Here is a 72089-nt window from a genome sequence, read left to right as displayed (position 1 = left end):
ACCCTTGAACAATACTACCACAGCCGTGGTTTTCTTGATTCTTTTGGCCTCGATGGCTCCTGGGTTGCGGCGGCTTGCACGGAGTTGAGCCTCGTTGACATCCACGTCGACACCCCGTATTACTCCTTTATACGTGTCGTCGGGGGGAGCCGGGTACACAGAGATCCGGTACGTGCTTTCGCCTAGTCGGACTTGCTGTGCCTTTACGTATGCGCACGCATTTTTCTCGTAAAGAGTACACACCACATAGATGTTTTGGGTACCGTTGGGGCAAATGGCGTCCTCTTCAATTTCGGCCGGAGCTAGGGCCGCCGCCATGGCTAGGGCTTGCTCGAAACGTATTTGGCTAACCTTGGTCACGTTCAGGCCGTCCCTTGGCCTGACGATGATGCGATACGTGTCCGTCGGCAGTCGAGGGAGCCTTGAGGTGGCGACGATGCGCTGGTACGCGCTCCGTGGGGCGACAGCGCGGCCTCCGTCCTTTCGCTCGCCACGTCTTGGGTTGCCTTCGCGGGTGGTAGCCGCCGCTCTCATCCCCTAGCCGTTCTTGCGGCCATATGCCGCCATCCAGCCGGGGCTGCTTGCTTCTTCTTGAGAGATGTCTTCTCTCTCCACGATCTCTATCCTGCGCTCCATCTTGGCCCGTGGTCACAGGGCCAGGCCCAGGCCTAGCCGCGCTGCCTCGCCGAGGTTAGGCCTAGCTACAGCGCTATAGGGTTGGCTGTACCGCGGCGTAGTCGGAACTTCACGCACTCGTAAAACGTCAAAAAAGTCACCCATCGTGAAACGTCTGGTACCGGTGAAGTCCTCACAACTTGCTGCGTCGATTAACACATAATTTACTCGGTTTCGAGGAAGGAAACCAACCAAAATCATTGAAAAAACCAGAAGCCGAAATCATCGCATCCGCACTAGTCGGCTTCTTCGTCTTCTCTCCAATGACGCAACATTAGATTTTTTTTAATCTAGGGACCTTGGCTGTGGGAGAGGACCGAGCGGCTCCCGGTGTCCTATCATTGCATCAATGAATGGGGGCCTTCAAGCCTGCACGTGCGCGCCAGTTGAGCGATAGCTGATCCTGTAGCGCATGAGGGGGGCAGAGCTTCAGACTTGCGGGTGATGCGGGCCTTCGTGCCTAGAGGACACAGGACCCCCAAATTAATGCATGGTCGCGTGACTCACCTTAAATAGACCCTTACTACATATATAGTGCCGATTGGCTATCTTCAAACTCCTAGATTTGCTTATCACTTCACGCTCCTCGCAATACCAAGAACTTGAGTTTCATTTTAATGTTTATTATTTAACTATGGCCTATATCTTCAAGATTTTTGCGGCATGGTAGACAATATAATGGGAGTACTTTAATATTGTAGCATTATTTTGCCGCATTTGTAAGCAGGAAATTGGTTTTTTTTGAGCAGAACCGAAAATTTGAAAATGAACTTCCGTGACCTCGCCGAGAGTTTCTATATAATGCTTCGCATTAAAATTCCATTAGATGCCCGATGGTAGAATCGAACCTCGGCCTCTCCAGCACACCATTACGGTGCTCTAACCATTAGACCACAAGCGCATTTACACTTCTATCGTTTCAACGCCGACTAAACCTTTGCGGTCTCCGCGTGTCTCACATAGAGTAGCAGAGGTGCGCCAGTGCGCACGCGCGTGCCGCCTAGCAGATGCGAAGGAGCTGCATTTGGACAGCTGGTCACCTGGTTCATGTGATTTCGGTGAGTACCCTGGGTATAACCAGGGTCTTTCAATACTTTAACGCCATAGCGTAAAGGGCCCCGCGTCGTAGAAAATACAGCGTCGGCGTCGGGCGTCCAGCATCGACCGCCATATCGGGAATAATCATACCGAACCACGCATACCCAACCACCCAGGTTCCCCGTTTAGCGCAAAGAACTTGCGAAACTAATTGGATTTCTCGAAGTAAAACGCGTCCGGAAAACCGTAACGAACGACTTTCACACAATCTACAGGCACGATAGCGTCGGATTGTAATTTCAATGTACGAGAAAACATGACTCTATTTACGCGAAAACTTAAACATAAACCCCTTTTAACGCGATAGCGTTTTCCAGTTACCGTTTGAGGTCTGTCTTGGTAAGAACGGTGAGGCATCTTCGGTTCCTTGCGCACCATAAAAAAAAAAACAAAAAAAAAAAACAAGAAGAACCACAGAGCGCTCGGCTTCTTGCATAGCGTTCGCTGCCAGCGTTTCCCGGTAAACCTTACGGCTACATAAGCTGCAGTTGCCGGAAAGCGGGAGAAGCACTCCGGGATCTTTGAATGCTATCGCATTCCGCTCTTAAAAAGGCGAGGTTCCACTCTTAATAACTGAGCTAGTTGAAGCATTTAATTAACTAATTAAACTCAGTAATATCTAAAGTAACCAACTACCGTAACAAGACTGACTGAAATAGGAAACTGATTATATAATATTAACTAAGTAACGAACGAACTAAACTAATTAACTAAGTTAGATGACTGCAAAAATTATTCACTAGGGAAGTTAAGGACATCCCTAAGTATAATAACTATGTAAATATAATTAACTTACCAACCGGACTAACTAATCAACTAATACTTAACCAACTTGTTCAACCAGCTGAATAAATATAACAAACCAATCTCACTAACTAACTAGCTACACAATGTGCAAATAGAGACAGCTGACCGAAATAGTTCGTGCGAGGAAGGAGGCCGCTTCAGTCATATAACGGCACTGTGCATAATTTAAGCACAAGCGCATTGCACAGTAAATGATTTTCTGAAACTTCCTTCTGCATGTTCGCTCTGAAAATACGCTGAAATAAACGCCAGAGTCGCCTTTCTTCGTGAAAGATTTGCATTATGGTGCAGCCCAGCCATCGAGCGGCCAATATCTTCCCCGGTGATGATGATGATGATGATTTACTCGCATCCCATTTGAAACTAGGCGGTGACAAATCGATGAATTGAATTCTGGGGTTTTACGTGCCAAAACCACGATTTGATTATGAGGCATGGTATAGTGGGGAACTACGGATTAATTTTGACCACCGGGGCGTACCCCCGATGAGCAGGATACGGGCCCTTTTGCCCTTCGCCCCCATCGAAAGGCGGCCGGGATTTGATCCGGCGACCTTGTGCTTAGAAGCGCAGCTCCGTACTTGCTAAGCTACCGCGGCAGGAGGTGACAAATAGTCGCCTAGCCTGTTATTCAGGTATTCTATACATGCTTTTCATTTCAGCATTACGGTTTATGTTTGCTTCCTATTCTTTCTCTTCCTCAAAACTTCTCTGTCTACCTTGTACCACTATCTGTACATGTAACGGCATAGGTATACAGCGGTAGCAACATAGGTAGCAAAAGTCTTGAGAGGCGTTTTCTAGCAGCGCTACCCTTCTACTTACGCCAGCGCCTCTGATGCCACTTTCTAACCGTATGACACGTTCGGGGAAGTTTCGTCACAAGAGGGAAAGTATAGAAACACCCTGGTATAACCTTGCAATCACATTGCAATAACATAGAAACTCACACAGCTTTTGTAATATTTATGCATTGATACATAGCTTTCCTATGTGTAGATTCCAACATGGTCCTTTGAATCTGCCACAATATTGCCTCAAATGATGGCACTCCCCCCCTACGGGGGAGCCCCCTGTAAGATTATGTTGGGCTTTGTTTTGCTCGAATGACTAATAAATAGTGAGATTACAGGCAGCAATGCCTTCAAGAGGTAATGTGCCACAAAGCATGTCTGTTCTTGTGCGAGAAATATAGTACGCCACATTATTTCTTACCTTCTTGAGACTTCAAAAATATTTTTTTTGGTCGCTAGGCACGCAAGCGCAAGTATTAAACTATTACTGAGAAAGCGTCTCGTTTACTGGAATCGGGGAACGGAATTGACCACCTCAGCCACTCCAGTAGTGGGCATGGTCTTATACCCTTGTCAAGCGGGCAGTTAAGTGCACTTACGTGGAGTGCACTTCGGGACCTTGAGTGACACTTTAGGCTACGCGCTGCTAAACGGGAAAACCGAGCGCACTCATAGTAAAAGGGAATGGTGACAGACTAAGAGCGCGTTTTTTGAAGATGTAAATTAACAAGAAAAAGCCTCTAAGAAGTGATTGCCTTAAGTTGCGAGAGAGAGAGAGAGAGAGAGAGAGAGAGAGAGAGAGGGCTCTTTATTAGAAAAACAGAGAATTTTGCCGGCGCGTATGTAACCGCTGGCATGCTACTCTGTATAGGGATGGGGAATGGGATTAAAAGATTCCAGAAAAGAGTGGGAGAAAAAGAGGATAAAAATAAATATGAAATGTCCGAGTGGACCTGATTCTAATATTTACAGTTGACATGGCGGGTAAATTTAGGCTTTTATATAGGAAGTGTGCAATTTTTAAAGGTTTCCTATTAGACCAATTTCTGTCAGGTATTTGAACAATAAATCCAAAACTCGTCGCCGTTTTGAAGGGCCGGGTATTTGACTTAAGTTGCTCGGTAACATTAACGGTTCGTGGCAAATCATGTCCATTTGGTGCTCAAAAAATTGTCTCTCGTCGCGGTACGCAGGGCATTCTAGTAATATGTGCTCAATTCTCTCTAAGTTGCGACAGTTATCACAGTACGGGTTAGTGGTAAGTCCTATGCGGTACAGATAGTTGTTCGTGTATGCCACGTTCAGTCGAAGACGATGGTACAATGTCTCTAAGTTTCGATGAAGTGGTCGTAGAATTTTCGGTCTCATTTTTTTGGGTCAATGTAACGCAGGAAGTTATCTTCGTGAAGCGGCAGACTCAAGATGCGGTCTTTTTCTTGATAGGCACATTTTTTTGCCATGTTTGAAGCGTCGGCTTTTGTAAAAAATGTTCTTTTGAACTTGCGGTATTGGAGTCCATTTCTGGCAGCTTCGTCCGCTCTTTCATTTCCCGAAATGCCGGCATGGCCAGGTATCCACTGGAACTTTATGTAATGCCCAGCAATCTTAGCCCTGTGGTGAAGATAAGCAATGTCAATTGCTGCTGGTTGATTATTGCAACGCTTGTGCCTGCTGTTAAATAAAAACAAACATAATCTATTTGTCTCAACAAAAAACGAAAAGATTTTTTATTATAAGAGTGTCAAGACGAATGCCTAGCCAATCCAAAACAACATGGCGGCGTTCGGTGAGGCGGCAGTTGATCCTGCTAGAATAGAATATGAGCGAGTTCTAGGGTACTATCTGTGCGCGGGAGCCTGGCGACAACGTCAAGAACAACTCGACGATGACCTTGAAGTCGCAGAAGCAACTTTCAGGTACTTGGAGGATCAGCTCATGGCGAACAATTTCGCCATCGCGACAGTCCTGGCAGCGTACTATGGTTTGAGTACACTTTGCCAACCTAAGCGAATTTCATTTCAGACAGGGACTACGTGTGTCTGCCTCCACCTTTCGGTACATAATGGAACCGTGGCGCCCAGTACTTGAGCAGCAAACCACCAACATGATGACTCCGATCTCTGTGGAAAAACGTGTCGCAGTGGGGCTGTACACTGCTTGTGCTCCAGCGCCGACGACAGAACGATTGACCACGTCTTCGGAATACGTCGCTCCACTGTGAATGTTCTACATAAAGAATTTTGTGTCACCGTGGTGGACCTGCTTGAAGGGAAATGGTTACAAATGATACATCCCAACAAAATAAGTGCCCACATGAGCGAATTCTACGCCTTCACAGGCTTCCCGCAAACCATCGGCGCCTTGGATGGCTGCCACTTTACTGTCTTGCTGCCGAAAGAGCATGCCACGGACTATTATAACTTCAAAGACTAGGATATACGTAGCGAAAGCTAAGGCATAGCATGGTTAGCCTGGTTGTTAGCTATGCTACGGCGTTTAGCCAGTCGTTCGGCGCGCTATTCGTCTGTTTCCTGGGCGATTCGTTTCCTCTTCATCTCGTTCCGATGTCGATTCCCGGCCTCCTCCTGCTTAGCAGAATTGTCGCCGTCCATACTGCCGCCTCAGCTGTGGTTGCGGCGCACGGGAGCTCTCGTTTTCAATCCTCCGACATGTTATCAGGCATGCGATGCAGCTGGCGAATCGAGTGGAGAAGAGCGCAACGACGAGGAACGCGCTGTGACGTCATACCAAACGGCAGCGGCAGAAAGGCGCGGCGCTACGCGGCGGCGGAACACCTGTGGCTCGGTGATACTAGTGGCGCATGCGCAGTAGTGACTAGGGAGCGAGAGAGAGAGCAATATCCACGGCAAGGCGCGAGTTGTGACGTCATGTGCCTCCTCGGAGCACCGCCACGGCGAAATCGAAAGTTCGCGACCAGTAAAGCTTTCGCTTTAAAAAACAGAATAACGTGTGAGGGGGCGTATGCTAACAGGTGAACTTACGAGCGCGCCTGTCTACCCACTTCAAGAGCTGCATTGCATTGCGAGTGATAGCGGCGACAACGCCCCCTGATACGATGGGCGCTGGAAAAGGGTACTTATAGATAATGATAAAATAAAATAGGGTTGTCTTTTCTTTACTCGTTACGTATATCTCAAATCGATTAGAAATGTTATCTTCGTTGAATGAATTTGTGCCTCGCTTTAATTAAAAAAAGCTTTTTTCTTTCCTAATGTTTGTTCCCTCCAAACAGTCGCGCTTCAATCGCTGCTCCCAAAACCGCCCTTGCTAATGTCGGTGACAATTTGTTCCGAACCACTTTTCGCCCGAAGCTTCCTGACCTATTTGGATCGACCTTGCAATATCTAAGAAGCAATGAAAGACAGTGTAGAGCCCCAGTGGCAAAGTGAGGCACGTGCATCGAACTTGTATGCACAGCCATCACACCACACTGGATAGTGCAGTGGGGGAGGGCAATAGGTAAAGGACGCCTTAGCAACTTATTTTTGGAAGGCCCAGTACGTGCCATGAATGAGCGCAACAGCAACCAGGCTGAAGCGAAGCAGGCACTTTTGACTGCGTCACTGTGTTTTTTTTTTTAAGGACAAGTGCCTGATTTTGTTGCTCGACTAATGTGGCACTTTTGGTGTGACACGACTTCAGAAACAAAGCACAACCGAAGGCACGACAGAGGACAGCAAAGAAGGATACGAGGATGTCAAAGAGAGCAGAGCTGTGTCTTTATCTGAAAACGAACTGTAGTTCAACAGAGGACAACAGAATGGCAACACGCAGCGAGAGCGCTCGTGGTGCGTGTCTGCGTTCTTTGCTGCGCTACAGTTTGCTTTTCAGACCATCAAACGACAAGCCCAAAAAGCCATGCTGTCTTTACCTGGCTAAGCAATACTTGAAATTCACATTTGAGTTGTCACACAAATAAAAAAGGACTGCGAGGGCACACATCATGTCGCGTATCATTTATTTATTTGTACATCTCTATGATGTCCAGCAGCTTGTCTTCCCGAGCTTCGCTGCGCTTCAATATATCAAGGCGCTCCCTCTGTATTGCAATACTCTCATTTCTGTGCCGCCCTAGTAAGCAGCGCAGTTGGCGTTGCTCTTCTCACAACTGTGAGAGTAGCCTTGTGGGAGCAGCCAGCCTTTTCTCCTTCGCAGTTGTTGGTCTAGAGGCTGCGGGTTCTTCAGCGGTGGACTTAAGTGGGGAGGCTTCCACTTCGAGAGACTCTGAGCTTGGCTCAGAAAGTAGTGAATCTGTAGGTGTATCCGGAGGCTCGCTCACTCCACCATGCACCATGTCATTGAACAGCTGAAGAAAGAACAAAAACACAGTGTTGTGTGCAAAAAAAAGTGCAAGCAACATCTGCGAACAAAATATGCGCTTATGAAGTGGTGGCATGTGCTATTTCGCTGACAATAAATTTAGAATTTGTCCCTTCGCTCAGTGTTCCTAGTTCGTCCATTTTTATACTGTTTTCAAACATGCATAAGAGCATGAACCAACTTCCCAATACCTGAATTTTGAGCCAACAAAATATATCTTGCCCCGAATGTGAATGTGACAGCCATTGCATGTATCGTACTATATGAACTCGACTGGCTGACACCTGCATCAGTTACTACCAAGAATGGTGTTACGGTGGATACCTCCCCTGGAGAGGCGCCATCATGGTACTACAGCCACTTTCCTTCATAAGGCTGGCATCATTCGCTGGAAGGGAGTCACGAAACGGTGGAGGTCCCAATAAAACTTCCATGGTGCGCCTCCAGACCCGGTCTTTGTGCGGCTCCTGGTCAGTAGCCTGAAATGGAAGAAGAAAAAAAGATGACGCCACAGTTTGGTGCAATGATTTAAGCAATGCACAACCACGACAGTACTTTCTTTGTAGTTACAGCGAAATAAAGCAGACCCACAATGTTCATTCTGTGGCGTAATTGCTGCGACAAAAAACAATGTTTGACCCGCCGTGGTGGCTTTGACTTCCGGCTGCTGAGCCACAGAATCGAATCCCGCCACCTTCGGCTGCATTTAGATGGCGAACTGCAAAAACGTGCCAGCGCTGGGCAAAGCCATTGCACGTCAGGCAACCCGAGGTGGTAAAAATTATTCTGGGGCTGTTCACAATGCCTTCTCTAGTGACCCGCGTGCAGCTTTGGGACAAACGCAAATGCCTACAAAAGAGTCAGACAAAATAGGAGACGACGAATACACGAAATAATTCAGCTGCCACAGGTAAAACATATGCACAATGAGGCTGTTAAATAGAATATAAATCAGCTTTTACCTGTACTTGTTGCTCATATTCTGGATCTTTTTCTTCACTTCCTTTGTGCTCTTCCGGACGCCCACTGCATGGAGACGTTCAGATATAGCCATGTAAGCCTTCAGATTTCTTTTGGCGACGCGCTGATCCGCGAAGACGTCCTCGCATATATTAATTAGAGCACGCGTCTCCGAATCAGTCCAAGTTGTGCGCTCTTTGCTTTGGCAGCTCTCCTCATTCTCAGCTGCCATATCCGCGACACGCCTGGAACACAAGTTCACACCACAGGCGACGGCGAGCTTCCAGGAGCGGTCATGCAAAGCGGCGGAAACACAGCGAGTTCGATATGCAACGACATCGCAAAGGCCGCGCACAGGTTTGAAAACACAACCGGCGTAGTCAGAACGTGTTTACACCGAAACATGAACACGAACTCAATGAACATGGCGAAGCCGCAGTGCCGCATCACGCTGGCGCCGTTAATAAATTCGTTTCTTTATTGTGCTGTTTCGCTTCTTGCTAAACACAAAGTATTTTGTTAAAAGCTGTTCAATAACTAAAATGGACTTCTGTGTCCTTTTTCTATGCATTACTTTTGTATCATTGGTACTACTGGCGGCGAGGCTACGCAATCGTTGAAACCGCTGGGGGCGAGGCTTGGCACTCGGCCAGCAAAGTGGGCTCCGTGAGCGCACTCCGACCGGAATGCGCTCTTCTGCGAGTACACTCCGCTTGCGACGTTCAGATTTGGGAAAGTGTAGGTAAAACCAAGTGCACTCTCCGTAAGTGCACTTTACTTGCCCGCTTGAGAATAACTTTCAACTTTACGAGGAATTAGAATGAGTGGAATTGTGAGATCTTCACACTAGGGAATGGAATGGGAATAGAATGTAGTGTTACACTGAGCAATAGTGGAATGTCTGCATTCTTTTTTTTTCGGCGGCATATGAGAGCGCATACAGCGCGTACGAAATGCAGAACAAGCGCTTACTTAGAGCCGTTGCCACACAGTGGCATATTTGAGACCGCCTCGTCGAAATTGGCGAATTAGACTGGCGATGTGCCTGATGTAGTCCCTTTAGGGGACCTAGATCTGGACCGCCCCGGAGGACGGGATACCATACAAGAGGCGAAAGCTTCCTAGTACTGCTGCGACAATTCATTGAATTATGCAGGTTACAGTTTTCTACTGCATGCTTTAGTGAAAGTGGCGATTAAATAAGCAGCTTCTTGAATTGTGATATTGCTATTGATAATCACGCAGACATATATATGAACACCACACATATAGAGGCAAAAAGTGAAGGAGGCTAGTAACTGCCCCCTGAAACAGACACATCGGCTACCTTCCTGAAGAAGAGAGAAAGAAAGGAAAGGAGAAGAGAATTGAAAGAGAAGAGAGAGGGTAAAATTTTGAGCTATTAGATTTACGAACCAAACTAGGTGACCGCAGTAGCTCTAGTTGTAGAGCGCTGCAGGCACAATAAAATTAATCACAAAGTGGTGCGCAAGCACCACGAGGTTCACTATAGTTTCGAAAGCTTTTCGAAAGGCGTTTCTAAAGCCATCCGCCTAATGCTTTATGTGGCAATGCTTGCTCGTGAAGCTGCTTACCGTTTTTGCAGCTTTCTCGCGACGGTTTCATGAAGGGTGCCTCCGTGTCGCTGAGACAGAGAGAGAGAGGAAAGGCAGGGAGGTCGACCAGACGAGTGTCTGGTTTGCTACACTAGACTAAGGGTAAGGTAAAAGGAGAATAGAAAGAAGAAAATAGGAAGAGATAGAACACTGAGGCCACGTAGGAGAATGCCCAGGGACACTGTAACCAGTGTCCCGAAAATTTGAAATAACCTGAAACCAAGACTTTTCTAGCTCCACATGATAAGGGTCGATAGCCAAGAGTGCGTTTAGGAGTTGGGAAACATGTATGGAAGAGTTCTGATGCATTTATGCTTTGGAGGGCGTGAATTCGAGTTTTAGTCATCTCGAGACACTAGCTTCCTTCAGGAAACGTGGGCCGAAAGCGTCAATTTTGTTCGGGCGTCTCTTGTTTGCGGCTTTAAGCATTTTAAATAGTGCTGAGGCCTCTTTTTCGCGCCATAGCGTCCATGGATCAATAAGTGTTTCAAGTGTTTAAGGCCGCGAGCTACTGAGAACACCGAAGAGCGTATGCTGCCTGAAACCATGTCAATTCAAGCCAGTGACACGGCAACATAGGCTAGCCTTTCATGCCGCAATATCGAGAACCGATCTCAACAAGACTATAATGTCCGAGCTTTGCTGCCGAGGTGAAATGAAGGATAGCAAACATCTTCAGCACTGCCGGCATTAGGCACTTCACTTGAAGGGGGCAAATGGGTTGAAAATGACTATCTGTTTGGCCTGAAATAGTTCGAGGGGACTATGTTGGCGATGACATAGTTTCCGTGGAACAGAAGTCTGAGGTGAAGAGAAGAAAAAAGGTAAAGAAAAGAGGAAAGCACGCAACAACCTATCGCTTCAGGCACAGACTATGATCACTAGAGGCAATAGTCGGGTCTCACAACAAAAATTATAAAACAGGTTTGCATTTATAGCAATAGGGTATATGCCTGATTAGTTACCGCTTACAAAACAGGCTAATGACGGCCATCTTCGCCAACAAAGAGTACTAAGGTTTAGGGGCTCAGCGAAGTGACAGTCCACCACAGCTCAGAGAAGGAGAAATGAATTATTGATTTCACCATCTCTTCTCAAAGTTCACATTCGAGTTTTAATGCGATAGCATTAATTGCCCACCATCCCCAACATTGTCCTCACTCAGTGAGGTTTGGCATCGATATGACCGCGTAAGAAAGAAATGAAGGAAATTTTCTCCCCCGCGAGGAATCAAACTAGGGCGTGCAGCATGTTAAGCAATTAATTATACTTGGTGCCATGGTAACCATTTGTTTTCGTTCTTTATTGCGATGGTTCCATGCTAATTTTTGGTTGGGGCACATAATTGTGTGTATTTTAATTCAGCACTCACAGTCCCGTGATAGCCGCCTTAGGCACAATAGATGAAGTGGACAATGATGTAATTATTCGAGATTGAATAATGTGTGTACGTGTGCCATGCGGTTGTTCTCGCATAACCTAAACAATTGACAAATGTGGGTTCTGGTGGAATATATTGTTAACCAAAATCAGAGAAGCTTCGCGGGCAATCTGCCTTTCAAAAAGTGTTATGAAGTGTTATTTCAACTTTATTGACTTTTCTTCAAAGGCTGGGCGTAATTTGAATTTTTACGTAATTTTCTTACTCAGTTTCATAAACAGATTCGCCACCGTGTTTTAATTGAAAATCTCTTTTTGTATTCAGTTGAACGCCTGTTGAGTATGTAAAAGGAAGCTTATAGGCTAGACTCGCTCTAAAAAAGAGTTACACTTCCTTCATTTCGGAGAAAAACAGCGATGTTTCGTATGTTTGAGATCAAATGGAGTAATTTTCCTATCTTAGCCGAAACCCGAGAAGCAAACTGTGGCCGGGTTCTTTTTTTTCCGGACTGACACCGGATCCGGGTCACACAATAGCAACTTTACATACAAGCATACTATACACAAACGAAAGATATGCAAGACAGCATGGTACAACACATTACTATACAAGCGCTACTTACGCTAACTACACCCACGACCTCTCAGCCGACATTTATAGCTATGGTGCTTCGACCTACAATGTAGCGCTAGTGGTTGCACGTCTGCTATCCACAATGAAACAATTCTCAATAGCATGCTTGTATGTTTATACTGCTTTGACAGACCATGCTACAGCACACAATCCTGTTAATATAAGCCCTCAGTATAATGAATGCCTTTTGAAAGGCGACTAGCGAATCGATTGACTTTAGATTTTGAAATTTTGAGTGTTCTACCACTTAGTTGACCTGAATTATGGGGTTTTATGTGCCAAAACCACGATTTAAGAGGCACGCAGTAGTGGGAGAATCCGGATATTTAGACAACCAGGGAATCTTTAACGTGCATCCAATGCACGGAACACGGGCGTTTCTGCACTTCATCCCCATCGAAATGCGGCCACCGTGGCCGGGTTCGACCCCGCGACCTCGTGCTTAGCAGCGCGACACCATAAGGCACCGCGGCGGGTGTGTTCTACCACAGAACACCTATAATACTCAGAGGAGGGAACCTGTAACTTCTACAGTAATAAGAGTAGCGGCGTCGTCATGAACTTAAGTATGCGACCAAGAGGTGGTGCAGGAAAAATCAAACTTAATATCATCATCATTACACAGTGAGCAATATGGCTGCTGCGGTAGCGGCTGGTGGGACTGGTCGCTCTGCTCGCTGGCTGGTTTTAGGCATTTTATTATCGCTGTCGGGGCGGTATTTGTGTGTATGGTACTTGAACATGACTATAGGTATCTTGGCTATGTCGCCAGGTGACCGAGCTCTAGAGAACTCAACTGGCAAAAAAGACTTCAAACAAGTAAGCTTACATTCTTTATTCTCAATGGTGAATGAAGCAGTACATGCCCACTAATTTCGTTCAGGTCAGGTAGACTTAATGCTGTGAGTCACTGAGTTTGCAACATAAAGAAACGAAGATAGCCATCTATTTAATGGGACTGAAAGCTCAAATCGAGCGAAGTTTTCTCACCGTATTCAGCGTACCGCTAAAGCTGGGACAACGAACCTTTGGACAACGATATTTATGCAGGGCTACCCTCTTACTCTAGTTGCGTACAGCGCTGCTTGACGTGTTTCATATACTATACACATATTGTCTGCATTCGACGATTCTAGATAGATTTTTAAAAAATCACGAAAGTGCTCGCCAAAGATGTAGTGCCAGCAAGATAAGCTGAGACCTCTATGTCCCATTTTTTTTTTTCAGAAAACGTTGGCGAGAGGCATGTAGGGGAGAAAAAAAAAACGTTATGCTAATCTCTTTTTCAACACATATTGCCTGCTCTGGATATTTCTGCGGCACATTTAGTGTTCAGTGCGGCAGTAAAGAATTTTAACTCAAGTCGTGTACTCATATGAAAGCAAGGAACGTTATGGAGACAATAGTGCTTAGAAGGACTTCAGCAGATATTGTGTGAATAAACAATGACACTAAATAAACATATCAGCAAGCTGAATTAATGCTCACAAATCCTTGTAAAATACAATCTACAGTTTCATGTTGAAAAAAAAATCTCCGTTGATGTATTCAAACAAGGCAAAGAGGTTGCAAGGAGATGAACACTTCAATTGAGTAGCAGCGGTGAGTAAGGGAAGCGTCAGCGTGGACCCAACGTTTCAACAAGCAAACATATTTGTGAGAGCCTGAGGCCTCCTGACGCTGAGGCTTCCATTGCTCGTACACTGTTGATTGGCTGAAGATAAGCCGAACTCATTCTGAGAGCATATTTCAAAATAGTTTTGGTAACACACTGTGATAAGGTTTGTCATCTGCTGTTTCAAGAGAAAGATTTTAGTGATTGGTCATGCTGGTTAAGTGCGGAGTAAGCCGGTTGTGTGAGCTTGCCTTTTCTAGCTATCTCTTATCTTACGGTGCAGGGCTAACCTAGTATTTGAATGCATACGAACTGTACATGAACCATGTTAGAGTGACTGCCAGAGATTCAGTCAACATGAAATATCATTTTCTCCAAAGTGCATTGAGCGCATTTGATCCTTTCAAAGTTATGTGTAATATTGTGTAAAAATCTATCGTTTTGATGGAGCATCTGATACTTGGTGGTAATGCGCACCAAGCTGATTTGCAACGAGCAGATGACATAGTTAGTGCATTAGTTAGTAGGAGCTTGCTACATAGCTTCATGTTCTGGTCGACATGCCTATAACGACTATATAAAAAGAAACAAGTTGGATCTTAACATATTACTTCTACGTTTGTCATAAAGCGGCCCTAAAAGCAAGTAAGTTTGTACGCCAAATTTTTGCATTCCTGCTCGGTATTATACAAACCTAGACTGCTGCTTTCCTGGCAGGGCTCACAGCGCTATAAATGGTAAACTGGCAAACATTTAACGGTGAGGCACTTCATTCAAGAGGACCTGTTGCGTCACCGTTGAGCTTCTTACGGCATGGCGTGGGCAGCTTGCAGACCAATAATCTCTCTTTTGTCCATCTTCCTAAAAAGAGAAATAATGAAGCCATGACAAAGATGCAGGTATAACATGGTGGAACAAGCGTTAGCGCAATAAATGAACGAATCACGGTTCTAGGTGAAGTGTTCAGAAACATACCTTGCGAGGATTCTGGGCCTTGATTTTACTTCCAGTGATGACACATTCACTGTTGACTTGTACGTCGAGAGAAAATAAAGCCCAAAAGGTGAACAAAAATGAGCAACATCTTGGAGGCTAGAGTCGACTGAGAAGTGAGCCTCATTTACTATGGTGAAAGTGTGGGTGAGCTTGTGATTCATGTCCCACTAAGAATTGCGCATAAAAAGCTCCATGACTGAAAAGCACACACACACACAACGCTGTCTCGCGTGTGTATTTCTTTCAGTGGTGTCCTTGTGGCGGCTGTGCTTATTCTAGCTTCGATTAGATGACAACTGCGTTTCCCACGTTTAAGAAATGACTACAGGTATCTGTTTTATCCGCCTCACACGCAAAGAAATTCAAAGTAGAAAACGCGAAGCACTGCTTTTTTGCTCGCCGATGCACATGCCTAGAGGGTGCAATGTTAATCCGTTTTCGCAGCCACTCTCCAAGCAGAGTGTACTCGGTTACAGCGATGAATTTTGCCACTAGCAAGCATATTTTCTTTCAAGCAACACGTCATTACGAGGCCAGACTTGGCAGATCACTAACGGCGGAAGCCGTGCAGCATTGCGCCAGTTGATAAACAGCTGATAAAATTCCCCTTCTTTAAACACGTTCGCTTGGTGGCAGCTAACGAATGTTGGGCGCATAAACTGGCTGCCGTTTTACTATTATTATCTTAATCTCTACTATTATCTACTTAAAGCGAACCTGCGTGCTGGTGCGCAAGGGCAACGACCACCCCGCTCTTAAATGTAGCCGCCGTACAATTTGAATCGATAAACGGCCCGGACCGCAATCGGTAGTCTAGAGCTGTGCACGGGCCGCAATTCTGAGCCCGTGCCCGGCCCGGGCCCTACACTACCACAGGCGGCCCGGTCCGGCGCGACCCTAAAGAAGCCTGAGTTCGCCCAGCCCGGCTTGGCTCGGCCTTAGGCCGGATTAAGGCCCGGCCCGGGCCCGGCCCAAACTGCACTAAGGCGACGCCGACACAAAAAAGAAAGAATATCAAGAAAATATATCAATATCAACAATATCAGTTGAAAAAGTTCACCCGTTTCTAAGGTGCTGCTGAAACAAAACAGTGACCGTTCTAGCATGGGCAGTGACGACGTGTGCTTCCTGTCGACTTCGGTCAACGACCAGTCTTCAAGCAATACCCCTGCCCATTGGAAAAGCCCCCTATATGCCGCCGCGTGCGCCGTACACAGACTTATCTTCGCTTCCCAAACGCTTCCCTTCTCAGCCTTTTTACTGGGAGGCGCCTGCAAGCGGCGGCTTTTCCAAAGCATCGGTACTTGGTAGAACCGAACACGCATTCCGAGCCCCAACTAGCTTTCGTTTGCCTTTTGTTAGCGTTTAGAATTTTTACCCGTCCCTGTAGATTCCATTTTTGATGAATAAATACATTGCACTTCCTGCTGTACCTAGATGCGAGACGACAAGAATACTTTCGCATAAGGTACGCAGTCGAGATCGGGGAGCCCGACCGGTCCGTCCGAGACATAGAAAGTCTGGCCCGGGCCCGGCCCAAGCCCGAGTAAGAGAATTTCCAAAACGCCCGAGCCCGGCCCGCGTGCCGGGTTGGGTCCGGGCTTTCCGGCCGGCCCGAGCCTGTGCACAGCTCTAATCGGTACCAATGGGCTGCTGCTTACCACGCGTCAGTGAGATCTCAAAACCTTTATTCGCCCTATACAGTACAGACTTAAATAACAGAAGTCCAATAAAACCAACGAGTGCTTATTTTGTAGAAAAATGACATGCCAAGTATGTTTGCCGGTTATTATATATGGACAATTGTAGATGACGTATTCAGCCGTGTTGAGCGCCACTAGCAGAAAAATACGAACTAAGGTATACGACCTAACTGTAGTAGTTCACCTTGGGCACTTCATGCTAGAGGGCGTGGCGGTTGATTCGTCGGCCTCTGTGGCGATCGCTGGAACTTTGGAGTGTGCGTGGCCTGGTGTTCTACTGCGAAGGCCAATTCGCTCGCTGCTGCTGGCGTGCTTCCTCATGCCAGCGTTTTTCAGAGGGAGTTTCCGCGTTCATGGAGTGAGATGTTTTGAAGTTTGCTTGTGCGTACGTGGCCCCAGTCTTGTTAATTTATTTCATAAAAGAATGTTTACAAGTTTATACGGCCGATAAAACTCATATCCTTACTTCGTATAGATGTATAATAATTTGCTCTTGCAATCGATGTTTCGCCTTTCTATATACGAAACTACCGACTTTTTATTACTCAACACTTCAATGTGCTGAATATCAATTTCAGTAAAGTAGCACGGTGGTAAGAATTTGGGTGATTCAGGAGCATTATACACTTTAGTAGCAACGAAGTGGAAAACGAGCGCTAGCTTTTTGGTTACAAACACACGCGCGCTTACAGCAAAGACTCGCCGTGGTTCCTCAGTGGCTGTGGTGTTGGGCTGCTGATCACGAGGTCGCGGGATCGAATCCCGGCCATGGCGGCCGCATATCGATGGAGGCAAAATGCGAAAACACCCGTGTACTTAGATTTAGGTGCACGTTAGAGATAGATACCCAGGTGGTCGAAATTTCCAGAGTCCTCCACTACGGCGGGCCTCATAATCAGAAAGTGGTTTTGGCACGTAAAACCCCATAATTTAATTTAATTTTTTACAGTAGCAAAGGATAGCATGCCGCGTTGCTTCGTACTGTGAAGACGAGAGCCAGATATGGTGCCATAGTGTCTCCGTGCGCCGCCTTTATGGCAATTAGGCAAGCATGGGAATCGTTTGTAGTACATGGACTTTTGCAAACTCTGCAATTGTTCTTTTCAGTTGCTTTCTTCGTGCTAATTTGCCCCGGCCAATTCCGCGTAGGCGTATTATAGCATCATGTCACTCGTAACTTTTATAATTCAAATGCTTTCGGTGCACTAGCAAATGAAACTGTTCAGGCTGTCAAAACAAATTGCCCATTCCCATTCTTCACGCACCAGTATTACTTAGATTTGGTGACACGCATCCTCGACAGAGTTGGTAGCTGCTTATGCGCTGAAAATTTGAGTAAGCGATATAACTGACTTATGAAATTACAGCACATAACATATATCAATTTTTTTTAAAACCTATTTAAGCTAGCGGTTTCTGCAATTGAATGAGGACTAAGAGGAAGAATAAAATCGGCAGTGCCTCGGTTGACGAAGCCGTGCAGAAGCGTAGTGACTTGCAATTATTACTGGTTTTCGAGGTTGCTCATAGAACTTCCATATGTAATTTCCCGCTTGTAATCTTAAGATAAAAATAAAGATACTTAGGCACACACGCTGTACAGCGCTACTGCCTATTAAAGAATTCCGGGATTTTATCTGTCAACGTAACGATCTGATCATAAGGCACCCCTTAGTCGGTGGCTCCGGAATACTTTTGAAAACCTGGTCTTAACGTGCTCCCAAACCATGATACACGATATGTTTTGCATTCCACCCCATCGAAATACAGCCACCGCGGCCGCAACCAAGCCCGCGACCCCGAGCTCCGCAACGGTACAGTCGCGATCAATTTGAAGGTGATCGCTCGAGCGGCGACCGAAACTAGGAGCAGCGCCACATTACGTCATCGCCGTCAGTCGAGAGGGAAGCATAAGATAGCTCCCCTCTCTCTCTTTTTCTGTTCCCTGAGCAGCTGTCACTCCCGTCACCCTTCACGAGACAACCTGCAATTCATTTCGATTACCTTATCAGCGTTTGCACAGAGGCGTCATTGTTAGCCAAGATATGCATGAGACATCGACGCACACGCATCATTGCCATGAAAGGGAAACAAACAAAAATGTTGCGAGTTAATCTTGGGGGTGACGGTTGCAGCCTGGAAGGGCATAAAAGGGGAAGAAGGCAGTGAATTTTTATCTTCGCAGTTCTGAAATCGGCCGCTATGCTGCTTGGAAGGCCAGCTGGTCGATGCTCGCGCGATCACCTTCAAATTGATCGCGCCTGTACGCCACAGGCACTGGCTCGCGGCCAGGTTTCAATATATCGACACTCGCAGCAGGAAAATCTATAAAAATAAGAGACGCAACCAAACTTTTATGAACTACATGGTGTCCCGACTTCACCGTAATACCTTCCCATCAGCTGCCTGCGCTATCGGTCTTGCTGCTGCCAGCAGGTGCCTCTTGTTGTCGGGCGCACAATCTTATCGCTGACGCACCTATCTGCCTTAAGGGTCACTCGAAGAGAAACAACGCCCCGGCCCGCTGTGTTGAAGCACTTCCACTTGGCACCTGCCGGCACAAATGGTCTTTCGCGCGTACTGCAAAGGAAAACACCTGCTATTTAACGCGGATATCGAATTAACGTCTCCTTTCAGGCAATGCAAAGATGTGAACGAGCAACTAATTGTTAAGATGGTGGTTGTACACGACGACAAAGAAATGAGTGGATCTTATGTAATCGTTTGACTCACTTATACTGCGGTAAGTTATTGTACGTACATTACTTTGGTCACGTGGTCTGACTGTCTGAGCCGATCGTATACGCACCCCTTCGCGTTTTCTTCCGAGTATCTTGCTGCCGCTGCTTACCGCCGCCTTTCCTAGTACCTCGCACAGAACAGCAATAATATAACCAATTGACTTGCACCGGGTGTTTCACGTAACTTGAACCAGACATTTAAAACAGAGTGGGACACGTTAGAACATTGAGACCAATGGCGTATTGTTATAGTGTTCTTCAGTTACTCAGCTCACTTTTTTCCAAGTGTGGTTGATTAGCTAATTAGTTACATTTAACTACGAATTTTTTTTATTATTTGTTTTAATCCAACCCGCCGCGGTGGCGTAGCAGCTATGGTGTTGCGCTGCTGAGAACGAGGTCGCGGAATGGAATCTCGGCCGCACGGCCGTATTTCGATTGGGGCCAAATGCAAAAATACCCGTGTCCCGCGCATTGGGGGCACCTTAAAGACCCCCAGGTGGTCAAAATGAATCCGGATGCCCCCACTACGGCATGCCTCATAATCAAATCGTCGTTTTGACACGTAAAACCCCAGAATTCTTTCATTCGTTTTAAAGCAGTAGCTGTATACTGAAAGTTGCAGAGCACCCTCAAACACCTAATAATATTGTTTGCATGACGTTTTCTTTTACCGTGTTAGTTTTCCAGGGTTCCGAAAGAGGTAGCCCGTGTAAATACATGTAAATACGTCACCGCGCATTTCCGCGTCCGGATGGTAGCGCTCCAAATCATGTTTCGAAAGAAGGAAGCCCGCGTGCCCATCGCTAATGAAGGAGCGCTCGGCCATGGCGTGCGCTAGCACCATCGTTGTTAAACTGAAATCAGCAAAGATACTTAATGATAAGCAATAGGCCAGCGCTGAACATGGGTTTAAAGAGACATCGGCTTTCGACAGGTATGCAAGATTCGTTCTTTGAAAAGACGACCGAGAACACTGCAGTTCGAAAGCGCAAGCGCGCAGTGACGTCATATGTATTGTTTTCATATTGTGCGCGTTTTATTCAAGGCCCGGCAAAAATAATCATTCAAAGCACTCTTGCGTGATTCTGAGAGCACTGTACAACGCAATTACATGAAGTAAGCTATCAAATTGAACTTAAAGAAATAGTCTGAGTAATTAAGGCGGCACTTGCTGTGGCTTAACCAAAATATGCGGCACTCCGACGAAAGCACCGGGGGCAAGTGACCAGCTTCGAGGAGCGGAGCTATCTCAGAGCGGAGGCCTCCAATGTCCTTTGCTGCACAATCGGGCATTGTCCGCATGGTGTAACCGTGCGGGGAAGCATACCTCGCCTTGGCCTCATCTCCCGATTTCCCAACCCCATTGCCCTTAATAGCGGATGAGCCATCCCTCTTTTGATAAAGCTGTACCATACCATAGTGAAGACGACTACGAGGCTATGAGCAATATGTCGCAGATCTCATTCTATTATGATTTTACTGCCAAAATTAAACAAAAAAATTTGGTTCAAGTTAGGTGACACATCCGGTGCACTTCAACCATCTGTGCTACCTCTGTGGATGTGCGGGTTGCCTGCTCTTTTCTCTGCGGAATTATGCAACGAAAAAAAAAAAAAAATGGTACTAACATGCTCCCAGTGCAACATATATAAACGTCTTCAAGTACATAATTTCCTAAAAGAACGAAACATTCTGTGCCTTCTTAACGGGGGCTTGGCGCTTCTGTTCGATCGGCTTCTCGCTGAGTAAGGTGAGCCGGTCTTAGAGACCAGACAGTGGAATAGTAAACTAGAATGATCCTCGAGATGACGCGATGAAATGTGGACAGAGCTAGGATAACGTATAATCCGCGGTAGCGTTGGTCACATGGGTCTCACGGTGAGGGTTTCTGCGAATTGCTGCTTTGTCACGCGGGCAGGTAATCGCTATGCTGCAAAACACGTTGCAGAAAATAAGCGGTTTTATAGCATTTAGTTAATCTCTTCACGAAAGCTCAGCTTCGCACTGAGTCCAACATCTGCGTTGGATATGCATAATTTTTTTGCGTTATGTTTCCATCAGACTACCCACTCTTGCCCAAGACCGGATAGATTCGCAGTGTGTTAAATATAAAATGACATTATGTAAAAACATTAGCGCAGAAGTCACCTCACGGTGACTGTAGACGGTAATGCGATTAGCATTCGAGCGATGTAACGACAAATCGTATTCCTAGGGGCACTTTATTTGCCATCTGTAGTGGTCATTGAGTCGGCTGTACCCGACATACACCGGTATCGTGCCCCTTTACAATGGCACTCAGTTGCCTCTTAGGGGAACAGATAATTGGGCAAGTTGGTTAAGCATCATCTTAACAATAGCGCAAATAAAACACGGACCCCGAAAAGAAAACAGGAAAATTCTTCCGCAAGTAATTGACAGGGCGGCTGTCTTGATGAAATGGCCGGGCAATGCTACGAAAAGTGCTTATTGCAAAAATTGTCGCCGCGTTTGCCTTACCTTGGAAACAAACACACAAATAACCAACCAATTAAACAAGCAAACAATCGAACATATAAATAAATAAATAAATAAATAAATAAATAAATAAATAAATAAATAAATAAATATTCGTGATGTTCTGTTGTGCAAGAGAATAAAGTTTTCAGTGAACTTCGCAAGTGTATCTGTACGTCGGCTGATCTCACCAGCAGACTACACAAGGCGGAAGATCAACACGTCGCGCAAGGTTACCGTGTGGCTGTGTGTTCCCTTCGATGATTGGCTTCTCAGCTTTGGCTGCGCTACACCAAATGAGTGAACGTCGTCTGGGTTTCCGCAAAGCTTTACCCGATGTACCACCAAGTTGTGTAAAGCGAGAAATCGTGTAAGGGATTAGAGCCTGAGTGCGACGACAGTTCAGTGTGAGGCGTCTTCCTCTCCCTTGACTTAGTCTAATTGCCTTAAGGGACCCCTTCCGGAGATATCACATTTGAGGTGAACTAGCAAAAATATTGCACATGGTTGGCTACATATTTTCAACGCGACATACAACCTGTTACATTACGTATAAAGGTGACGGCGATAGATATGGTGATGGCATGACTACTGATTCATTACACTTAAGTGTAGAAATGTTAGAACCTGCTAAGCTCCAACGTGTGGCAATTTATAAGGCCCTACAATAAGGGGTGAAGTTATGCGCACTCGCTATTATAAGCAGTTTCACCCTATAATGTGGCGCGACGCATACGAAGGGCAACAGTAAGTTCGTGCACCCAATTACCGCGCTTGTTGCGTGCGTGCTCTCCCCCTCCCCCTTTTTTTACCCCTTTCTCTTCCCAGGAATTTCTTCCTAGGCGATGTGCCTCAAGCAACCATCACTTCAAAGCGGTGTCGGCGTCGGCACGCGAGAAAAGAGAGAGAGAACGGAGGAAGGAAAGGCAGGGAGGTTAACCAGACTAAGTCCAGTTTGCTACACTACACGTGGGGTACGAGAGAAAAGTGCGCGTGTGCCTGTGACCTTATTGGCACACTTCATGGGTCGAACTTTTGTGCTGAGGTCCATGGTTCGTTACCGTGATCGGACATGTATTTTCTTCCTTTTATTTATCCGAGAGAACGTTTCTTTGCCTCTTCACCAGGCTTTCAAATTCGTTGTCGTTTCCTCACTAGATATAGTATTGGTTGATATGTGTAGGCATCCTTCTTTTTGACAGTGTCAGGCGCCACTCCAAGCCTGAAAAATGTAGTAGACTGGACGGGGATTCGAAATTACCACCTTTAGATTAGAAGCCCGGTGTTCAGCCTCTCGTCCACGCCATCCCGCCAAATCACGCGAGGGTCAGTAGCAAGTATATCAACTACCTTCGGTTTGCAAGTAGCACTGTCCTGTTCAGCAACACTGGCGAACATTGCTACAAATTATTGAGGACATTAACCGGGAAAGTGTAAGAGTAGGGTTGAAGAAGGATATATGGCAGGAGACACAGGGAAAGTTCAACAGCGTGGCTAGGAAACAAGAAATCATTATCACTAGTAAGCCTATAAATCTATGTGGGAGTACGTTTATCAATAGGCGAATTATTCACAGGAGACGCTGATAATGAAAAAAAAAGAAATTTACAGAAGAATTTAAATGGGTTAGAGTGCACAAGGCGAGCATTACTGAGTACTGACTAGGCGCTTACTGCTCTCGCTGAAAAGAAAAGTGCACAACCATTGCATTTTACCGGTTCTAACACATGGGGCAGAAACTTGGAGATTAACAAAGAAGCTGGAGAACAAGTAAAGGATCGGGCAAAGAGCAATAGAACGAAAAATGTAAGGCGTAACGTTCAGAGGCAGGAAGAGAGCGGCGTGGATCAGAGAGCAAACAGGGATAGCCGATATTCTAGTTGTCATCAAGAGAAAGAAATGGAGCTGGGCAGGCCATGTAACGTGTAGGGCAGATAACCAGTGGAGCAGAGAATGAGTACCAAGGGAAGGGAAGCACAGCCAGTAATGCCAAAAATCAGGCGAGGTGATGAAACTAGACGATTTACAGGCGCAAGTTGTACTCTGCTAGCGCAAGACAGGGGTAATTGGAGATCGTCCTGTAGGGGACTTAAAGAGAGGCTGCTGCTCATGATGATGGAAGTCATCTTCCGCCACTGAGTATGTGCTGGCTGCTGTCCTGCCTAGTAAAGAACTTTTGTCACTGGGTATGTACAAGTGGGTAAGTGCCAGTGATAGTGGGCCCGTTTTTCGCCAATCTCCCGGAATGGATGTACCACTGTGACACAAAGGGCACGAAGTTTCAAGCGCATTTGGATATGCGTCCTACTCATCAACCCCTACCATCAACAGTCTTCCCTGTAACAGCCATCGCACACCGCATTCGTGCTCTTGACGCAGACAACAGCTAATGGCGATGATACCGTGCTCGCATCATTAACTCCTGCGAGTATCTCGCTAAGTCAAACAAGCTTCGTGTTATTTAGATTCCAATATTGCGGTAAGTGTGCGGTAAGCTAGTAGAGACAGCACTTACGTAGACCTGCCTACCGGCATGGTGCGTGGTATTTAGAATTAGAATTTTCCCATTGCCACCTCCGGCGCATCTACTCGTCGATGTGCACATTTCACGAACCTGAAAAAGTGAGCGTTTAAGCTCGAATACACTCTGAGCATATATCAGCTATATTCGCGAAATGATGGCCGTCAGGCTAAAATCAGTACAACAGGAGGGACTGTCGAACAGGTCCGATGATTTAAGATTGTGGCTGAAATTATAGGCGGTAAGGACGGGTGGCGGTTGCATACACGTGATGCGTAATCGATTGTTTATACGAGCATCCACAAGAAGGGATATAAAATAGAAGGGGAAAAGACCTGCACCGACATCTTGGAGAGTTGAATGCATTGGTGACAAAGTGAGAGTAAATTCACGCGTGTATAAGCAATACGTTACATTGCGGACGACATATTTTGATGCGTTAGCGTTAGATGTATCAAAGGTGAAAGTATGTATGTGTGTGAAGCGTGGGAAGCCGGTCACGTGGCAGAGGGGCGTGTGTGTATCTGCACGCGCGCGCGTGTTTGCGTGCGTGTGTAAGAAATTTATTTCTGGGGTTTGACGAGCCAAAATCACGATATGATTCTGAGGGACGCCGTATAGTGGGGGACTGCGAATTAATTTTGATCACCTGGGGTTTTTCAACGTCCATCCAATGCACGGTACATGTATACGTGTATGCACGCGCGCGCTCTTGTTTGTGTGTGCGTGCGTGTGTGCGCGTGTGCGCGCGTGTGTGTGTGCGTGTGTGTGTGTACGTGCGTGCGTGCGTGCGTGCGTGGTCTGCTCCAGACCACCGTCAGTTGCACTTCACCTTCTTGAAGAGACAGGACGTGTGTCGAGTGAGCTCCTTTCAATGTAGTAAATGTTGTTTTAATTACGGATTTGGGATTTCTAAGAAGTGCGACGGTTTTATAATTACACTTTTCTCCCGTACTTACCGCTATATTTTTACTGTATTTTTTTATATTTATATGTGTAAGAATACTTAGGAATCCAGCCGAGACTGCGTGCAGCTCATCAGCAAAGTATATTCGCGGCCTGCTTTTCAGGGAAATGAAGAAAAGGCTTCGGAGGCAAACCTCGAACAAGCAAGAACGTTTCTGAAAAAAAAAGTGCGAAGTTCTCCTATATATTTTAGCGTGAACTGAGAAAGAGAGAACGTAGATACCTGTAAGGAAACGTAGGTGGATAAGACAAAATGCACGATTCAGTGTTAATTGACTGCTTTCTTTTCCACGGCTGGGCAAATGCGAGACCGTCACACGTGGAAGGTGCAAGTTCATTCAGCCCCTGTTCCAAAAAGCCGAAAGCGCTGTCAAACTTCGCCAGTTTATTCGGCGCAGTAGCACGTGTGCAAAATCTCCGCCCCTGTATCTTTCTCTTGATTGGTACAGAAAATTGTGAGCCTGTATGGCCGTAGACCTCAGTATCGTGACTGCGATGACGTCATCGCACGTAACTTAGAGTGCTTCGAAGAAGCTTTTGCCCTGTTGTGAAGTTACGCTTCACTGGCGGCGGTTAACCCTCACGGTATGCCGCCACTATATCGCCTTCGGCGCAGTCTCCACTGCCTTTATTGTGGATGCGCTTCAGCAGAGCAGCTACCGGATACAGCGACTGGCGTGCCAGACACACCTCGACATATACCTGTAACGCGACCGAGGCGCTTCATCGAGCCGAAGGTTCATCGCATGTGCAGTACTGACATGTAAATTAAGCGAACCACGGACTGCTTCTGAAATTTAAAGGAGCTTACTCGCAAGGTATGATAATTAAGTCGAAAATTGGGATAGCGCAACTAACAACCGATGAAGTCAATCGTCGCTTGCTTTTTTTTGTCACAGCCGACGCTTGCCGACGTTCCGGTTGCCCTATAGCGTGTCTAGCACAAACAGGACAGCATTGCTTTCCGCTGGAGCACCTGGCTTCTCTAATGCGAATGCCACTAAAAATGTACGTGAAAGAAAAGCTGAACGAGCGAGACACGCGTACATAGAGCCATTGTAGAATGTTCGCTCCCCCCAACGCCCGCCTCTCTACTTCTTTGTCCACGTACACCTGAGGCGGGCGTGGAGGCAACATTATCGACTCGGCGCGCGCATAAAGCTGCTCTCTCCAAGCCCACAGCACGACGCACGCAAGAAACGGCCCGGCGACAGGTGCTCGTTCTCTCCTGAGATCGACCGCATCTGCGGTGCCCAGCTCCGATATTTTCCCTTCTCCTCGAATGAAGGTTCGCGCTCGGTCTCAACTGCGGCGCTCTAGCAGGAGGGGGGAGCTTCCAGTTAACAGGAACGGCACAAATCCCCCCCCCCTCCCCCGAGCAAAACACGGGCAATCCCCGCCCCCTGCGCGCGATCGATAATCCGCCGTTTCGCGGATCGCACTCAGGATTGGACCACCTCTACGATGACGTCACACTTGGTGGGGGCGGGGCATGGTCGGTCATCCGGAAACACGCCCGTATCCGTGCTCGGTTTGGTCGATACTTTCGAGACAGGCTTACTTGGATTCTGCGCGAATAGCCTCGCCTCGTTCCACCGTAAATGTGATGGCGCGTTCTGAATATCGTGGCAAAGACGGTACTAGACGGATAATTGGAGGCACGATAATGAAGAATGTGTTGCAGCTGAGTACATTTATTTAAAATCGTTGAACGGTGATTCCATTTTTCTCGATCGTTTCAATGTTCGTGAACTGGAACTTAGACGTCGTTCTGCTCAGCGACGGGGAAGAATTAGCAACGAAAGAAGAAATGTGATCCCCGCGGCCTGTGTGGCTAAGGACTGCGAGAAAACAGGTCAGTGTGTTCTTCAGCGTGCCATATTTAGAACACTCATTATACTTAGTATTTAAAAGAACTTAATGATACGCATTTGATTTGTTAAGCAAGAGATAACGCGAAGACACGTCGGCTTTTGCCTCTCCGCCATATTTGAAATGGCTGCCTCTGACGTTCTCTGTTTTCAAATGTGACCCAATTGGATTTCACTCCTAGAAAATCTTCGGATTGATATAAGTTATTCGACTGTCTCACTTTTCCCAAATCTGCAAACAAAAATCTTAATGGGAACAAGATTATTGACTTAATATTTTGTCGGAAATGTTGCCAAGAGAAATGTCACCAGTTTCTACACATACTAATATGCGTAATAAAATAGGTCGCTGGCACGCGGAAATGAGCCACTTTTAAAGAAAGGAGAAAGAAATAGATTTAGCACTTCCACAGTCTGCGTCAAGACACCTCAGCAAACTTAAATCGAGAATGCACATCGCCATTGCTAATATAAGCGAACGAAAACGTGGGCAAAACACAAATACAGGAACTGCCGCATAATATTGCGATTTAACACAAAAATCAGCATGCGCTTCTTAAAATTCAAACACAAAAAGAAAATTGTACATTTATTGGCACTCAGTACACGAAAACAAACCTTTCAGGAGGTTTGAAGAAACACACACACAAAAAAAAAAAGCTACGGTTAAAGGTTAAGCGAAATCTGAGAACATGGCCAGCCCTGGAGCTGTTTCTCCATATCATTTTGCTGTGTTTGCCGACCGAGAGCAACGTATGCCTAATAAGAGACACTTGATAACATATTCACCGAAAGAAATAAACAAAACAAACTTACCTTAAGGAGCTCTCTCTGGTAGGATGGGTAGCCGCCAGGTAAGTGATGCGTCAATAAATCGTACACTTCCGGTGACAAATGACAAGAAATTGATACAGAACTACGCGGGTGAACTGCCTGAGTTGGTTATTGGTCGCTCTAGTAAAGAATACAAGAAGTGAGCTGTGATAAACGAAACAAACAGAAAGCGTCATGAAGTCGTGTTTATGTTGTATCATCACAGTTGGAAACAAGTCATGTAAATGCGGGGCTCCATGGACTGGGAAAAGAAAGAACTGATGACAGATCTCGATTCTGCAAAGAAGTCTTTTCGGGAACCATAAGTTTCTTGCTACATTTACAAAAGTAATCCTCCACGAATAAGCTGCCGTCGACGTAAAACATAGTGCGGAATAGTGCAGTGACTAAAATGATGATATGCTATCATAGATTATGATAATATGTAATATAAGTGCTGTGTCGTGGTGGTTAGAACAGCTGACTCAAAACAAACAAAAAAATTTATTTTAGTCCGTGCAATGTTGTGATGACGCACTGAGCTCTTGATCGACCAACCGGAGGAAGGCATTACGCGGAGGCGCGTCGATGATTTCTATAAGACTATCACCCTTAAAAGACGGCGTATTAGCTTTCTTAAACAGAAAATTGATCCAAATTGTAACGCTAATTTTTAAGCGGGCACACAGGCACTGGTGCTTTTAGTAGGACGTGTTGCTGGACAAGTTGGTTTAGACTTGCAGGCTTAACAAGTGGACACCTTCAACGGGACAGAACTAGCGTTTCTATTTTGTCTGCTTTCTTTGGTCCCGGCTAAGGAGTGCGCTTGTCAAACATGCAAACTAGCACTATAATTCGGTCGTCTGTATTCCTTCTGTAAAGCTTTGTATGGTTATTCGTGTAATACTCCGTGTGCAAATTGATAAATAAGACGGGAAGAGACGCTAAATTCGTTTTACACACACAGGGGCCGAATTCACAAAGCTTTTCGTTCGTAAGTGGTCTCTGCGATTACCAGGCCGCCTTGAATAGTAATCTCTAGACCATGTGTATTCGTTCAAATGACCTTTAACGAGCAATTCCACGCGTAAGAGGTTTTTGTGACTACATGCATAAGACTGAATGACTCCTGCGAATATATTCGAACGCACGAAAAACGGGTGAACAGAACTACACTGGAGGAACTCAGCGTCAAGGTATTCCAGGGAAGCATCACTGAAAAGAGCGGGAAAGGAGGGATAAAAAGGCAGCAATATTGGGGTAAATTCTGGATGGCATTAATATATTTGTGTGCTAGATAACAGCAAATCGTTTTTAACAGAAATGCTTTGTTTTATGGGAGGGGTCACGTACTTAAGTGCAAGGAATAATATATTGCTGACCATTCATTATTATAGCGTGGTAATTATAAAGTGTACAATGTATAAGGATGACACTGTTCGCGCTTTCCATCCGCTTTCCATAAATACTTGCCAATGCTGGAACTGGGTCTCGGAACAAAATGGTTTGTCGTTCGCGTTTTAGTTTCATTCCACTGCAAAAAGTTCCATTCCGGTGGTGCTCCGGAACGGAAAAAAAAAGCCCCGTAACTCTTCATAACGGTTTTGGTTTGCATGCACAAATTTTCGAAGGAAAGTAAAGATAAAAAGCATGGTGTTTATTTTTCTCAATGAGCGAATTATGAATTCTCAGATCATGCTCAGTGCCTTGATTCAAAGCACTGAGCATGATCTCAGCAGCAGCACGTCATCGAGCGCACTCGCCGAAATGCGGGACTGCTGTTCCGACAAAACCAACTTCAACATAAACGAACGATGAAACTTCTGTAACAAACCGTTGCACCTGAAGAAAACGACACAATAAGCTCTTCAGCGCACAAGCCCTGGGATTTGCTACGATGCCGACCGGTAGTCCACCGAGCGGCAGGTTTTGATTAGTGGAGTGCTCGACCGGCTATCTCTTGCACTGTCCCTGCCTGAGATACGCGAAAATTCTGACGCTGCCTGACGTCGGTTGTTTCGGATGGCCGACTTTCCCTTTAAACCTAAAACCAATCAAAAATATTCCGGTTTCACCGAGAAACAAAATAACAAATAAAGATTTGGTTAAATTTTTGTTCCGGCTAAAAATATCGTTTTCTTTATTTCGTTGTTCTTGCTCTGTTCCGACACACTGGGCACACAGAGCAAAACCAGCACAGCAGATAATTCATCATCATCATCAGCCTGGTTACGCCCACTGCAGGGCAAAGGCCTCTCCCATACTTCTCCAACAACCCCGGTCATGTACTAATTGTGGCCATGTTGTCCCTGAAAACTTCTTAATCTCATCCGCCCACCTAACTTTCTGCCGCCCCCTCCTACGCTTCCCTTCCCTTGTTATCCAGTGCGTAAGCCTTAATGATCATTATCTTCCCTCCTCATTACATGTCCTGCCCATGCCCATTTCTTTTTCTTGATTTCAACTAAGATGTCATTAAGTCGCGTTTGTTCCCTCACCCAATCTGCTCTTTTCTTATCCCTTAACGTTACACCCATCATTCTTCTTTCCATAGCTCGTTGCGTCGTCCTCAATTTAAGTAGAGCCCTTTTCGTAAGCCTCCAGGTTTCTGCCCCGTAGGTGAGTACTGGTAAGACACAGCTATTATACACTTTTCTCTTGAGGGATAATGGCAACCTGCTGTTCATGATCTGAGAATGCCTGCCAAACGCACCCCAGCCCATTCTTATTCTTCTGATTATTTCCGTCTCATGATCCGGATCCGCCGTCACTACCTACCCTAAGTAGATGTATTCCCTTACCACTTCCAGTGCCTCGCTACCTATCGTAAACTGCTGTTCTCTTCCGAGACTGTTAAACATTACTTTAGTTTTCTGCATATAAATTTTTAGACCCACTCTTCTGCTTTGCCTCTCCAGGTCAGTGAGCATGCATTGCAATTGGTCCCCTGGGTTACTAAGCAAGGCAATATCATCAGCGAATCGCAAGTTACTAAGGTATTCCCCATTAACTTTTATCCCCAATTCTTCCCAATCCAGGTCTCTGAATACCTCCTGTAAACACGCTGTGAATAGCATTGGAGAGATCGTATCTCCAATGCACTTCACAGCCTGACTAATTTTTTATTAGGATTTTGTTGCTTTCTATATGGAGGACTATACGGTGGCTGTGGAGCCGCTACAAATATCTTTCAGTATTTTTACATACGGCTCGTCTACACCCTCATTCCGTAATGCCCCCATGACTGCTGAGGTTTCGACAGAATCAAACGCTTTCTCGTAATCAATGAAAGCTATATATAAGGGTTGATTATATTCCGCACATTTCTCTATCACCTGATTCATAGTGTGAATATGGTCTATTGTTGAGTAGCCTTAACGGTCTGGTCGGTAGCCTGGTCCTTTGCTTGACAGAAGTCTAAGGTGTTCCCGATTCTATTTGCGATTACCTTAGTAAATAGTTTGTAGGCAACTGACACTAAGGTGATCGGTCTATAATATTTCAAGTCTTTGGCGTCCCCTTTCTTATGGATTAGGATTATGTTAGCGTTCTTCCAAGATTCCGGTACGCTCGAGGTCATGAGGCATTGCCTATACAGGGTGGCCAGTTTCTCTAGAACAATCTGCCCACCATCCTTCAACAAATCTGCTGCTACCTGATCCTCCCCAGCGGCCTTCCCCCTATGCATAACTCCCAAGGCTTTCTTTACTTCTTCCGGCGTTACCTGTGGGATTTCGAATTCCTCTAGACTATTCTCTCTTCCATTATCGTTGTGGGTGCCACTGGTACTGTATAAATCTCTATAGAACTCTTCAGCCACTTGAACTATCTCATCCATATAAGTAATGATATTGCTGGCTCTGTCTCTTAACGCATACATCTGATTCTTGCCAATTCCTAGTTTCTTCACTGCTTTTAGGCTTCCTCCGTTCCTGAGAGCATGTTCAATTCTATCCATATTACCCTTCCTTATGTCAGCTGTCTTACGCTTGTTGATTAACTTCGAAAGTTCTGCCAGTTCTATTCTAGCAGGAGGGTTAGAGGCTTTCATACATTGGCGTTGCTTGATCAGATCTTTCGTCTCCTGCGATAGCTTACTTGTATCCTGTCTAACGGAGTTACTGCCGACTTCTCTCTCAGTCCTTAATGATCCCCACAAGATTGTCGTTCATTGCTTCAACATCTTCCTGAGTTAAAGCCGAATACCTCTTCTGTAGCTTGATCTGGAATTCCTCTATTTTCCCTCTTACCGCTAACTCATGGATCGGCTTCTTATGTACCAGTTTCTTCCGTTCCCTCCTCAGGTCTATGCTAATTCGAGTTCTTACCATCCTATGGTCACGGCAGCGCACCTTGCTGAGCACGTCCACATCTTGAATGATGTCAGGGTTAGCGCAGAGTATGAGGTCTATTTCATTTCTAGTCTCGCCGTTCGGGCTCCTCCACGTCCACTTTTGGCTATCCCGCTTGCGGAAGAAGATATTTATTATCCGCATATTATTCTGCTCCGCAAACTCTACTAATAACTCTCCGCTGCTATTCCTAGTGCCCATTCCATATTCCCCCACTGCCTTGTCTCCAGCCTGCGCCTACCTTGGCATTGATGTCGCCCATCAGTATAGTGTATTTTGTTTGCACTCTAACCATCGCCGATTCCACGTCTTCATAGAGCTTTCGACTTCCTGGCCATCAAGACTGGATGTAAGGGCGTAGACCTGTACAACCTTCATTTTGTACCTCTTATTAGGTTTCACAACAAGACCTGCCACCCTCTCGTTAATGCTATATAATTCCTGTATGTTACCAGCTATATTCCTATTAATCAGGAATCCGACTCCTGGTTCTCGTCTCTCCGCTAAGCTAGGGTAGGATAGGACGTGCTCGCTTTTTAGCACTGTATATCCTTCTTTTGGCCTCCTAACTTCACTGAGCCCCATTATATCCCATTTACTGCCCTCTAATTCCTCCAATAGCACTGCTAGACTCGCCTCACTAGATAACGTTCTAGCATTAAGCGTTGGCAGGGTCATATTGCAATGGCGGCCTGTCCGGAACCAGAGATTCTTAGCACCTTCTGCTGCGTCACAGGTCTGACCGCCGCCGTGGTCAGTTGCTTCACAGCTGCTGGGGACTGAGGGCCGGGGTTTGATTGTTGTGTTCATATAGGAGGTTGTGGCCAAGTACTGCACCAGGGTGGCCAATCCTGCTCTGGTGAGGGAGTGCGTTACCGGTTCTGGTCACCGGGATCAGGCCACACTCCAGGCCTGTTTATGCAATTTTATCAACACGTGGATTTTTTTTAATCCGGTGGAAAATTGCGCGGCACCGGGATTCGAACCACGGACCTCTTGCACGCGAGGCGGATGTTCTACCTCTACGGCACCGCTGCACCTGGGAGATAATTATTGATGCTGTATATCTGGCTTCACTTCATCGGTTTCTTTGATCACAAGATGTCTGTTTCACTATCTAGGTACACTTGCAGCGTTTATGTAAGTGTTGACATGATAGGTACAGCTTCTGCTGCTGACTGTGCACCACAGACTTAAGGCCTATATTATCAGCACAGATGGGAAAGCAGTTATTAATACTCTTTATGCAGAGCAAGGAAGTCATGTCAAGAGTCCTCGGTCATTCTTAACATGATGTTTGCCCATCGAATAACTTTTTTTTGAAAGTTCCGCGACGAATTCAGACGGATTTTTGCTCCTAAGTGCTATATTCCAGTGGCTGGCCCCCTTCACCGTGACCAATGTGCTTCTATGTATAGTTCAAGCGTAAAATCTTTTTTGTACATAGGCCCGGGTCCTTGTGAAATTGGCTCGAGCTTCTTTAGCGTGAGTGTCGTCCGCCATTGGTTCGTGGACTGGGGTGGTCGTCAGTGGCCGAACTCACAACCCTTCTTATTTTTAAAGTGCTGTTTACCATTGGCTTGTTGCCCTCGCTAACCATAATTATGTCCGCCATCACGACTGGCGGACATATGACGTTGCGAGAAATTCTAATGTAAGGGCTTTTTGGTGGATAGAGGCTCTCAGCCTTCATATAGAAAAAAAGAATATCACGTTTCAGCATAAGGGCGAAGCAGTGAATGCAACAGTAACATGTTGGAATATTACACGAAGTGTAAATGTGTATTGGCAACTGTAGTGACAGTATCAATTGAAGTAAACGTAAGCTGGCTAAATAAAAACGAGCTGTTGCGCTAGAAGACCTCTGTTTGACTCCTGCCATGAAACAATTTCATTTTGGTTTATTAACTAAAGCCAACGTATTCTTTTAGCGACTTTCCCACCATTTTCCTCTATAGGGCATTTTTCAAACCTCTTTCCTGGCCCGATCCCGGAGGTTGTGTAGAACCGCAGCAAAAAAATGGCATCATTTTCGCATTTGAGCTCTGTTATATTTTCTCACTTTAGTTATTTAAGTCTGAGAAGAATTAAGATAAAAGACATGCGCTGCCATTGTTTTATTTAACAGCACTTGTTTGTGGTCTGCCATTCTCAAAATTCGGAGGAATAATTTTGTCTAGAATATAAGAATTGGTATGACGAACTTTAGGGATATATTGTAGTGGCAATATAACCCGCATACACAGCATGTCATATAGCATGGTATGGCGTGTAGCATGCATATACCTAAATACATACGGAACCTCACGGCGACGCGGAAGACGGCGAAAATTCGATTGGAGTGTCCATGTAATGGATATCGCAAAGAAAAGGACTTACGATAAATATGTTCTGTAGAGCAGATACTAGCCAGTCGTAGTGGCGGACATAGTATTACAGAAGGCAGCGGTGAATGGAAAAATCACTTTATGAATTTGAATGAAAAATCTATGAATTTGAATGAAAAAGCTTTATGAATTTTTTTCCTGAGTTTCCATTCAAAAAGCGGTCTTACACTGGAATTGTGCGCAATAGAAAATTCTAGCCAATCCTGGTGCTGTATATATGCCTAGTGAATTGAAGTGACCGCTCAGCCGCACTATGTAATTACGAACGAAACGATTTGTGAACTCACCCGCTGTTATGCCGATCTCTACCACGCGGACAAATGCCCGAAGGCCAGGCAATAAATTATTTGATGTACAAAGATTTGTGAATAAAGTCCACCGCGCGATTTCTCACACAGAAGACATCAGACAGTTACGGCCTTGCTACTCAATTGCTCAATTACCAACAAAGCTATTTGTTTCGATTATTTGCGTTTAGAATTAGACTTGCACGTAATTAAGCCACACCCACTGGAAAATGTTGCTCGCATGTGACTCATACGTTTAGAGCATTGTCCACATACAATGCTTTCGAGAACTTCACTAAGCAACTTTTAGCAAAAGCTGTGTACACAGTTAACTTCTCCTGCACGTCAACCATAACGTTCCCCTATGTCCAGCATATTGATCCCACTGGCTGATATACTTCTTAGAATAGCGGTACGTGAATTATTCGGCGTTCTTAAAACACGTTTATAACGGTCTGGAGTGCTTGCATTTGTACTCACTGTAATGTGCATATTAAACGCACACCTCTACAACGTTGTCTGCGCATCGGTGATAATCTGCCTCCTATTTGCACGAATTATGGGCAACGAGGCTGGCTCGTTTAGTGTACGCAGGACTGTGCGGGCGCGTCGTATTATCCATGAATATAGTAGATAAATTAAAGTTCAGTAATTATTTGCAACAGTTATTAAGAAACATTAACATATCTCCGCGCATAACCTTTAGCACAGCTTCAATTTTTACACTAGGAGGACCAAGGATGACGGCTGTACAAGTATTTGAAGCTACTACTAAAGGATGTTTTCTAGTATCTGTAATCTATCTACACACATTAAAACGCTCAAGCACACTGGTGATAATGCTCTCTATCTTACATTAAATTTGATAGTAGTGAAGATTATAGTTTAGCCAAGTCAGTGGGCTAAATTGCGCGCCGTTCGTAATACACGCATATATATATGCACTGAAGGGCTTGCATTCGTCATTTACCTCAAATTGTGTAATAAACCGACACACCTTGATATTTGCCTACACATCACCCATAACTATGCACTTGCACCAAATACAAAGTAACTCGTGTAGTTACGTGAGGAAGCCGCAGGCGCCTCGAGATTTCCAACTAATCTGAACTCGTTTTATATACACAGAGTTTTCTGGGGACATTAAGAAACATAGCGGATAACGACTGTAAAACGCATTCGAAAACCTAATGAAGAATTTAAAAAGAAGTATCCTATATCCACATGTCGAATTTCGCATACACACGAGTCATAGCGTTTCCCGTATTTTCACTAAATTCGACGGTGGTGAGAGCAGCAGTTCTGTCACGACAGCGTGCTGCATTCGATCATTAAATAAAGCTTTAATTCGCGTGCCTATTGGCCATAACGTTATCCCCATTTTCTCCGAATTTTACTAAAGTGACAATTACACTGCTGTCAAGAAAGCGGGATAAACACTGCATCATGCATAAAAACACACGTTCGACGCTCCGGTTCTCTTGCACATCTAATTTATGACAGCGGCGGCAAGTGACCCACACAATTTGTACTCAGCCTGCCCTGTAGCCATGAGCAACGTTAGAACCACTTCACAACCTTCTCTTTAATTTCAGTAAATATAATGTAAGGGCTTTGTTTAGGAGTTCCAGGAATCCTACTGCGTGGTAGCTGCTTGGAATATTTGCTGAAACATTCTTTCAGCAATAAAAAAAGCCTTATTTTGCGCACAATTAACAAGGAAGGAAAGAAGGCTACAGGACAGAACACTTTGTCCTGTCACCCTCCTTGTAAAGGGTGCGCGAAATAAGGTATTTCCCACTGCACGGCTGGCGGAACGCATGAAAATGCTGTGAAAATGACGGTTCAGTAATTATTAGCGACGCTGAAATTCAAGCAAAAGCGTTAAATTTTGCCCCCCACGTTACATTTCACTTACGGCCCCCACTTCACTGAACTGAAGCCCGCAGCGAGGCCCGATGAGACGAAGCATTGTGGTGGTTCATTCGTGCCGTCATGTCACATAAAAAATATCAACATTTTTTTTTTCACCTGCGCCAAAGCATCCAGTGAAGACAATAAAGCCAGCCAAGGTAACTACGTTCTTATTTATTTTTTCTACTTTGACTTTTAATCGCGAGGACACATTGAGCCTCTTCAATTTTTTTGTACTCGCTGCCCTACCCGGGGCCTGCCAGAGCCAGCCACAGCGCATGCGTTTTTCTCGTGTTGCCCCGACCACCGCGCGGCGCACTTCGGTGCGCGTTTGGTTTTCTCTGGTCGAGTGTGTTTTCGCCTGGCAGAGTTTTGGACGCTTTCTGGCTAGCAGACGAGAAAAAGAAACAATGGTCGCTCGCCGCCATCACTATGGGGACTCGACGGATTGCACCGCGTTCGCTTGAGCGCAACCTCTCCAGAAAGTCTTGTCTCGCCGGTGTAGGATACTGAGTAGTATGCGCATGGTTCTTGGTGGACCAAGCGTCTCGTCTTTTCTACGATATTCCTTTAATAGCCACATTAGTTGCGCAAAGTAGGCATTCGATTGTGACCAACCTACTTTCCTTTGCGTTTCTTTTTTCATTACGGTTCCCCCGCCCCACAAAAGGAAAAAAAAAAAAGAAACGTTGCGGCACAGCGAATTGTCGCATGGTGAAAGTTCTATTTTGTTACTTCTTTTGCGGAAAGTAATGGGCCCTGGGACGCTTCAGCTGCCGGATACTCTTATTATTGCGAGAGCAATTATATGGAGACTCTTGGCGCATTCCTGCCGTCGCCCTCATGTTCCGCATAAAGTCCAAGGGCGATAACATCGTGACCGCGCGCCGCATGCTGTATGTGCGAGTGAAAGAGTGTGGGGGGTGGGGGGAGTGGGTGAACCGACGATGGTGGCTCAAGTCTTGTGTGCGCAAAGGAGAAAAGCGGGGAGCAAGCGCGCCGCCTTCCGTCGCGCGCGATACATCGGGGGGAGGGATGGAATTGGGACGGGATCTAGGATTCTGTGAATCTGTGATTGCACAACATGTTTATTTGCCGTGTTTGACCCATTATATACTGTGACTTTTTCTTGGATACGTAGATTTATTGGAGACATATACGTATGTTTAGACATCTTGTTGCGAGGTTATGTGTATACGTGCAATGAACTTTGTTTCCAGTGGCAATTGTTTGCCCTTTATCAAGCTGTATCATCGCATTTCTATATTCTATTGTATCTTCGCATTTCTAATGTACGAGGGCGAGTCAAATGAAAGTGAGCCTACCCACCCCGCACAATTAGGGTTCTGTTCATTATCTGCAAGGCCTGCACGTAGCATGCAGGCATCTCTCATATACAAAAGTGGCACGCAGTTTTGAGAATAAATGTTCTTTAATGCGCTCATACACTGGGTTGAACATAGTTGCGTGACGTAATGGATGCTCCAGAAGTTGAGCAGCGTGGTGCCGTGAGGTTTTTGATAGCTGAAGGTGTTTCCAAAAAGAAATTAGTCACCGCGTGGCTGCCGTGTACATTGAACATTGCATTTCATCGGCCACTGTGACGCGTTAGAACAAACGGTTCAAAGAAGGATGTGAAAGTTGCCAAGAAGATCCCAGACCGGGCCAAAGCCATCGTGCAATCACCCCTAACAAAATTGCAAAGGTTGATGAGCTGATGACACAAGAACGGAGGATAAGCATCGATGAACTGGCAGAGCGTGTGAACATCAGTCACGGTTCGATTCACCGTCACCGTTCACGCCATAATTCATGAACATTTCGGTAATCGGCTCTTGTGTGTGCAATGGATGCCCAAGATTTTGAACCACCGCCTCAATACAGAGAAGTTCGGCGCTGCCTTTACTCATCTGATCCGGTATCATAATAAGGGTGACAATTTCTTGTCTGCAATTGTGATCGGGGACGAACCATGGCGCCACTACTACGAGCCTGAAACACGACGGCAAAGCTTACAATGTACAATGGAAACATTCGTATTCACCACCCCCAAAGAAAGCAAACGCCATAATTTCCGCCGGAAAGGTGTTGTTGACTTTTATTTTTCGATCGTCAGGGGCCATTACTGATAGAACTTGCTAAATCTTGAGAGACTATCAATTGTTTCCGATATTGTGAAACGCCGGATCGGCTGCGTGTCGCTATCAAGAACAAACTACGTGAAAAATTGACGAATGGGGTGATCTTGTTCCACGACAATGCCCGTCCCCACGTCGCTGATGTCGCTAATATAAAACTGGCTTAGTTCAAGTGGGAAACGCTGCAATATCCGCAATATCCATGTTCGTTTACATGTGACATGTTAATTGTATGTTATCTTGATGTACTTACCCACTCCTGCTATGTCTGAATTTTAAGACAGCAGTATTTGTAAATAAATAAATAAATAAATAAATAAATAAATAAATAAATGCAGCCCAGATCTGTCGCCTTGCGACTTCCACATTTTGGGGCAACCGAAAAAACAGCTCAAGGGAACCAGGTTCGTCTCGGACGATGACATGAAAGTCAGTTGCAGACGTTTTGAAGCAGCAACCCAAGGAGCTTTATGAGAAAAGAATTACGCGACTCGTTAGTCAATGGGACAAATGTCTGAATGCTCATGGAGGCTACTTTTAAATATAGTACCCCGTTTGTCATATATTCCCATTGGCTCACTTTCATTTGACTCGCCCTCGTATATTCTGCAGAATTCCTGCTTTTTATACGTGCTCTCTGCTGCGACTATAATTTCGGTGCAATTACTCACGATATACGACCGGTGACAGCTGCTCCTGCGAAATACATTGGAACAAATGACAGCGTCATTGAGATTTTTCACTGGCCGTTACATATGTACAAGAATGTAAACAAGGATCTTGAATGACAAAGTTTAATTAACATATCTGTCCTCAACTTGTTCATTTCATGGCCTTTACATTTTTCATTTCAGCGGCATGCAGTGCTTTGCTGGTTTCGAACTGATGTAGTTCTAATGTTCGTGTGATATTTTCTTTACTTATTAAAAAGACAAAAAACATGGAAGCATTGACATCAGTTATGTTGAGCACAATTTTTGGCACATACGAGTATAATATTTTATGAAGAAATACATATTTTACTTGTATTGACAGTGCGTAGCGTTCAAGAATTCGTTTGCAGCATCTTTGGCAATGGCAATGCAGTTATTATTCATGTATTTAATACCTAGGCAAATTGTTTAAGAGGAAGCTTTAGCTTGGGCCCAACTCCGACGCGGTCTATTCAGATACATGTAAAGCGCAGAAACGCTTTTCTGAGATAACCCCTGGATCGCTTTTAATGAAATTTGTTGCACTTGAGAGCGAGAGAGAGAGAGAGATAACAAGGGTAGGAAAGGCAGGGAGGTCAACCAGAACAGCATCCGGTTTGCTACCCTACACTGGGGGTGGGGGAAAGGGGAATAGAAAGAGGAAGAAAGGGAGAGAGGAAGCACTGAGTACGTGTGGAAGCGACACCATACACAAGGACACTATAAACGGTCTGTTAAGCCCGTGCACTTCAAGTACCGCACTAGTGCACGAATCGCTTTTCGAGCCAGTGACGGGTGTGGCCACGGTCCGAGTATCTTTGACTCGATGAAACATCTCGAGTCCAGTCTGCGTAAAGTTGCCCGCAGAGAGAGGCGTTGGACATCGTAGCGAGGGCAGGTACACAATAGGTGCTCGATGGTCTCCTCGCACCCACAGGAGTCGCACATCGGGCTCTCGGCCATTCCCATACGGTAGGAGTATGCGTTCGTGAACGCCACTCCCAGCCACAAGCGACACAACAAGGTTGCTTCGCCGCGGGGAAGGCTAGATGGCAGTTGTAGCCGTAGCGTGGGGTCCAGTTTACGTAATCTGCAATTGAAGCCACTTGAAATCCAGAGATCTTGGGACTTCTTACGCGCAAGTTGGCGAAGTTCTCTGGCAGCGTCCGACCTCGCCAAAGGTGTTGGACGCGTCTTGGTATCTTCGTGGGCACACCGGGCAGCCTTGTCAGCTAGGTTGTTGCCGACGATGCCACAGTGAGCAGGAATCCACTGAAAAGTTAAATTCTAGTATCTGTTGCAAGCGGAATTTCGATTTTGGGCCGGAACTTCGTTTAAAATATTTTCAAGAATTCGAAACTTCGAAAAACATAGAAAGACGAAGTTCACAAATTAATAGCTCTGCATCAAGAATAGATATCGCGGTTCTATAAACGGCATCCATTGCACCATCCATTGTATCTTACGTGAATTCGTTATGTTATGTACAAGGGTTTTGCAAGAGCCGTATTTCCATCATACTTAATGTTGTGAGACTCATGTTTAACATATCAATTTTGTCAGCTGTATATGTACTATTATGTGAAATCCACAGAATTGTGATATCAATTTTCATTGCTGATTTACAGAGTTGTAAACTTCATTGCTTCGCTTTCTGAAAATTTTCGATTTTTGCCAGTTTTCAATAAAGCATTGACGATCTGAATCTAAAATTCAAAACAAACAGTCACTAGAATTTCAGTTTGTCTTTTAAATGCAACAAACTTCATCAAATTTGGTGCCGTGGTTGCCGAGAAAAACGAATTCTTCTTCTACATGTATTTCGATAGTAGCATCCGACCTAATGTTTCCTCTTAGGAGGAGGCCGAGCTGCAATGTGAGCCCCCCCCCCCCGCCCCCGAACGAAATTTCCGGCTACGCCACTGTTTACAATGTCTGATCAAATAAAAGGTACCTAAATTCTGAGAATTGTCTACTAATGCGTGAGCATTGTGTGCTTCAGCTGTCACTTCGTTTTTGTTTAGTTTTGCTTACTTGCTTTTTGTAGCTTATGCGCGTCTACCCATGGCCTTTCCGATGGCAAAGAATGCTTAGGCTTTAGTGCAGAATTGTCAGATTTTCTCACCGCATCCAGGCTCTTAAATGCAATGGTACCAATTGAGCCGGAACGCCGGGCACGAGCGCGCCTCGACGGAGCATAGCGATCGCAAGAAAGCGCCAGCTGCCCCAGTAGCACGTGAGGTGTTGCGTGAGGGGAGAGTGAATCACCGTGATGCCACGTCACCCTCGCTGTCACTCTCGCAAAGCTATGTTATGCGCTCGTTCCTTGTACAGGCAAGCAAAAATCGCCCGAGTTCTGACTGCGTCTCGGTAAGGTCCGATGAAAACCCGCCAAGCGTCTCAACGCGCTCGCTTGCCCTCGAGGTGTTCATAACTCAATAGATGCTCGGCAGCGTTCAATTGGGCATTGCGGTACCCCAAAATCTCTATACCCCGTTACATACGTAGCAGTCAACGCTGTGGAAGCTACGCAAGATGTACGGCAAGGAAAAGTTATCACTACGCGCACTCCGTCTGTGCTTCGCTGGGCGTTTCTTCAATGCCTCGCTGCTCGCCAACAGCGTTCGCTCGCGCGGGCATACACGTCAGGCTCCTTGCGACAGGTTGCGAATAAAAGAACAGAAAAAACACCAAAAATGAAAATTATTGCAATAACATATAAGCAGCCGTATATCACAATGTGTTTGTATCTAATGATTAAAAATTGGCAGTGGCTTAGCTCGGCTATGCCAGGATATACGTATCGAAAGCTAAGGCATAGCATGGTTAGCCCTGGCTAATCTTGATTGCAAGTCCAGGTTAGTCTGGTTGTCTAGCTATGTTGCGGCGTTTAGCCAGTTTTTCGGCGCGCTGTTCGTCTGTTTCCTCGGCGATTCGTTTCCTCTTCATCTCGTTCCGATGATTCCAGGCCTCCTCCTGCTTATCAGAATTGTCGCCGTCCATACTGCCGCCTCAACTGTGGTTGCGGCGCACACGCACGCGCTCTCCTTTTCAATCCTCCGAATTGTTATCAGGCATGCGACGCAGCTCGCGAAGCGAGCAGAAGCGAATGCAACGATTACGAACGTGGTGTGACGTCATGTGCCTCCTCGGAGCACCGCCACGGCGAAATCGTAAGTTGGCGGCCAGTAAAGCTTTCGCTTTAAAACTTGTTTCGTTCAATACTGAGCCTATATACAAAACAGTTGCGCACAATTACGGTCAAAAATATCGAACTACATCCAAGTGCGAATGAATCAACTACAGAAAGGCCCTAGTGTCCACAGCGTTGACTGCTATGTATGGAACGGAGTATAGTTAGCCCACACCCAAATTTCCAGTTGGCCCACCCCGAAATTGAAGTAGGCCCTCCCGCATACGTAAGTCGACACATCCCCAAATTTCAGTTCGCCCACCCCCGCCACCAAACTTATAGTCGACCCATCCCTAAGTTTAAGTTTACCTACTACCAAATTTGAATTGGCCCAACCCCAAATTTCAAGTTGGGCCACCCCTGAGTTACAGCTGGCCCACCCTGAAGTTTCAATTCTGCCCACACCCAAAGTTCCCTTGGCCCATGTCCAAATTTTGAAGTAGGCCCATCCGAAAATTTAAGTTGACCCACTCCCAAATTTAAGTTGCGCCACCCTCAAATTTCAAGTCGGCTCACCATCTAATTTATGTTAGCCCACAACCGAATTCCTGTCCCGCTCCCCCCGATTTCAATTTGGCCCACTCCCAATTTTAAGTTGGCCCATGTTCAAATTTAAAGCTGGCCCACCCCCAAATTTCAAGTTGACTCGCTACCCAATTTTATGTTGGCCCACCCCTTACTTTAATATGGCACCCCCAAATTTCAAGTTTACCGACCCCTAATTTTAATTTGGCCTACACAACATTTCAAGTTGGCCCAGCCACAAATTTCAAGTTGGCCTACATCCAAAGTTCTAGTTGACACAACCCCAAATTTCAAGTTGACCCACCGTCAAATTTCAGTTGGCCCATCACTACGTACATTTTCTAAGGAGTCCAATGTAACAGTGTATAAGCGCTGTGTCTGTGTATCTGTTTCTTTCTACGTCCTCGTCCAGTCGCGCTTATACACTCTACCATGGATTCTAACCAACTAGCCCGCCAACGTGTTTTATCCAATGTATCACTGTTCATATTCTCTTCTTATTTTTATTTTTTTGCTTTAAATTGTTCCTTATTGCTTGAACGCTTCGAATCATCTGAATTTACACCATAACGATTCAACCAATCAATCAATCAATCAATCAATCAATCAATCAATCAATCAATCAATCAATCAATCAGTCGATCAATCAACCAGTCGATCAATTTTATTTACCAGAAACAAAATGAACTGGAGAAACACCTGGGCAAAAAGCTGTCGCAGCAGCTTGACGCTATTAAATGTCTTAACTTTAAAAGTTACGCATTTTTGCGCATATCCAAGGCATTACACTTTTCACTTAACAGGACGGGGAGCTCACCAAAGACTGCTTACGAATTAAGAGAAACTCGCATAATGTACCGAATGCATTAAAGTTAGTGTTTAAGGTAAATTAAATCCAAACTCCTATCACAATATTTTGAGTAACGGAGAGCTGAATACCTGCAACGGGTTGCGCGTCCATATAGCAGTGGAAGCGTTATGCACTTTCGTAGCTGATCCATTTGCAATAAATGGACTGTAACTGATATGTGATTACGTTTATATGTTAGTGCGTGAGAACTCGGACATTACTTACGTTGAAAACGTGCTGTGTTTCGCTTCTTACATGTTATCGTCCCGGTGGAATTGTGTCGAGATTATGACTCAGTGTTCGTATCGTCTCTTGTCGAAATAAACTTTTTCTAAACACACGTGATTTGAATGCGAGAGCATGAGAACTCGTCTTACTAATCACCTAAAATTGAAACTACACCTTAATCAACTTAGTTCTAATTTGCACCAACCTTAATCCACCTTACTCTAATTTGTACCAACCTTATTCTACCTTAATTCAATTTAATCGGTCTTAATCCGCTTTCATCTGCCTGATTCCAATTTTGGTAGTGGGTCACGGTGTCCTGTTCATCGTGGGATTTCCCAGTGCGAGCCGCGCAGCAAGTACAGCGCTGGTAACTTGACGTCATCGCTTGTTCACGTGGGTTTTCTTGCAGTCTGATGTTAACGCCGGACACTGGCCCGGATTTTCTGTTTCATAGGCATAAGATACGCTGCGAAGGTGCTTAAGACAGCTAATTTTGAGGTGGTAGCGTTAAGATGCTTGTGTCACACAAAATCCGGTGTCGGCGTTCCCGTGCGCAAGAATTTTCCTATATTTTGACGTGTATATGTGCACGGCACGCTTTGCGATATTGCAGGTGGTATATGCGGGCTGTATTGCCACACCATTCGAAAGCGAAAATTGCTCATACCTTGTCTTACATTCTTGACAAAAGACACGGAATGCGGGAGATGGAATTTCAAGACGATGCGCAACCACAGAACAAGGTGAGTGCAGAAGATAACGTTTCGACAGCTGGACCTGCATTTTTCAAGGCCTTGAAAAAAACAAGTTCACTTGTCGAAACGTTGGCTCCTGCTCTCACCTTGTTCTCGTGTTGCTCACATTCATGGCAAAGTTATTCCTCGCAAATTTGAGGATGACAGCGCGTACCTTTTATGTTAAATCTTCTCAGACTGAAATATTAAAAGTGCGAAACAATAACGGAAACCTGAAAATGATGTATTTTTTATTCGGCGCGGCTGTTCACAGCCTCTGTGATCGTCCCACACGTGAGGCTGCGCTTCTACCAGATAGCTCGCCTTAGTGCATAGCATTCGCCGCCAACGTTTCCCGATAAACATTAAGGTTACGTAAGTTGGAGTTGCCGGGAAGCGTTAGAAGCAGTGAGGCATCTCTGAATGCTGTGGTGTTACACTCTTAAATGCAAAGCTTAAGCATCCACCGAATTTTTTTTTTTTTTTTTGCAACGGAGACACAGGGTCGACATGTGTCTTGGTGTTACTGGCCTTAGGGCGAAGCCTGAACGTCTTAACAAAATTCATTGGAGGTTGCGTTATCAGTACTCGACAGGAAATAACACCTTTTTCGGAAACACCCAGCTTTTATTTTGTAATAAGCCTAGTATTGACATAAACAGAGCAAAAGTACTTGATCTGAGTACGGACGCCAACACAGCTTGCCGAGAAGCGGTCAGTTATCACCTAAATCAATAGCCGAGGTATGCCTTGTTTTCCAACCAGATATTGTAGTTCGGCAGCTGCACGGAAGAGCGCGCGCTATTTTGCAAGTCATCAAATATATTTATATACCTTGAAGTAAGGATTAATACGTCATGATTCGTCCATCTGTAATGCCGCCTATGTTTTGATAAATGTACGGATGACAAGGTCCACGTCAGGCAGGTCAGGCAGGGAAGCTGAAGAGTCTGTTGAATTCAATAAGACGCTCATATACGGATGTGGGAACCTTATAAACCATGCAGGTAAAATTGGGGGGGGGGGGGGATTTTTCACTTAGGAGCGACGCAATCGTCGGTTAAAATTGCTCTATAGCTCCGCCCCCCGTCGAGCGCCGCGCGCTGCTGCTGACGCTGACGATGCGAGCGGAGACAGTAAACCGCGGCGTAGTGACGTCAGCACTGGTGTTCCGTTCCTTCGCAGTCTCCGCGACCGTGCCTGACCGGGCTTATTTCTGCGTGCGTGCCGTCCTAATCTGCTTCACTCGACCCTACATTCCTTTGTTTGTGTGTATATAGGAGTGATAGTTGACGTGCGCAGCATCAATTGAACTTGTAGGCCGATCATGCCGGCGTTCTGTGCAGCCTATGCTTGCACGAACACCAGCGGCCGCGATGATGTTCCGATGTTCCATTAGTTCCTGCAAGACAAGAAGCTTTCAGCTAAGTGCGAGGCTGCTGTGAAGCGAAACAACTTCAAGCGCTCAAGAATAACAGTGTTGTGCTCTAACCACTTCCGTGACGATTACTACCGGAGTTTATCAATAATGTGTGCTTTGGTTTCTCCTTTCTATTAGCACGCTGAACGGAAGGTGCATGTTTATCGCCCACCCTTGACGCAGGTTTCATCGCCAAGCGCCGCGAATTTTCTATTCGCACTTGCGTTGTGAAACAGCCTGCATGCAGCTACCATAACGCAGTGCAAGCGTAAAGTTTGCATGTGTTGGAAAGCCTTCTCACGCCAGGACGCTGCGCTCCCCCTTCTCTCGCACACATAGAGAAACCGACCATCTCACGTAGCTGACGGAATTCGCCGGTTACGAGTAGCGTGCGGATGGCGCGCTGATGAAGGTTCTATACTACACGTGCTACAACAGCCGGTAACCTTTTCCCGCGTTTAAACCGTCTGTGTAGATTGCCGACAGCTTTGGGGCAGCGCACAAATGCCGAAGATCGCATCACCGCTTACGTTCTACGAGGAGGCATGCAGGAACATAACACTACAGTTGTTTGCCCGGAAACGTACTCACTGGAACGCTGAATGCAGCTTAGCAAAAAACATACTCGCCAAAGAACATTTCCAACACAAGGAGATGCTAACACTTCGCCTTCGTTCGCGTGGAAAGCAGTGCTTGCACCAGCATTTTATGCTTCTTGGAGAGGCCGGCTTTTCGCAATCGGCTCGTACATGTAGGGAGTAAAGTATAAACCCCTTACAAGTGATCTTGCACGCGACAGCGACAGCGCGACAAGTGAGGCGAAGGCTGTCGCGTTCACTCGTCGCCTGCAAGCCGAGCTCCACGCGAGCGACGGCTTTGAGCGACGACTTCCCGGTATGAGGGCAGCAATATACGCGCCGAAACTAGCGTGACGCATGCTTTATCAATTTAAGTTGATGTATTTTACTGAAAAGGAGCATAAAATATTTCTGAAGGTCTTGCACTAGGTTCTTATTCTTGCACGTGTAAAATTCAATAGTTTGCTCGTTCCGTGCGACAAACAGTAGTGTTTGAGTTATGTACATCCAGTTCTGGCTTCGCACTATTCGCTAGTCGCTCATAGCACTTCCGGGCGACGAGCGACGAGTTCTAGATTTATAGAAACGAGCGATCGAGCGACAACACCGAGCGATCTGTTCAAGCGACGGCCCGTTTTGTCGCTCGAAGCCGTCGCCCGTCACCGTCGCGCGCAATATCGCTCTCGTGGAGTTTGGACTTAACGCCGAACTCCGAGCGATCTGTTCAAGCGACGGCCCGTTTTGTCGCTCGAAGCCGTCGCCCGTCACCGTCGCGCGCAATATCGCTCTCGTGGAGTTTGGACTTAACGCCGAACTCCTCAGAGAAACGCAAGCTCTCGAAATTTTCCATGGCCGTCTCAGCAAAACAGCACCAAACTACCTTGCACCGCGCTTTATGTGTAGCGCCAGCAGTCGGTACGGACGGACACCATTGTTGACGTCACGAGGGTCCCGACCAATCACAGGCGGAAACGAGGCGCGCGAGCTAGGCGTGTCCGCTGCTGCACTTTTCGTCGAAATAAAATATGTTTGCGCTTTCTTTCGCTCAATTTCAATGCGATATTCGAATTCAGAGGGTTGAAAACCACGACGTACTGCTCTTCACTCATTTTTTCTGGAAAAGCTTTCAGTTTCCCTTTAAGCCTAGTCATCCCAGACAAGCTGACGTCTAAAGGTATTTCAAAAAGAAAGAGGTAACCTGCAGTAGTAAACCCTACTTGTTTGAAAGGTTCGTCCTTGCAGCCGCCATGTGTGCATTATGGCATCAGCGCTCCGTTGTCGAAATGCGCGGCAAGACACAACGTACTAGGGACCACTTGTTGAAAAGAATTGGCATTCTTATCTGGACAACACTGCAAGATGAATTGATGGCGTGCGTCGAGGACAATTTGCTGCGCCGCTGATATGTAAAATTATGGACAGTTAGTTGATAATGCCTGTCTAGAACCTGTATTGCACTAAAACAATATTTTTTTACCGCTTTATGCAATATTATATGCTACACCGTTAGTAATGATAATTTCATTGTCTAGAGCCTGTATTGCATTAGAATCAGATTGTTTTCGCTCCTGTACACACGATACTTTATGAGGCTCTTCCAAACCAACATCTCTACAGGAAGCCGTTCGGCTTAGAAATTGCTACGTGCATTGCAGTTGGCATGAGCAGCACCATATCTGTTTACTCGTCACAAAGCTAACTTGTTTTAACGTGTCACAAAGCTGTATCAAAGCTCCATAATAGGTTCCCTTTTCTAGCTACAGCTGCAATTGACGCGCGGGCAGATGCAGCCAGGGGCCGAATCTTATAACGGTTCGGTTGGGGAACCGTTCGTTTGGCCTCACCTGATTGGCCAAAATTTTGATTACGTCACAGGTCTTCAGAGGCAGCGGGGAGGTATCGCAATTTATGAATACGTCACGCATCTGTCAATCATCTTCAAAGCGAACCGGTCGTAGGAACCGGCGAAGGGGTAGTCCGCTTTGGGTTCCGTTGCTGTGGCTTGGCTGTTGGCTTGCGACCCTAGCCGCGCGCCGGTCGCGCGAGCCCGGAAACATACGGGCGTCGCGCTCGCGTGCGTTGGTTGCTTCGGAGGCTATTACTTGCCTTCGTCGACTGCTTGGCGTTGCTCTTTCGGTGTCGACCACGGCTGGAAGTGGGATACGCGTTCGAAGAAGTGACGGATAATTAGTTGCTAGGCTCTTACCGGCTTTCTAAGTAGACCTTTTGCAGGCTACGCTATCAAATGGAGGGGACTCCGGTGCAAGCGTACCAGCGGTCATTCCACGCAGAGGAAGGAATATTGCGCGCTACGGTTCATCGCCACCGGCCTGCAGCTCTCAGAGGTCGGTCGTTCGCGAAGCATTCATCCGAACGGCCTACATCTCTGCTGCCGACACTGTCCACAAAGTTGCTCTCCCAATTACTGTGTTAGCCGGTAGAAGGGCTGGGTCAGCATTCCCGTGACCTCCGCTTCAAAGCCAATGCCAAGGAGCCATTTGCATGATGAGATTGAATTCCCAGTGCTATCGCCAGCGTGAATAGCTCGCAGATCGCCATTCAGCAATCAGAAGGGTTCAACCTAGGCTGGTTCAGCGCTTCCTTCGTTCGGCTGATAAAACTATACGGTCAGGACGGGAAAATATTGTGGAGATCTCTTATTTGGCTGCCCTTTTTTCTCTAGTTCGGGAGTGCCGCACTTTGTTCCTCAATTTCACGGTACAGCGCGCACCGTCAGCACCATGCTCTTCAATTTTACTTCGCGCAGGCAATGCAGGGCCCATCTATCGTGATGTTTCATTTCAAGTTCCGTTGCTTCTATCACGCGACGCACCGTGGGGCAGATTGCAGGGATAGCGGCAGCGCGGCGGCGAGCAAGTCATGTCCGAGCCGGTGACGAAGGGCGAAAAAAGAAGGAAATTTGATATAGTCGGCTAGTAAAGGTGGCCCTAGGAACCAGTTCACGGTTTTGTCGCGCTCGCTACTTAAGAAGTGGTGGCAGTGCGTTCCTGATGCGTGCATCGTGCGAGCTCCGGGTAGCAGACGACATAGCACTGCGCTCTGCCAACTCATTTACGCTTGCGATACCGCCTGTCGGCTGGGAATGAAAAAGAATGATATTAATAAATTACTTCTGCATTGCGTAAACGCCCGGCACCACACGTTTATACTTCAGAACTTGGCGTATAATATGTAATATATATTTCACATTTATTTAGCAAGCAGAAACATTCTGCAATTCCTCGATTAGCTCGTCATATGATGACGTACACTTCAGAGGTGGCACCCTCTCATCTATTGGTCGCGTCCTCCCTTTCTTCCCCCACCGGCTTGGGAGTGGCACACTTAGTGACGTAAGCGGCGAAGCGAACGGTTCGTATTCCGAACCGTTATAAGATTCGGCCCCTGAGCGCTAGTCTGCTTCTTGCGGTGTATCGGCCTGAGAGATAGGCTGTGATAGTGACGCGTGTCATTTCTATCTTAAACGCCAATCCCCTTTCCTATGCTCGCCTTTCTCCCTTGCTATCTGTACACGTGTCAATGTAAATTTTCCCTGGCAGGGTAGCAAAGCGGATTTTTTCTGGTTGACTTCCATGTCTTTCGTTTGTCTCTCTCTCTCTTTCTTTGCAAGCCTTCAGCGTTCTACAAGGCAATGAAAAAGAGCCTTATAAGAGGTCGTTTAGCTCGCGAGCTAAGTGATTCTCAGTGGCGACGCAGGCAGCAGGCGCTACCAACGCTACCAACTAGAAAGACCAGCAACATGATGTGCTGTGCATTATTCACGCTTCCCTGACTTGTCAGTTACGTGGAACACCATGGCATGTTCAATATGAATTTATTGTTGCATGCTTATTAACTTTTGCAGAGTGGAGAGCTTTACGCTGTGGACGCTTGTCGGTCGCATATTCAGTGTGCGCATAGATGCAGAGAAGGCGAACAGGCTCACTCGCACATGCAGTGCTCACTTTGCGGCGGCGCCGTTCCTTCACTTTAAGCAGCGGTAAGCTGCAACAAGCACTGTATTATTTTCACTAACATATTAACACCCAATTGTGGAGTTATACTGGATGGTTCAGCGAATGTTTTCGAAAAATGTTGACAATTTCCTGTGGAAGATAACACTATTCTATTCCATGAGCTGGTCTAGTCGAAGAGAGGGAAACTACTTGCACAAAAACTGAAATATATAAAGGAGTAATCCACAAAATAATCTTAATTAGGTCTTTAACTTATTATGTTATGCCACATATTGCAATATAGAAATTCTAGCCGGGGAATCGGCAAGGCGGATCCACTTGAAACGAATTCTAAGGATGACACCAGTTTCAAGATAATTCCCGAACTTTGCAAAGGAATGCGTTGGCGTTCTAGATAGTTTTGTGCTTCGATGCATAAAACGGCATTTTGTTAAGCAAATATGTGGAACGACAGTGCATTTTTACCACAAATTCTGGTCAGTGGTGTTACATACACAATAACTTTTCAAGTTGATTTGGCTCATAGTCTCACCCGCCAGAATTAGTAAATTGCCACGTGTGCTATAAGGTAATTAGTTAAAACATAATTAGTGAATTTTTGTTATTTAGTCGATTATGCATTTCAATATTTTGTGCCAGTAATGTCCGCCTATCCGAGTACACCACCTCATGAACCGGAATTGTGCAATCTGCCACAGGTAACTTTGACAGAGAACAAACGTTTAATAATGCGAATCAGTGAGAAAGAGTTCTTTGTCCACCCAAAGTGGGAGGCCTCCTCAGTCCAGGTAGCCATTGGCCTTTGCTGCTTACCTGGCCTGGTCCATCAGCTTTCGCTGGTCCTCTAAGTCCGGGGCCGCGAGCGTGGCCTACCACAACTCTTGGAGGTCTTCTTCTGTTCTTTTGTTTTCGGTTCCTGATTGGGCTTCCCGGTTTTGGGGTTCAGCAAGGTTAGAACACGCCGTCACAAGTGACAAAGGGCGTCCGGTGCCCAGCAGGACAGGCAAAGGTATCAGATTTGGGTCGGGTGCGTTCTATGCAATATAATGCCGTATACATAGGAGGTAACCTTGAAAAAAAAATTAAAAGGTTCGCTGAAACACCCTGTTGGCTTGATCATCTGGTAGGGGACAGTGAAGAACGTTTTCTTCGTTGCTCTACAACGAAGTGCTTGACTGTGTCCGACGCACAGGTTAGTTTACGAACTCTTCCGTACTAAACGAATGGAATTAATTACCCGTATCTCGTATGGCCTATGCGAGCCAGCGCACCTTTCAGAGCGATTCTACTAAGTGCGTTTCAATCTTCAGTGTGGCCTTATACTTAAGTGCCGTGTCTTCATAAGTGACAAAGTGAAAAATGTGTTCATCGTTCACGCTCGTATCACGTACGTTTGTAGGTTTCTTTTTTCATTCGTACTCTTCGATGTTACAATTTGTTCTTTATAAGCTGTAGATTCTGCATGAAAATTCTCTTTTAAGTACCGGTTATCTGAAGGAGTTTACAAGGTAAGCACCACAGGTGGCGCTAGTAAGAAGATTTCTTTAAGGAGCCTTCATCTAAGTTCCTTATCGCCAGCGTAAAGGCTCCCTAGGCGTCTTTAGCTTCCAAATTCTCGTACACCACTGCTACATGAATTTTATTATTATACCATAGCAAAGCAAACGAGAGTTATAAGCTTTAACAGTGGTTCACGACAACCCAGCATGTAATAAATGTCACGATAAAACGCTACCTCAACGGCAGATAGCTCAACTAAATGAGCGAGATTGCGCTATCCAGTAAAGTGAGAAGCTCTGCGCCAGATACTGTGACTTTGTTTTACAAATTGTTGATCTGTGAGCGTCGATGTTACCCTGCTTTAAAGCAATAAAAGCTAATTTCACATGACTACAACATTTAGCAAGGTTGTAAATATACGTACAACCACTCTAGAGATGGTAGTCGCATAATTGCTTAAAAATCCGTGAATTGAAGAGAATTAGTGAGATATTTTTTCGGAAAGCTAGCGTTGCAGGAATACTCTAACAAAAACCGCACAGCAGTTAGTAATATTTGAAGTGAAAAGCGCATGTTATTTTTACAATGTCAAAATGTGCTTCCATAGAGGCTTAAATGTGTTTGGAGTGTATGCTTATGGAAACTATATCTGACGGAACATTTCAGAGAACATCTACCACTAACACTCATTTTATCACTTCATTTATATATTGTGTATGACTCTTGTGTGCGCTGCTCCTGGCCATGGCGTGAGCTGTACTGTACTTGATAGTTACTGTATGGCAAAAATGGCGACGGTTTTTCGTGTGAATGCGCGAGAGGTGCAAAACGAAACGTCTGAACGCAGAGGAAGAACGCGGAGATGATCGGCGTGGTATACGCGCAAAGAAAATTTGGCTGTGAAAATGACGACTTTGTTATGCTGGCTGTAGGGAGTAATGTTTCCCGCCACTGCTTTACCAAGAATTCCGACGCAATGTGCTCTTAATCTGAAGCCATTAACCGAGCTATGTCAACGTGCGATCCGACCAAATGATAAGCCTCCCTTCAAGGCTGTCTCCCGTCTTGGCATCTTTTTTTATGGCGATAGCAATTACATGGACACTCTAGGCGCATTTCCGCCGTCGTCGTCGATGTCGCCGTGATGTTCAGTATAAAGTTCGAGTGCGATAACAGCGTGGCCGCGCACCATATTCTGTTGGTGCGATTTAAAGCGTGCGACGGTAAACCGGGGATGGTGGCTCGCTCTCTCGCACGCAAGGGGGAAGGCGGGGAGGAAGAGCGCCGCGCCCACAGTGAATGCGTATGGCGCGACTGAGCGCCGCCCCGCGGCCCCCATATTGAAAGCGATCTTTGATGAGTGCAGGCTAGGCGCGAGGAGGGCTGACGCCTTCGTGTGCGCTGTATTCTCGCCGCTTCGCGTTGAAACGAGCGGCAGCACGATGGTCAATTCGCTCGCTCCTGCTGCCGAGCTTCCTCACGCCAGCGTTTTGACAGTCAGTGTCCGCGTTCATCGAGTACGATGTCTTCATATTTGACAGTGCGCGCGTTAATTTAGTTAGTAAGCGAATGTTTCGAAGTTTATACGACGGATAATATCACTATCCTTACTTCGTGTAGCTGTGTAATAATTTCATATCGCAATCGAATCTTTGCCTTTCGGGCCAAAGTGACCTTTTGAAATTTTGCATAACCTACTTAGGTTAGTTTGCAGTTTCTTCGGAGTTTGGAAACACACGCACGCACACGCGCACAAACACATATGCGCGTGTTCGCACGCCGGGACGCAGGTCCAAATGTTTGCGGTGCTCGTTTGTCCTAAGCAAAGCAGAAAACTCGGGTGGGCGACATTTCTGGAAATGCATATACTGACGTCGAAAGACGACGCTTGTGATCTTCTCGTGTTGAGCAGCTGACAGTCATCAAGCTTTACTTGAGACGACACAGTTGAGCTACTGAAACATTGCAAATTATTCGTTGATAATTCCGTAATGATGCCATGACTGGTTGTTGCCTCTAATTTTGCAATAGAAATACATGGGGTCAAATACTGCACTCGCGCAGGCCACTCTTGACACGTAACTTTTCTCCTGGAATTTGTCCAAAGAGAACAAAAGTGATGAATCATGGAATACATTTATTGTGTCCTTTGTAAGCAATTAACCGGTCTGGTTAGGTGAAGCTAATTGTCGATTTCTTTTACCAAATGTTTCGGGCACTGCAGGCTATGCACAGATGCTAGCCATGAAAGTTTCTAGCTGGGGCGTGAAAATGAGCAATGAACATATTTGTGGGAATGTCAGCCTCAGTGAAAATAACAGCGAGTAAATAATCTTGTCATGATAGAATGCAGGCCGAGTATTCTGGCTCATGTGTCGAGCAGGGGCTCCGCATCCTAGCAACTTGATATATATGCACTTACGCACGCTATAGATCACATCGCTAGACTATAGATTTCCAAGAGTAAGAGTTGTTTACCGTCATCGCTCTTGGAGTCTACACTACATCATTACGTTTCGTGTTCCTGCTGCACGTCACAACCTGTCATGGACCACCGTGAATGACAATGATTAGAAAGGGCAGAACAATGAATGTCGCAGGAGCCAACGTTTTCACTAAAGGACGGGTCTTCCCAGGGCTCTGACATGGCATCTATTTTAGCCAAAAAGTAGGCTGAGCCTGAGACGTCCTTTCCTCTACCGCTGTTGCGCACTTAGGATCTCCACCTTATTATGAACCACCCCGTTGTTCAGTTTGTGAATGACGGGTACCCCTTTTGCCATCCAGGTCAGGAACGAGAGCACGTAGTCAGCCTGTCATCGATAGAACCGAAGCAAGCACAAGCGCCAAGGGCACACGAAAGAAGCCGAGCGAGAGCCGAGACATGGACCAGTTCGATCTGAGCCGGGGATTCCTGCAGCACCTGGAGAGCCTTGGCGGCGCCCGGCTGCTGCAGAGCTCGCCGGACCAGGAGAACGACGAGTGCTGCCGGCCCCGGAGGTCCCGCAAGCGTGGCGGCGGAGGCAGCTCGCAGCCCCGCTGCTCTGGTGGCGCCCAGCAGGCCGCCCATCAGCGGCAGGCGGCCAATATGCGCGAGCGCCGTCGCATGCAGTCGATCAACGACGCGTTCGACGGGCTCCGGGCGCACATTCCGACGCTGCCGTACGAGAAGCGCCTCTCCAAGGTCGACACGCTGCGGCTCGCCATCGGCTACATCGGCTTCCTCACCGAGCTCGTCGACTCGGGCCGACACCCCGCGGACACGCTACAGCAGCAGATACAAGAGCAGCAGGCCAAGAAGGTCATCGTGCAGTGCAACAAAGGCGAGTGCCGCGCACTGTAACTGGCCGAGGAGGTTGAAAGGACCAGACCAACGAGCACGCAATGCGCAGCACTAGTTGTTAGAGATATTTAGATTAGGGGGACGCAAGTGTTTGGGGCCCCAATCGTGAGGGCGCGCGAATGCCTTGAGTCCCCCTAATCTAAAACTTTCTGTTGAAAAGACGCATACCCCGTCTACCTACGAAGACTTTAAGAAATATTTAAAAATAGCGATATTGAAATAAAATGGCGCTTACCTCAGGAACATACCGTCAGTGGTGGTGACCATGCGATGATGTGTGATAGGTGGTAATTAGTGGCTATATTAAACGAAAATAGATTAATTGTCTTTTAAACCTCTAGTCTCAGCAGACTCATCGTAATCGGAAAATTTGAGCGGTTTCTCCGTACAAGCTTTACCAACTTTTGGATCTGGTAACATGCGGTTACCCGCGGAACTGTAGCACGACGAAATTTGGCTGTCAGAGCACGCGAAATAAAACTTTTTACAACTTTATTTCCATAAATGCGGAGAAAGGCCCTAAGGCAAACTCGCAATAATTCCACCTAACAGAGATTCGGACCCCCACAGCAAGCCGACAAACTTCAGAGTCAGACTTTTCCAGTTCCAGACTTTCAAGGATTAGGATGGAAAACTTGGCCTGTTGGTTTAGCATATTCAGAGGTAGAATGCACGTAGACGACGACACACACAAGAGCAAGATACAAGATACAAGCACAGGGGGCAGCCTGCGCGCTGCTGCTCCCTGTTCCTCACTGTCGGAGCGCGCTGACTGCCCTCTGCTGGGTGACGTAAGCAGAACGTTGCCTCGAGGGGCGCGGCGTTGCGCTCGCTGCAGCCTCCCAGTATCCTTTTTTTTTTTTGCGCGCTCTGAAGGCAGAAATTTCTCGTGCCACAGTTCCGCGGGTTATGGCATTTTTAATTATCTAAAGGTTGATACGGCTTGTACGAAAAGCTCGCGTCAATTTCCCAATTACGATGAACTGAAACTAAAAGATAAAAAGTGAGTTATTGGATTTTTGTTAATTAGCGACTATTTACCACGTATAACCTGCCATCCCATGCTCACCACCACTGATGGTATGTTTCTGAAGGAAACGTCCTTTTATTTTAAAACAGGTATTTTTAATATTACTTACAATTTTGGTACAAACAGCCGGTTTACCAAGTGAGCAACGCTTATGCTACTTCTTTTGAGATCTTACTTTCTAGAATTGCTATTGATGTATTTGTCACCTGCATTTCTGGTTAATAAGTTAGAGCCTTTAGTTAGTGGTTACAAGCCAAATTTTTGGGACAGCACCAGCTCCCGCTGTAGCGCATAGTGTAGACGTTGATCATCGCCTGTGGCGCATAGCATAATTCTGGCCGTTGAGATGGCGTATTGGAAGAGGCGGGCATTACTAGCATGAGAAATCTAAACACATATTCAACTAACTGACAAAAGTTGATTAATTAAATGCTGAATTAATTTACGGCACATATTGTAGCCGGTGAGTTTGCAAGACGCTTTTCTTGAAATGAATTTCTAGAATGACAGCAGTTTCCAGACGTTATTTCCCGAAGTGTGAGACGAAATACATGGGCGTTCCACTTACTTTTGTGTTTCAGTGCACAAAAGAGCGTTTTGTTAGAAAAGTAAGTGGACCGACAGTGCATTTTGACGGCGAGATTGATGGCGCATATCTAGTAACTGGTGTCATCCTGGAAATTCTTCCCAAGTTGAATTCTCTGCCTAAAATTCGTAAATTTATACATGTGCTGTAAAGTTAATTAAGGAGTTAGTTACTCAAGTTCTGCTAATTATTTGAATATGTGTTTCGATTTCATTCTGCAAATAATACCCGCCTCTCTGAACCATCCAGCTCGAGAATTACAATTATGTCCTCTGCAACAGGCGATATTTGAAAATACCATAAACCTTCAAAATGATCACTCCGTATAGTGCGAACGCTAACGCTAGCACTATAGCACAGACGCGCGAGGGCACGAGACGCACGAAGGAAACAAAGGCCACGGAACAGTAGCTCTTCTCGCCACCTCCTTGTGTCTTGCCGTCGTGTACTACTGCAGATCATATCCGGTATATACTAACTATATCATATGCAAATATGGTATCTTGCACAAACCGCACAATGAAAATATGACGCTATCCTTTTCAATGTGTGGCGTTCCTGAGCGCAGGTCGCCCAAATAAAGTTCACGAGGGTTGTAATGTGGGCTTGTTGGTAATGCATCTTCAAGGCGAGTATGGTAGCGCGATTCAAAGACGGGACAAAGGAAGACACAAAGGGACACACACAGCGTAGCGCTGTGTGTGTCCTGTGTGCCATGTGTGGCGTTCCTGAGCGCAGGTCGCCCAAATAAAGTTCACGAGGGTTGCAATGTGGGCTTGTTGGTAATGCATCTTCAAGGGGAGTACGGTAGCGCGATTCAAAGACGGGACAAAGAAAGACACAAAGGGACACACACAGCGCTACGCTGTGTGTGTCCTGTGTGTCATGTGTGGCGTTCCTGAGCGCAGGTCGCCCAAATAAAGTTCACGAGGGTTGCAATGTGGGCTTGTTGGTAATGCATCTTCAAGGGGAGTACGGTAGCGCGATTCAAAGACGGGACAAAGAAAAACACAAAGGGACACACACAGCGCTACGCTGTGTGTGTCCTGTGTGTCATGTGTGGCGTTCCTGAGCGCAGGTCGCCCAAATAAAGTTCACGAGGGTTGCAATGTGGGCTTGTTGGTAATGCATCTTCAAGGGTAGTACGGTAGCGCGATTCAAAGACGGGACAAAGAAAAACACAAAGGGACACACACAGCGCTACGCTGTGTGTGTCCTGTGTGTCATGTGTGGCGTGCCTGAGCGCAGGTCGCCCAAATAAAGTTCACGAGGGTTGCAATGTGGGCTTGTTGGTAATGCATCTTCAAGGGGAGTACGGTAGCGCGATTCAAAGACGGGACAAAGAAAGACACAAAGGGACACACACAGCGCTACGCTGTGTGTGTCCTGTGTGTCATGTGTGGCGTTCCTGAGCGCAGGTCGCCCAAATAAAGTTCACGAGGGTTGCAATGTGGGCTTGTTGGTAATGCATCTTCAAGGGGAGTACGGTAGCGCGATTCAAAGACGGGACAAAGGAAGACACAAAGGGACACACACAGCGCTACGCTGTGTGTGTCCTGTGTGTCATGTGTGGCGTTCCTGAGCGCAGGTCGCCCAAATAAAGTTCACGAGGGTTGCAATGTGGGCTTGTTGGTAATGCATCTTCAAGGGGAGTACGGTAGCGCGATTCAAAGACGGGACAAAGAAAAACACAAAGGGACACACACAGCGCTACGCTGTGTGTGTCCTGTGTGTCATGTGTGGCGTGCCTGAGCGCAGGTCGCCCAAATAAAGTTCACGAGGGTTGCAATGTGGGCTTGTTGGTAATGCATCTTCAAGGGGAGTACGGTAGCGCGATTCAAAGACGGGACAAAGGAAGACACAAAGGGACACACACAGCGCTACGCTGTGTGTGTCCTGTGTGTCATGTGTGGCGTTCCTGAGTGCAGGTCGCCCAAATAAAGTTCACGAGGGTTGCAATGTGGGCTTGTTGGTAATGCATCTTCAAGGGGAGTGCGGTAGCGCGATTCAAAGACGGGACAAAGAAAGACACAAAGGGACACACACAGCGCTACGCTGTGTGTGTCCTGTATGTCATGTGTGGCGTTCCTGAGCGCAGGTCGCCCAAATAAAGTTCACGAGGGTTGCAATGTGGGCTTGTTGGTAATGCATCTTCAAGGGGAGTACGGTAGCGCGATTCAAAGACGGGACAAAGAAAGACACAAAGGGACACACACAGCGCTACGCTGTGTGTGTCCTGTATGTCATGTGTGGCGTTCCTGAGCGCAGGTCGCCCAAATAAAGTGCACGAGGGTTGCAATGTGGGCTTGTTGGTAATGCATCTTCAAGGGGAGTACGGTAGCGCGATTCAAAGACGGGACAAAGGAAGACACAAAGGGACACACACAGCGCTACGCTGTGTGTGTCCTGTGTGTCATGTGTGGCGTTCCTGAGCGCAGGTCGCCCAAATAAAGTTCACGAGGGTTGCAATGTGGGCTTGTTGGTAATGCATCTTCAAGGGGAGTACGGTAGCGCGATTCAAAGACGGGACAAAGGAAGACACAAAGGGACACACACAGCGCCACGCTGTGTGTGTCCTGTGTGTCATGTGTGGCGTTCCTGAGCGCAGGTCGCCCAAATAAAGTTCACGAGGGTTGCAATGTGGGCTTGTTGGTAATGCATCTTCAAGGGGAGTACGGTAGCGCGATTCAAAGACGGGACAAAAGAAGACACAAAGGGACACACACACAGCGCTGTGTGTGTCCCTTTGTGTCTTCTTTTGTCACGTCTTTGAATCGCGCTACCGTACTCCCCTTAAAGAGGCCCAAATAAATTTCCAACTTCACAACCGCTCCCAAATGTGCCAGAAATTGAACATCAGTAGAGTATTTCGTAATTTTGTGGCACTCCCAACAAGAAGAAAAAGTGGAACAGAATTGATGATGGCCGTTATTAGATCGCGGTTAGATATGGTCTGCGTGCGTGCACGTGTATTTCGCTGTGAACAATCTGACGGAAGCTACCGCATTGAACTTTGGAGTAGGTAATGTGAATAACAGTGCAAACTTCTAAGTACATGTAGTGATGCTAAATAAGAGCAACGGTGTCTATTGAGAAATGAGTACTGTGACGCATTAGGTGTCTCTCTCCGCTTATATAAAGTAAAGTTGGCTTGATTCTATCTCCATTTCTGCTTTCCTCTCCTTTTTACTCAGGCTAGATTCGCCTCACTCTTTTCTGTTTCGCGCTCCGGCGTTTTCACCACTCTGCTGTAGGTTATTGTGATTATTATTATTCTTTTTTTCGAGAAATATGTGTCATCACAGTCAGACGGTGTAATCTTTCTTCTTTAATGACATTGTACAGTCCGATGACAATGATCAGTCTTGAGAGTGCTCATCCTCGTCGTAACTGTGTCGGTAACCTATTTTCGGTTTGGAGTGAAACCCTACTACTAACTTTTCACATTTTCTAACATCAAGAAAGTTCTAATACATACTCGAAATATAGCAGCGGCATAAACTTTACATGCTACTTTTGAACACGCAGTCGACCTAATAGACCAGAATTTCATGCCTACTTCAGTACTGCGTTCCTGTCCGCGTAGCGTTTGCATCGCACAAGCAAGAAGATGGCGGTGACAGGATGCAATGTTACATGCGACTAGACCACATAGTGTTTGCCATAGTCAGACCAATGTAACGCGTAAGGCATGGCTGGTATGACAGATTATTCTTAAAACGTATGAAAATCAAAGACAGCGGAATAAGAGGAAAAGTCGAACCTGTGCATGCAAACTGTCCCTAAAACACGCGCAATGCGAGATTACAATTTTGGCATAAAGTTTCCATTATAGGGGAGGCGTGCCCCTCACTGTATTTTCTTGTATTCTCTTTTTCAGGTCTGATGAACGGTTCCTACCTTCCCCTGGCTGGCCACTCGTTGTCGTGGTCTTCAGAAAAGCAGGGCCCCACTGGCAACGTGATGGTAGCCAAAGTCTGGACGCCTGAAGACCCCCGGAAAGTGCAGCAAAGGAACAGGAACGACAACGAGCCATGAACTTCTCGCCGCTTTACTGCCCATCTTGCTGAATTCCTATAGTCTTCGCCACGGATCGCGAGCCTCCAACACGAGGGGCTTCTGAAAATGGCGTCATCGTGTTCAATGCCTATAATAATTACCCGCGCATGCGTTTTGAGATGTAGTAAGCTTCGTGCCATCTAGTATTTGCAATGCCAGATCAGGCAGCGCTCTTTCTTGCCGCCTACTTAAGTGTGTGGCGTACGACGATCTCATTTTCTGTGCGCGTCTTCAACTGTGTTTACCTTTTCTTTTGACATTTTCTCCGGCCACATGTCTCAACTAATCAGTGGGCGCGTAATCAGCGCAATGGAAATGGTTAAGGAAGCTGAGAATTGTCGATGATGCGCTTATTTGAAGGCCCCTATATAGGGATCCACTTCGAAAGCTGTTACGTACTCTCGCGTGTTTCTTTTGTTTGTTTTTCGTTTTGTTTTTAGGCAAGAGCCGCCTTTGTCTTCTAATTCAAACGGTGGTCAGAATGACGGCGTTGCATTCCTTTCTTTATGTGGAAGATGCGCTAGATTGACCTCGAATGACGAACGATGAGAGAGAATACTGTTCTAAACCTGTATCTGTTAGGACAAATCTGTTTGTGGAATCCCGCAGAGTGGAGGAAGTTTCATGAAAGGAAAAAGTGTCATCTATCCGCATGTAGCGCGAAACTACAAAGGAAACCCATGCCGGTTTCCCTTGTAGCTGCCTGCTACATACGGGTGAATGATACTGTTTCCTTTCCTGTATCTGTTACCTGAGTTTCCGTCGAGTGCGTTTGCCGTATGGCACGATGGGCGAACCATGTAAGCTTTGGACTCTGATAGAACGTCTAGTCATTACCTCAAGACACTCAGTGCATTGTATAAGCGTCTGCTCACTTGTACCGGTGTAAATTTTTGTGAATCGCTGTTAGTTCTTGCGGCTGTATGTTGCTTCGAACAAGTTTGTTTTTCTAATAATTCGTGAACACTTTTCAGTCGACGGTGGGCCACAGAACTTGTGTTTATTCGGCATAAGAAGGTACCAGTAAATTCCTGCGTGCGCTGTCACTTCAGTCACATTGTGTGCAATCTTCGTTGGGTGGTCGCTGATTTTTTTATATGCGTTGCTTTAGCCCATGTTAGTCTATGCGGAAAGTTCGGTCATATTGGCGTGTTTATTGTCATTCCACTTTAGATTGTATTGCTATTCACAGCCATTATTTTTACATTACCAGAAGAGATACTGCAAAAGTGTCGTATCTTCCTTTTTTTCTTTTGTGACAGTGTTTATTGTGCGAAAGAAAACGACTGTCAGAAATATTGATTGATTGACTGATTAAACGATTGGTTCATTGGCCAATCTAGTGACCGAACGACTGACTGACTGACTGCATGATGGGCGATTGGTTGGATGCAGCTTGGTGCCCAAAACCATCTAATGAGCTGTGAAAGCCGTTTTAGTATTGGGCTCCTGAGGAGCTTGAAGCATCTGGAGTTCATAGGCCTGCAGCGAGAGCCCTATGCGCGAGTATTTCTTTATTGCCCCCTTATGGGAGTGCAGCAGTGGGGTCCAGCGACGGAACCCGCTACTCCCCCATCAACATTTTAAGAGGAATCCAAAAGGAATATCAGATGAAGATAACTGCAATTTTTCTGTTCCTTTGTGCGCAAGATGCTCGAGTTTCCTACTAATACAGCCGCTGAAGTTATTTGCTGACGCGATTGAACTAAAATTAGCTTGTTGTAAGAGACAAACAAGGCTGCGAGAATACAATCTATAACGTAACGCAATTCATTTTCGCGCTTCGTGAGTGACCCGAGTGATGCTCCGCAAAAATTTTAACAATAAAGGCCGTCGTGAAGAGGATTGGATAATAGGAGAATAGTAGAATCAAGGACAAGAATCCTTGCATTAATGCAACTGTAAGCTTTATCGACCACAGCAACAGAATATTCATTCAGGCTTGACTTTTAAAAGTAATGCCACAAACCCAGTATCAATCTGAGATATCACAATTCTGCAAAATGGCATAGCAGCCAGTCTCAAGTTGATTATATGATGCCTTAGTTGCATGCAGTCTGTATGACATCGATGTGTTATTAACGGAGGTCCTGAGAAAGTTACTTTCGTATACTATTGATATATCTTAAATCGCTGTCTAAGCGATTTTGTTATCTTTAGATGTCCTAAGAGATGCAGCTGACAGAGTTGTGACATTGGTTCCTAATGTAGAATGACAGAGTTCTTAGCCTGACGCTTGAGGTTTATGATATTTTAATGTTGTAAACAATTTCCGTAAAAAAAATTGAGTGCGGACAATCAGAAGTCTCTTTTTTTTAGAATCGGTAGACTTTCAATGTTTATTTTATGTACTACAAAGCTAGTGAAATTCAGTGCCGCTGTATTTAGATAGGAAATCGCGATTTGAAGGTATTAAACCTGCTAGGCACGTACCCTCCCTCCAACCCCCCCCCCCCCCCCCGAATTGAAATTTTTACAGACAGACAGACAAAGAACTTTATTACAAGGTCCTGAGAAGCTTTGCCCTAGGGCAGAGCTGCGGGCCGCTCCCACGTGGGGACGGGTAGGCCGAGCCTAACCGCCCCATCGTGGGCTCTCTGGACAGTCCCTATTACAGTCCCTGTTATAAAACGATGTGCGACGACGCACGCCAATGTTTTACTAAAAATATACAAAAAACGTAAATAAGTATGAAGTTTACAACTATGTAAGTTCGCAATAAAGATTATACCACAATTCTGTCAATTATATCTAATAGTACACCTAACGTGGACAAAATTGATGTATTATATATGTCCCTCAAATGGATCAGTAAAATGTGAGTAGGCATTTTGCAAAACCTCTGGAAAAAATTTAACACATTCACGTAACATGTAAATTGATAAATCAAATTTGTCAGTTTTAGATGTTCTAACGGACGCAGTTTACAGAACTGCGATATCTATTATGGATGCAGCGCTTCGAACTTGTAAACTTCGTGCTTCTTTTCTTTTCAAACTTGCCAGTTTCTGAAAATGTCAATATAAATTTCAGTGCCCAAATCGAAATTCCGCTTCCAGCAGTCAATACAATTGAGCTTTCTCTCTCAAATGCAATACTTTTCACTAAAATCGGCCGAGTGGTTCTCACCGAAAACCGTTTGAGCATTTTACATGTACTCGAATAGGCGACATCGGAGTTGGACCCGAGGCTTACTCTTAAGGACGGAAACGAGAAAAGGTTTTTAACGTAGAATATCTCTATAACACTCGTTATACGTTGAGGACGTAAAATGTAATCAAGCAGAGGGCAAGAAATAAGTTATATGTCAAAGTGAATGTCTTACATAACGCAGCTCAAAAAGAAAAAAAAAGAAGATGCCTTCATAAACGTATACTAATCCGATCGATTCCTGCATCAGTGACCGCGAAGCTCTATAAAGCTTTCACGCTTTCACACCTTTACGTATTCCTGGGGGTCTGTTATGCCACTGCTTGAAACCTACCCATGACTTTACAAACGCTTTTTCATATGCAGTGCGTTTCGTTCTCTATACTAGAGCCTTTTAAACACTTCACTATATAATAGTTTAGTAGATTATACGCTGCATTATATTCCCGATACGGTGCTGCAAACAACGCACGTTCAGACTGCATTGACAGCTGTTCGTGACAGCTCGTCACCGACGCCGCCGTTCAGCTGCGCGTTCCCATCGACGCCTTGGCCCTTGGTCATACGGCTACTTCGGGGCTCCGACATAGGCTGCGATGCTGGCTGGTGTTTGAAATTTGATGTCTACCACGTGGCCAAACGCAAAGCATTGTGGAACGCATTAACATATTTGATTTAATGTCGCTTTCATTGCATTGTATCGCGAGAAATAAACGATACAAATGGCTCAGTTCAGGAAAACATAAGGCGTAGGATTGTTCATTCGACCCGGTAGGCGGCCATATAAAACGCAAGAGATGACACCCGAAAGAAGGACGAAAACTTTAATGTCAAAAGACGCGCTGGCGCAAGGTCTTAACGAAGAACTAAGAAAAAATAAAGCAAAGCATGAAAAACTCAACACTTTTAACTCAAAGCTAAAGAAACACGCTGTGTACGACGACTGACGCCATGTGATCCAAAAGAATGCTGCCTTCTCGGGACGAGCATTTGTGACAAGCCTTGCACCAGCTTGTGCGTAGATCTTGGTCAAAGTCAGCCGACGCACGCTCGACAGGCTTCCCGTCTTCTCTTCTCGCTACTCAGTGCATGCATGCCCTCACGCCCTCTGAATGCGAGGTGCGTGGTTGACCTCGACCAGTTCCACCGAGTCACTCACTCTTCTTGGGGTCGCTCTTGTTGGAAGGTGCAGTAGAATCCGCTGCGTTAGCTTTGTACCGGAACACGTAGCCGCGACCACGTCCCAAGTCACCCCCTATGAAACTGTTCCCGACCTCAGAGGGCACTTTGAGTTCGTCCGGGACGAACTCCTGGTCGTCGATGACATCTGGCAGCGTCTTGCGAGACGTGATGGGACTAAAGGGAGCTTCGGCAAAGAAAGCGTCGCCCGAACCTCGGGTCACGTTCTCGTGGAACGGGACCTGCGCGTCGGGGGAGCAGCATTGGATCGAATCGCCGCCGCCGTTGCTCGTCGGTGCTTCTGGCGGCGGTGGCTTCTTCGCGACGCTTCCTGCGTCTCCAGTGGCGGGCTTGGTGTTCTCGCCCACCTTGTCACAGGGTCCGAGCTGCACGCTATCCATTCCTGCTCAACGAGAGGGAGAGAAGCGCGACGCTTGCGAGCCTGGCGAAATTCTCCGAGAAAATGAGACCCTTTTTTTCTGTCGCACGCGCTGCAGCTGCCGCTTCTTTTTCCTTTCGTCTGAGCATGGGGCACGCGCGTCCCTGACCGGCTGTTTTAGGAGCGAATTGATTGATTGAAACTATTATTCCACCGAACTGGGGTGCCCGCCTCTTAACCTACACGTAGGTAGGGGGGAGGGGGGGGGGGAGGACGCAGCAGTCCCCGCGCGTTGAGGACGCTGAGTCTTCATGGCCTCAACGGCCAGGCGTATTGCTCAACGCTGATCGTCTTCAGCCTCGCTCTGGAGCAAGGCCTCCCAGGCTTCTCTACTGTCAATGTTTTCCTTGGCCTTTGGGGAGCCAGCACACTCCCATATTATGTGGTCTAGCGTACCTTTCTGCTGACAAATTTTGCAGAGGGCGTTGTTATAGTGCAAAAAAGAGGTGAGGCGTGCAGACAGGACACAAGAGTAGAGAAGTGGACAACACGAACGCCGACTATCATATGAAGGGAGCGCTGAGGCGAAAAAAGAAAGAAGACAGAAAACTCATCTGCGCAAGATCAGGAATCGTATCACCACGTGTCAGTCTGGTACATGTGTCGGTCTACGTGAGAAATAACTGTTAAGGCAGTTAATCTCTTCCTTATGTAAAGTAATCGAAGGCTGACTCTCGCACGCACTTCCACCATTAAAGATACGCCATTCATCTACCATAAGACGCGTATCTTCATTCTTACGCCTGTACAATATCGCGAATTTATCTAACTCTGGCGTGCAGTTACAATCTTGGCAATGTAGGGAAAGATTAGAAGGCGATCCACCGGTTAACGACCTTTTATGTTCTATTAGCCTCTTATTGATACACCGTCCTGTTTGCCCTACGTAGAACTGGCCACAGCTAAGGGGAATTTTATAAACCACTCCCATACGACAGTCCATAAAACTGTTGTTCTTATTGTGCTTCACTGGACAAATATCTGTTCTTTTTTGCCTTTTACTTGCTCCTTTTTCCTCTGTACGGAAGCGCCTATCTTACCTTGCTTATTGGGAGCAGTGAAAGCAACACTAACATCACATCTACTTGCAACTTCTTTAAGCCTGTACGACATTGAATGAATGTACGGAATGGCCACTACTCTTTTTTGCTATTACTGCTTTCTGTAATCGCGTCCGTCCCCCTCGAAACCGACTTCTTTAGGCGCTCAGCCACAGTGGCCACTGCTACGCTAGGATAACCTGCTTCTAATAGGCGCCGGACCTGCGCATTAAAGCTAGCGCTCATTTTGTGCATGTAGGATCTGTTGAGAGAAGACTTAAGGCACGACATGGCAATTCCGTTTTTTACTACTTTGAAATGCTTGGATCAGCAACCGCTTCGAAGATCTTGGGGAGTACTGCCAGCAAACGTGATTTTGTTCGAAGACCAAGGAAATGTCAAGAAACCGAATTACGCGTCGCTGAGGAAATTTCTTGGTAACCTTTAATCCTCCTCCATAAAGTTTAAATTGCTCACTTACTGAGGTAGCAGCAGAATCGAATTATTCCCTATTGCAGAAAATCGGGTAATCATCAACGTAATGAAATATTTGGTAACGCTGTCACCTAAGGCTTTCTCTAAGCAGCTATCAACCTTACTCAGGTAAATATTGCTAAGAATAGGGGCAATCTTTGAGCCAATACAAATGCCTGATTTCTGCAGAAAAACGCCATCTCTCCACCCAATCAGCGTCGAATTCAAGTACATTGAAAGAATTTCTAGAAAAGTTCCCGTGGAAACACCGCATCTCTCAATAAAAGCCGACCCTTGCACTTGTTCTTCAATGCACTCATTTACGGAATTTAGCAACCTGTCATGAGGCAAGGAATAAGACAGGTCTTCGATATCCATATTAAAAGCTGTACAATCACAAGGATTTTCCTCTCTCAAATACTGAACTAGTGCCTGAGAATTACCCAAGCAAAAGGGGTCTGAAAAAACTGAGTCAGCCTTCATGAGTCAACGTGAGTCAGCCTTCGATTACTTTACATAAGGAAGAGATTAAGTGCCTTAACAGTTGTCTAAGTGCCTATGTTGTCACGAAGACCGGCACATGTACCCAACTGACACGTGGTGAGACCATTCCTGAGCTTGCGCAGATGAGTTTTGTGTCATCTGTCTTTTTTCGCCTCAGTGCTCCCTTCATTTGATAGTCGGCGTTCGTGTTGTCCACTTCTCTACTCACCAAGCCTCACCCTTTTTTTTGCATAATGAATATTTCCTAACTAGCTCAGCTTTCTGTCGTTCTAAGTTGTTATAGTCCCTGTCTGTGTTAAGTAGATCCAATGTGGTGGTGCACAATTGTTTCCCTGGAGGCGCCGCCAAATGCGAGCGTCCCCCAGAGAGAGAGAGACCGCTTCGGAGGCGGAAAAATTATTCTTTCGGCATAGTAATCATCTACAATTTCCCTGTACGTGATCATGCTATCTTTTATCCCTGGAGCTGGCTGCTCTAGAGTTGCCCCGTAGTAGAGTGCTCGGGCGAGCTCGTGAGCGGCTTCGTTGTCTGGGACTTCTTAATGGGCCGGAACCCAAATAAAGGTTATGCCCCTCCTGGGAGGGTTCTTGAGTAGTATTTCCCTTTGTTAAAATTTCGGATAGCTAATTTTTTATCGCATAATATTACTCCCGCTTTTGTACCCGCACAAGCGAGCGCTACTGCAACCTCCTCGGCTGTACAGGCGTCCCTCGTGCACGTGGAGCACGCTATCTTAACGCACCCATCGCCATCAACCACCGTCAATACCGCAGCCCCGTCTCTGCCGCAAGCGGCGTCCACGTACGCTACTTTATGCACCGGTGTGTTTTCAAGTTTATTTACTAGAGTCTTAGCCCTGTGAGCTCTCCTCTCTTTGTTGTATATAAGATACATATATTTAGGTAGGGGGGCGATTCGGAAGCGTTTACCCACGTCCAACGGAATGTCCTTCCTGTCAGTCGGGGCACCCCTGTCGCATTGGATTCCTACCCATTCCACGATTTTTATCCCTGTTTTAGACTGGTCTAATCTTTCCAACTGAGACACTCGTACTGCCTCAATTAGCTCAACTAGCGTGTTGTGAGCACCCATTTTGAGAAGGAGGCCTGTCAAATTCGAGTCTGGGAGCCCTAGGGCTCTCTTAACGCTCTTCCTAATTATCGCATATATTTTCTCCTTTTATTCTCGTTTAAACACAAGATACGGTGTGGCATACAGTATTCGGCTGGTAATGAAGGCTTGCATGAGTCTGAGGAGGCTGTTCTCTTTGAGGACCCTGCCTTTGAGTGAAACTCTCCTAAAGAACCCCGTGACCTGCGCCGCATATCCTTCTAGCTTCTTGATTGTCTTGAGGTTGCATCCATTTCTCTGGATATACATGCCTAGAATTCTGATTTCCTCCACCTTGGGAACCTCATTTCCGTTTACGAAAACATTGATGGGTCTGCTGCTCCCAGTATGTCCCCTTTGATGTTTTGGCTCAATGATTAACAGCTCCGATTTCGGTGGCCAACAAGCACGCCAAGCCTCTGCTGTCTGCATACTCGCATACTCTTCCACCATATTCGCCGCTATCTGTAGGTTAAATTCGATGGCTGCGTCACTTCCACTGTAACCCAGATGTTGATATCATCCGCGTACATGCTAAGTTTAATCGATTTAATCTTATTTAGTTCCGCCGGGAGTCCCCTCATCGCTATGTTGAATAGGAAGGGTGATAGCACCGACCCTTGCGGGGTACCCTTGCTCCCATGTGTGATGGGAGGGGATTTTACATCCAGCAATTTTATATTGGCCTCCCTCTGTGACAGAAAGTCTTTGACGTACGCATATACCCTGTGTCCCACACCTACCTCTTCGAGGCCTACCAAGATAGCCTTACGGCTAACGTTGCCAAATGCCTTGGTGAGGTCGAGGCCTAGGATCGCCCTGGTGTCAGTTGAGTCGTATCGGTCTAGGATATCGTGCTTAAGTCTAAGCACGACATCTTGTGTACTGAGCCTTGGCCTGAATCCAACCATTTCATACGGCCAGAGATCGTTCTCCTCCATGTACCTGGTCAGTCTCGTTTGAACAACATGCTCTATCAATTTCCCTACATACGAAGGGAGGGAGATTGGGCACATGGTGTTCAAGCTGAGTACTTAGCCTGGCTTTGGAATAAAGACTACGTCCGCCTCTTTCCATGTCTTTGGAAGTTCTCATTCTCCCACACCTAGTTAATCTATTTGGCTGGTGCGATGATGGATCCATCGTCTAGATTCCTGAGAGCTGTGTTTGTTATCTCGTCCGGAGCGGGTGCCGATCTCTTTCTGAAGTTATTAATCTCTGCTCTAACCTCTGTCGTGGTGATGGGGGCATCGAGATCTAGATTGGGAGGTCCGTCGTAGTCCTTAAACACCTCGCATGTCTCTTGGAGCTCGCTAATGAGCTCGTCATCTGCGCCAATAAAGCCATGCCTCGCTCTCACCTGGTTTGTACTAGCTTGCATTTTTGGTTTACTAGGGCCGATGAGATGTCTGTGAAGGCTCCAGGTTTTGGAGAGACTCATATTGGCTTCCATCTCATCGCACTTGATGCACAAATTCTGCTCGTTGAGCTTAATCGCATATGTTTCTATTTCTTTGTTCAGTCTGGCTAGTTCACGCCGGATATTCCTGTTTCATCTGTGTGCCTTTAGTCTTTTCTCCAGGTTACTCTTTCTGCTCCACATGTTCAGCAGCTAGCTGTCTAGCGCTAGGGGTGCGTCCTCATCCTCTACAGTCGCTTGCCCTATGTGCGTTTTAAGAAGGTGTGTCCACTCGTCGATATTGTAGATATCGTCCGGCAGTGAGGCCTCCTTTCTTATCTCTCTGAATTTATCCCACTCCGTTAATTTCGGTTGTTTGATGAGGCGAGTCTTGACGCCTTTTCCTAGCGTGAGTGAAATGATGAAGTGGTCACTGTCTAGATTTTGTCCTGTGCTTTTCCACGTTACTGTTCCCCCCATAGGGCTTACCGTGAGGTCTGGTGCTGTGTCCCTGGTTATACTGTTGCCTGTGCGCGTAGGGACGCATGGGTCATTATGTAGAGTAAGCCCTAGCGTTTGTATATCTTCCCATATTCGTCTACGTTTGGGGTAGCAGCGAAAGCCCCTGCATGATGTTTCCCGCCGCAGGCGGAATAGGTACATGGCACTAGCCCGATGGCGTTCTATGGGTGCATAGAGTTTCCTAGAGGGAACTCTGGCGCTAGCGTCTATGGGAGCTGCAAGCATGATGGTTCAGCCGGCAAGGGAACGATGGTTGGAACATAGGTCTGCCTCCGCTTCGTCTGTCTGGCTTCAAACTACTTTGGAACTTTGGAAATCGTGCACTCTAGGCAAAATACTGTGTTATAAATTCAAGAATTCCCAATAATTTTCATGCGCACGGTTTTTTATTGCCTTATGCAATTAGAAATTTAGAAACCTTTGTGTGGACGCTTCGAACACTCTAG

General features: G+C 46.1%; 1 protein-coding gene across 1 annotated transcript; it reads left to right on the top strand.

Annotated features, from left to right (window-relative positions):
* Positions 1–26892: 26892 nt before the first annotated feature.
* On the top strand, positions 26893–63177 carry LOC126540311 (pancreas transcription factor 1 subunit alpha-like). The gene is made up of 3 exons (XM_050187108.2): positions 26893–27201; positions 55596–56131; positions 61648–63177. The coding sequence occupies exons 2-3, from the start codon at positions 55693–55695 to the stop codon at positions 61803–61805; spliced, it is 597 nt and encodes a 198-aa protein (XP_050043065.1). The 5' UTR covers positions 26893–27201; positions 55596–55692; the 3' UTR covers positions 61806–63177.
* Positions 63178–72089: the final 8912 nt, after the last annotated feature.

Source organism: Dermacentor andersoni, chromosome 2 (genome assembly GCF_023375885.2).
Source record: "Dermacentor andersoni chromosome 2, qqDerAnde1_hic_scaffold, whole genome shotgun sequence".
NCBI lineage: Eukaryota > Metazoa > Arthropoda > Arachnida > Ixodida > Ixodidae > Dermacentor > Dermacentor andersoni.
This window is presented reverse-complemented; position numbering and strand designations above follow the sequence as displayed.

Excerpts from the sequence above, each read along its gene's own strand:
- LOC126540311 (XM_050187108.2), top strand. The coding sequence starts at position 55,693 with ATGGACCAGTTCGATCTGAGCCGGGGATTCCTGCAGCACCTGGAGAGC. Across the intron at positions 56,132-61,647 it reads CATCGTGCAGTGCAACAAAG|GTCTGATGAACGGTTCCTAC; the intron begins GCGAGTGCCGCG and ends TCTCTTTTTCAG.